This window comes from Dermacentor silvarum, chromosome 2 (assembly GCF_013339745.2).
Source record: "Dermacentor silvarum isolate Dsil-2018 chromosome 2, BIME_Dsil_1.4, whole genome shotgun sequence".
In the NCBI taxonomy this organism is placed as follows: Eukaryota; Metazoa; Arthropoda; class Arachnida; order Ixodida; family Ixodidae; genus Dermacentor; species Dermacentor silvarum.
Window position 1 is genome coordinate 68,768,392 of NC_051155.1, and position 72,089 is coordinate 68,840,480.

General features: G+C 46.0%; 2 protein-coding genes and 1 pseudogene across 2 annotated transcripts; 2 read left to right on the top strand and 1 right to left on the bottom strand.

Annotated features, from left to right (window-relative positions):
* The first annotated feature begins 1,014 nt into the window (after nt 1-1,014).
* On the top strand, nt 1,015-28,861 carry LOC119440144 (adult-specific rigid cuticular protein 15.7). Its single transcript, XM_037705082.1, has 3 exons — nt 1,015-1,068; nt 24,491-24,625; nt 28,505-28,861. Exons 1-3 carry the CDS (start codon nt 1,015-1,017, stop codon nt 28,859-28,861), a joined length of 546 nt encoding a protein of 181 aa, XP_037561010.1.
* A 7,131-nt stretch (nt 28,862-35,992) lies between these two features.
* On the bottom strand, nt 35,993-36,083 carry LOC119443228 (U2 spliceosomal RNA; annotated as a pseudogene).
* A 28,334-nt stretch (nt 36,084-64,417) lies between these two features.
* Nucleotides 64,418-68,577, top strand: LOC119440145 (cuticle protein 16.8). Its single transcript, XM_037705083.1, has 2 exons — nt 64,418-64,513; nt 68,149-68,577. Exons 1-2 carry the CDS (start codon nt 64,418-64,420, stop codon nt 68,575-68,577), a joined length of 525 nt encoding a protein of 174 aa, XP_037561011.1.
* Nucleotides 68,578-72,089: the final 3,512 nt, after the last annotated feature.

A 72,089-nucleotide genomic window follows, 5' to 3' on the forward strand; every position in this document is an offset into this window, starting at 1 on the left:
CTCTTTCATGTACTCAAAATGGAGGCCGAAATTCCCTAGGCAAGTCGACCAGTTGAACAGATGAACTGAAACTCTCTGTGCATACTTTTTCGTTGCTGCCCATGTGATTAATTATGGACCCGCCTATACGCATTGTTCTGTTTATATTATTTTCTGTGTTTGTTTGTTTTAGCCAGGATTGCGGCGTTATCTCGCGAGCGCTCGCATGAATTCACGAGAAGATTGCTAGGACTGTCAACAACTTCATCTTCGGCGATGCCTTATGGTCTTGTGTGGCATGCGCGACCATTTGGACGAATCGTCTTGGTGGCGACGATTGTTGACCCTTTTTGTGTATGTAAGTGATCGATTGTGCGCTATAAGGAATCGGTTATTCGAATTAACCTGTGTGTGTGTTTATTTTACAAGAAATTTAGTTCGCTCCGCGGTCAAGCTTCAGGCTCTTTCTGTGTTCTCAAATTGCGCAATATCTTCACATCTGTGCACCCACTAACCTCATGATTCCAAAAAGTCACGTTAGAAACATGATCTTTTCGTTTTCTTGAACCAGTCAGCTGTTGCCGGTTAGAGCTATGGGAAGTACGCGTGGCAGGTCGAAGAAGTAAGGCAACTGTTGCAATGCACCTGTAGATCGTCAGCGCGTTTGTCAACGCAGGTTAGGCTTATTTTATTTGAACTTGTGAATCGATAAGTCGCGCGGTGTGTGCCTCTATGAGATGCAGAATATGCAAAGGCACAAACGGAACCGAGGTTGAGTTTTCTCAGGCGCTGCGAAATTTTCACAATAATCGGTTCAGGTCATCCTGCTAGCTGGAACCATGCAGTGCTGATGACATGCTGATTGCAAAATAAACTGCACCACCATAAGTTTAGCAACGGCCTTGCGGAATAGACAGCATTACATTTGCTAAATGTGTTGAGCATCGACAAGATCGAAAGACCTACAGAACGCTGATTTCCGCACGGCAAGATATGTCAAGGACGGGTGTGCTGGGCCAGGGTACAGTGGCTAGAATGGCCACTGTAGCCAGGGAAGCTAAGAAACTGCCACAACAAACGGGAGGGCAGGTAGGTGAATGGCCTCGAAGTCCACGCATAAACAAATATAGGAATGCTAGGCGCCGCCACGCCGTTCAAAAATCAGGTGAATGTTGAGTGCAACAGTGACTAACATAACAGAAAATAAATTTAAGAATTAGAGGAGGGGGGGGGGCGCATAAAAGGCGGCAAGAACGAGTCGAAAGCGCGTCTCGTCACTGCCCGATCGCTCTACACCAGACGGCCGTGGCCATTCGCCTAGCTGAGACTCACCTACCCCGCCGTAACACGTGCTAACTTAGATTTCTCATAAATCAATGAAACACAGTTTCATTTATTTATTGACTTTCTCTTCAGAATAAGCTGCCAGTGTAAACCTTGCGCCCACGTTCATCTTCTGCTTGCAGACACGTCGAAATCTGGCGCACGCACGGACGGGGACGCGATAAAGGCGAGCGCGGCACGCAGTCGCGTGAATTCACTATAGGGACATCTCCTCCTGGCAAATCTAGGGAACCGCACAAGACGAGATCTGGCAACACCGGTGTGGATTTAGTTGCTCCCCTTTTTTTCTTCTTTTATTGCGATAGCAATTATATGGACACTTCCACCGGATTTCTGCCGTCGCCGTCGTCGTCGCCGTGAGGTTCCCTATAGATAAAATCTTCGCCGCGCGCCGTATGCCGGAAGCGTGCGGAGACGCGCGCTATCACGGAGAGCGAACGCACTCAATCTCCCACGCGCAAGCAAGGAAGCGGGAAGCGAGCGCCGGAGAGAGCAGCGGGGGGGGGGGGGGGGGGGGCGCACTTCTCTGCCAACAACCGCGCTCGTCACTCGTCGCTCGCGCGCACCGTCTCTTATCTCCACACGGCTCTGACCCGTACATTCGCCACTCAGTTTCCGTTGAAGCGATAGACGCACGTACCTTCGCCCGCAGCGGCGTATGCTTGCTGCCGGTGTTTTGACAGTCGTTGTCTGCAGTCATTCAGTGTGATCTATTCGTGTTTGTTTGTGCGCGCTCACACCACGCTTGTTCATTCAGTTAGTAATAGTCGGGCCACATTTTCCAACGCACGCTACACATGCAATGCTGCCCGGATCGGCAGTGCAGCGCTACCGGTGTGTCCCTTCGTACGCGGTGCCCACGGGAAGCGCTTCTCATCAACACCACTGTTTCACACGCGCCTTCTCGTGGTCATCCAGTCTCTCTTCATGTCGGTCTACTTACGCCGCAGCACACCTGCTTACTTAAAGCTCATGTTTACTACAATTCATATTGCTACCATCGCCGCTCACCTTACTTCGTATGACATTGCTGTGTTGCTATCGCATTCATTGCTTCGCCCTTAAGGCGGAACTGTGACATTTTTTCTCATGATAACGTTGTTCCGCTCGTTTCTCCTTTCCCTATTGAGTTTCATATTCCTCTCCCATGCCTCGCCTCACCCACCTCTCATGCCTCGCGCAATGCTCTTTTTTTTTTTATCTTTAGCTGTCCGCGGCGCGCTCTTTTTCTTTCTTTTTTTTTCTTTGTCGCGGGCGTTATCAGACGCATCGCCGGACCGAAGCGGGCGCTCCGCGCTCCTCTTCTGTCCAGCCATGCCGTGTGCGCAGTGGATTCTTTTTGCGTTTTCATGCACGCAGTCGCGTTCATTAGTCACAGACTTGCTTAATTGTAAAATCAAGCAAGCATGTGCGCAAATTGTATTAAAAAATAATTCCACTTACAATAAAACAGTTCTTTGGACTCACTTTATTGTGTTGGTTTGCGAAAACCAGAATTGGAGCAGACAGTGCAACACACTATAGAATGCAGCAAAACGCGGACGGTGTTTCATGTACGCACATGTAAAAAACATTTATTGTAATTGCTCTAATGGCCAATGCGCAGCATAGCTTCTGACGGCCTGCTTCTCGCTCGGTCCGTAAAATCCACCTCCGTGAAGTGCGATTGTTGACCTTCTCTCTGGCCAAACCCATCAGGTCCATCCTTCCAGCGTAGGTTAAAAACGCTTCCATCCTGAAGAACAGGGAAGATGATGAATTATGACATCGCAGTGGTAACATACAAAACTGAGCTCGTTTCGCGTCACGGCAGAGTACTAGTTGTGATATGTCAACCTTAATTCTCAGAAACGCATTTGTAAACGATGGCGACCAAATAGCTAGAAATACGTGCAAAGCGCACACCTACGCATCTGTTCTTTGCAATACGCACAGGTGGTACTATATTTATAAGGAGCTTTATGTTCGGTGCTTGTTAACATAACGATTTACTGCACCGTTGTGGTTTTTTCAAATCAGCTAGCTGCTGCCCCCCCAACGCACAGCCATGTACGACTGCGCACATTTACTATCACAAATAAAACCGGGAAGTAAACTGCGCAGTGCTCACCTGTTGTCTTTGAAGATGCGGTAGAATTTCACGTCGCATGGCTCACTTCGTATTGATGTGTTCGTATACCATTGAACCACACACGAACAGCGACAACTACGATAAATTGCTGGGAAAAGCCGACAAATGTGCAACTGTAGGTTACCACTCGGACCACACTGCTAGCGCGGAATGCGAAAACCGCAAAACTGACCGCATATTGCAAAAAAAAAATTGCTGCCGTTTTGGCCGTTATCAGCAGGGCCGACGGCGAGCGCGGGCCGCGCCAGCCGCGCCGCCGATAGTTGAAGGCGAGAGAGAAACGACAAAGTTGAGAGAGGGTTAAGAAAAAAAAGGAAAAGCGATTTTGGTTTCGCATCCATCTCATGGATGGCACTGCAATTTGCGTGCACAAAAAACCAGCGGCATTTCCGAGGCCTGCTCTAGTTTCCTTAGTTTATCTAGATTCACTCTGGGTGGCTATCACCCTTGGGCGTTTCCATATGGGCGGTCGACAAACAGGGGCTGACATGATCATACCGTCGGTGCATGGCCGTGCCTTCTTTCACTTGTTTGTCGTTCCACCGAGTGCATTACAAGCAAAAGCAAGTTGTAAAATAAGTGCATTTAGTACAATATTACTAGTTACTTTAACGTGGTGTATAAGCATCTTAAAGCTTACAGGATGTACACTGAATGCGATATCGACTAATTTGTTATTTATTACGTCTCGCGTTATACTCAGGGGGAACACTCCCCTCCTCTTCTTTCCTCTGGATTGAACTGGTGCGGCACGCGTACGTGCTTGCGTTCGCATTTCCGAGCACAGATTGGTGTGCGCCTGGTTTTCACACTGGGCTTTCAACAGATCGCTCGTTCCTCGCGGTAACATAAGGCGGCGGGACGAAGCGGGCATCGGCTAGCGCATAAGTTATTTGTCGTGCGTTTACCGTGTAAGCACGCAGGAATGTCCGTAAGCAATAGGTCAGAAAACTACGCTTTATTTTCTCTTACTTTGTGATGCACCTTTATACAGGTTAGCGCCGAGCGATGGCTTCTAAGAACCGCACGAAAGAGTCTTCATACTGGATAGCTCGAGCGATCCGTGGCTTCTAACAAACGGAAGAAAGAGTCTTTGCAGCGCACGTTGCCGTTAATTGACTGCCATCACACCCATGTCAGGTGAGATTCAAGCAGCGCTGCAGTTACCCTGCAGGTAATAACGGCAGCCGAGGTGGTACTTCAGTTTTTGACAATAACTTTTTATTTTTTGCGTGCGAACGCCCGTGACGGGATTCACGAAATTCACGCTCTGGATGGCTGTCTCCTAATGCAGATTGAGGCTCGCCGCGTTAGCATCCACTAAATTTCGTGTACAGTTCTATGCGGCCCATTTGTCACTGCGAATAATGGTCCCCGGTTGAACATTGGCTGCAATAATTGCGCCTAACGTCACCGCGTCTAGTCGGTCGAAATTGAAATGTCGCAGCACCCCTGTGGTCGCGCAGAACACGCCGAAGACCCATGGTTCACGATGTTTAACACAGCCGTAATTTTGGTGGCTCAGCGGAACGTTGCCGCAAGTGATCAGGTAGCCTCTATTGCACTTTCGCTTGCCGCGAAGAAGGCAGCGGTCAATTTGCTCTATCTTCCGGGGGCCACCGAGCGGAGGTCGCGTCAGCAGCTCGTCGTAGTTCCTCTCGGGCGCACTTCGGGTCCTCACGGGCGTAGTTCTTCCAGTCAGTGATGACGTGCTCGGATAGAGGAAACAAGTCGCCGGTCATCTCTTTCAACAGCCACACATGTAAGCTTTTGCTCACGCAGTACGTGAGCTAAATCACTTAAATCACTTAAATCACTTGCCGCCTGGAGAGGTGGACGTTCGGATGGCCCAGACGGTACGTGTTGGCGAAGTAACTTCCTTCGCCTCTCTGCCCGTGCAGTGCAGCGGTACCGTGTAACTGCGAAAACGGCTTTCAGCACCTGTTGCACCAGAAGACCAATTCGGCTTCGCAGGTTGGTTGGTCCGGTTTTAAACCCAGATCCTTGCAGGTGCCCCAGTATTCTGACGATACCGCCGGACCTGGCCTGGTGCTGGGGCGCGGTGGACGTACAGTCGCAATCTTTTTGAGGGTGAACACGGGAACGCGTGGCCTTCTGAGCTCACAGCGCGGTTCAGCGGCGGCAATGAGAAGCAATGCTCATGCGCAGGGTGTCCGGCGTGCGCAAATTCTCCCGCCGCGCGCATTGCGTCACGCAAGCAAGTGCGCGCGTACCGCAATAAGGTAGCCGAACGGTTCGGGATTCGTGACGATGTTGAACTTCGCATTACGCTCCCCACGATGCATCAATAAACTGGAAAATATATGTAATGTTTTGTGGGCGTTCTCAAGATCATTATTGATCTGTAGCCAGGCCAAGCATGCTCATGACACTTGTGGGCGTATTTAAAAGCGGCTTCCATCTTTGAGGAGCGTATATATATTCTTGCACATTACCACACCTGTCAGAGCAGCAACTGATTTTCAGCACGGCCCGCGTTCCCGAAGAAGAGAGGTGGAAAATCGTACAATATTCGCTAAAGGGATATTCACAGCGCTCCATCGGCTCTCTCGTGCACAGGCCGCTAAAGACCGTCAACAGTATTATTCAGGCATTAGGCAAGGAAGGCCACTCTGTGATGCCCCACACAGGCGTCGACCAAAGGCAACGACGGAGGATGAAGACGCGCTTATGGTAGCTGCTGTCGTCGAGAACCCGTTCCAGCCCGCGAGGCAAGTGCGGGAGTAGCTAGATGTGGACGCTTCCCTTGCTACGGTCCGGCGACGCCTCCGAAGTGCTGGACAGCGAAATTCTATAGCTGCACGAAAGCCAGTCGTCACTGCTTTGAACAAGAAGTCACGTCTCCAGTTTGCCGAAGCACACGCCTCATGGATGGCAGATGACTGGGGCCGAGTGATCTCGGATGAGTCGACTTTTACAACTCTCCAAGACCAACGGATGTGAGTTTGGTGAACCAGAGGCACACGGTAAGAAAGTTTTCTTAATGCACGTTTGATTTTGTGAAGGATGGTCAAAAATACGATTTCCATGCAGTTACGAACCAGCCAATGTGCAGGGAGTCGCCGCGAGTGGCCGAAACTGCGTGAACGTGTGGGGCGTGGTGTCAAGGCATGGTCTCGGGCCTCTGCATCGCATAGAAGGTTCCCTTACATCGCAGCGATACTGCACAGAAATTTTGGACAATGCGTTTCTGCCCTACGCCCACAGCGTCACAGCGTCTTTCCCGATGCCGACTTTGTTTCAACATGACCTGGCGCCGGTTCACACGGCAAAAGTTGTCAAGGAACATATAGAAAATCGCAGAATCAGCATGCTTTCCTGGCCGGCCAAAGGGGCTGACATGAACATCTGCGAAAATATATGGGGGTACATCAAAGCAGCCATGGTGCGAAAACCTGTCCGCCCGACGACTGGGGACGAGCTGTCGGCAGCCGTTCGACAAGAATGGGAGGACCTTCGAGTGCATCATGAGTTTGTGCCAGCGCTGTACGCGTCACTGCCTTCTAGGATGGCAGAAGTCGTTTCCGCAAAGGGTTGTATGACAAAATACAAACATCATCAAAGAGAAAATTTTTCCTGCTTACTAATACTACTGCTAAGCGGATCAATCTTTTGTTGAACTTGCACCAAATAAAAGTTCAGATTTTTGTGCTACCTTGCCTGTTCGTTGTACGATAAGAACACAGCAGAAGGAAAACTAAACAAAGTGAAAAGTTGAAGCACAACGTTCTGAATTAAAAGCATCAAAATCGTGGTTTCTGTCATAATTTGGTTTCTATTGAGGGGAAAAAACTGCTAGCAGACGACACACGCGCTACGATGACGTAATGCGCACAAAAGGAGCCTACCCTCCCCGAGCATGCGCGCAGATATTGTGGCTGCTGTCTGACGGCGCTGGTGATATAGAAAGCCACGTGCTCCTGTGTTCACCCTCAAAAAGATTGCGACTGCACAGCGCTTGAAGCAGGAGAGAGCCGAAGCGATCAGATCAGAACTCTTCGTCCGCAGCCCAGTCACACCAATCTGTGCTCGGAAAGCATAATTTGTCCGCCACGCTGTCTCCGAAGACGAGAGCGTTCGTCTAACGCGTCACACAGCCAGCGCACTGACGTTTTGGAAAGGCGAGAATGACGCTGAAACTCTACGTCGGTCATGTATGCGAACGGGTCCAGACAGTCTCAATGACGCTTGCTGCGCCGGATGCGAAAACACAGGCTGCTACCGCTGCCGCCATGTTTCCGAGTTCAACTCAAAGGGAGTTTCGCGATGTGCGAATTGGGCACGAGTTCACCTGTCAGTCAAAACTATAGGTCACGACCCGCGCGAGGCAGGTAACTCTTGTGCGCGCACCCACCACGTTTGGGCCACGCCCGACTTGATGATGATGATGATTTATTGGCATCCCCTTTGAAACGGGGCGGCGACAAATAGTCACCTAGCCTGCTTGATTTAATCAGGTATATTATACATGTTCTTTATCCATCATTTTTGTATACCTCTCATTATTTTTATTTTTCAAAAATTTACCTTGTACCGCTGCCTATGATTTTAAGAGATCAGGTCGTATCCATCGTTTCCCTGCTTTTTTTCCACCCTTACTCTAATCGTCTCTTGCTGATCTCTACGGCTGATCTGTTTATGTTCCCTTCCACTTTAAACCCAAGCGCTTCTGGGAGTTGCACGTTACCTACGGTTCTCGCTGGGTGGATCCCGTCGCATTCCATTAGGATGTGCTGAGTGGTCTCTGGATCTTTACTGCAGCATACACATGTCTCATCTAGTTCCGAATATTTGTTCCGATATGTTTTCGTACTTAGGCAACCGGCTCGATCCTCAAATAGCAAGGCACTGCCCTTTGTGTTATCGTACAAATTTTCCCTTCTAATTTCTTTCTTCTCAATCTTGTAAATCTCCATTGTCCTTTTTATTTCCATTCTTTGCATCCAATTCACGGTCTCTATTTCTCTCACTTTCTTTCTGATGACCCCTGGTTGTCTATTTACAGTTTCGATTATCCTGTACTTGGTTGCCAACTTCCTTGACCTCTTCCTCCATTCTGTGACTTATTTTTCGGCAACAGCGACGTGGTGCGGAACTCAGAGGCATCAACAATCTTGACCGCCGATATAAAACACGCACAACGCACTGTCATCGGTGATGTGATGAACACCACGCTCAAAAGCAAGGCGTCGACTTTCGCTGGCTTATGCATATATCTTTTGCGCTGTCATGGCCCCACAACATGGTTTCATTGCTTGGATTGTGGCGACGCAGTGCAGGGCAAATAATTACCGGCACCTCATTGTAGGTGCTTGCAAGGCTTCGATGCGCCGTGGTGGACGACGGTGCTGAGAAGTGCATGGTGTTCTCCATTGACAACGTAACGCAACTGACGTTTGAGTTGGCAGCTCGGTCATCGGCGATGTATTGGTACCGCTGTGTCGCTAACGCGGTCAGCGTCACACAGCCAGCGCAGTGGCGTTTTGGAAAGGCGAAAATGACATTGAAACTCTCCGGTCATGTAGGTGAACAATGTGGTTGACTATCTCCTAATGCAGATTGAGGCTCACCGCGTTAGCATACACTAAACTTGGGATACAGTTCTACGCGGCCCATTTGTCACTGCGAATTATGGTGGCAATAATGGGACCTAGCGTCACCGCGTCACCTTGGTTCGAAGTCTCATTTCATGACTGCACACAAGAGCCCTCACCTGCCAAAATGCGACTGCTGTGGTGTCGTTAGGATATGCATCTGCGATCGCTATTCGCTCAGCACCAGAGGCAATCGGCAAGCACATTAGAGTGAACAAGACATTAAAATTATGCGTATACATGCGCACGCAAGCACCTTCACTGGGCAAGCGATGACAAGCAACGAATTGTGTCGCTGAGCAGCAGGCTCTTCGCAATGCATTTTGCAGCGACAGCCGTTGCTCCCCTCTCTATGGCTAGAGTATCGTGTTTAGTTGTTATAGCAGCCTTAATAGCCGCAGTGAAGTACCTGCGGTGAACAGCCATGCCACAGCGCTGCGTTGCATTTTCGCTAATAGACAGTAAATGGCGAAATCATTGTCATGACTCACTTTATCGACACTAGCACTGCAGCGTTCCTATCGATTGCTAACCGTATGAACTCCCTCCCTCGTGCGTGCGACCCTCTAGAATGTATCCGCTTGTAAGCTATCGCATCACTGCCGCCACTCGCAGCAAAAAGTGCAAAACTTAATAATTCGCTCGATCTCCGTTTGTAATTAGAAATTTATAGCATTCAAAACGAAAAACAGATACTTTACCAAATAAAATGTTTGTTACTTTATTTGTTGTATATTGAAGTATTCGATTGAGGGAAAGTGTAGGTTCAAGAATGCACCGCATGTGCCGTTATCGCATTCGACGGAGTCTAGAAAGATAATGCGCGAATGAGGAGGCACGCGCTTGACGCGCCTGAGAAAGGCGTGGCTATTGGCTTACGGCAAGTGTGAAGGTAGAAACAACTATGGGGTTTTACGTGCCAAAACTACGATCTGATTATGAGGCACGCCGTAGTGGGGGACTCCGGAAATTTGGACTACCTGGGGTTCTTTAACGTGTACGTAAAGCTAAGTACACGGGTGTTTTCGCATTTCGACCCCATCGAAATGCGGCCGCCGTGGCCGGGATTCGATCCCGCGAACTCGTGCTCAGCAGCCCAACACCATAGCCACTGAGCAACCACGGCGGGTGAGTGTGCAGGTAGACAGCGCGACAGTCACGGTATTGCTAAATTACGATAATACGTTGATAACAATACGCGGCGCTGGCGCGTTTTGTAGCGCAGTCCTCTGTGCTTGAAGCGCGGAAGCACTGGGCCGCGCAGGGGGCGCCCATGTTGTCATACGCGATTTATCTCGACATTTCTTTTTGCCCGCTGTTATTGCGCTGTCCTTGCTATCTCCCTTCACTGACCGCCATCGTGGAAACTCGGTTAAAACTCGTGAGAACGAGAAACTCGGCGCATCTTGTAAAGCACACCTTGTCCGTATTACATTCAGGTGGATGACCTTTGCCTTTCGAAAACCCCACAATCTTTAAGCCTTTCATGACACACCCTCCAGCTTGCGAAATTCCACAGGACTGCTCTGCCAATATCTATATGTACCTTGGCGACCAAACTAGAATTCCGCGTGATCTGCGGCGACTGCAGGATGAAACAAAAATCACCTTTTCTCTAGTTCGAGTGGTTGCGGGAGATGGCCTACTATTGTGCAAAGTATGTTGCAGTGAACCATAGTTTGATTTATTGTGATGAGAGGCAACAGGTGCTGCATCTCTAAATAATATCAAACAAGGAACCACTACCGAGTGCCTGGTTTCAAGAACATATTAATGCTTGTTACTGTGTTTAGCCGGAAAAGTCTGGATGTCTGAGCGACGATCGCGCTCCACGTTGTACATCCACTGTGGGTCAGATGAAAGTTGTTTCGTTTTTGCTTCCATTTTCTTTTATGGTCTGTAGTCGACAACTGCAAAGCACTGAAAAAGTATTGGAAAATATTACAAATTTTTAACCGTGACTCTTTCCATTCCAGGGCGTAATCTAATAGTGACTATTTGATTCGAGGGTCGAATCAAATAGGACATTCGACTTTTATTGAAAGTTTCGATTATTCGTCCAGCCCTAGGCCAAAATATCATTAACAAATGTATTACGCCGGCTCTACGGAAACATAGACATAATTCATAATGGAATTCTCGGCAACGAGGTTGCAAAGTGTGCTCATAAGAAAGACAATCGCATCTTAAGTTGTGGATCTAGAAGAAACGATCCGAGAAGACGTCGCATGTCTGCGCGTAACCGTACTAAATTCGAAGGATCAGAGCGCACGTGAGGCTAGCCCTACTACATTTCATGAGGGATACCTTAAGTATTCGACTTTTTTCTATATTGTCACCGGAAAGGAGCGAGCCTTCGTGAAATATGTCTGCACGTGAAACTCGCGTTTCAAATAGGGCTGGCGTAAAACGGATCCTGCTATCACGGTCGCTTTGTTAAATCCTTCGAAAGTACCCATTTACTTCCTTCGCTAATACTATTAGTCATTGGCTATTAGACAACGGGCGCCTACGTGAAGAAACATGCAGTACACAGAAGTTATATGTGAACTAGAGAAATCTTGCATAAAAATTCAGCAAATTTAACTTACGTTAATACAGCGGAAAATATTTAAGAAACACGCATTCGTGATGCAAAGCACACGGCAAGGAATTACCAAGAACACGTCCATACTGTTTCCTTAGTTCTTTGCTATTTAAATAATTCGACATTATCGGACCTTAGCAGTGGTCCCGGAGATACGTCGCATTTCGTAATGTTTCTAGGAGACAAACACAATGGTAGGCATCAATTCGCTCTTAAGGGAAGCGTTATAATATTCGAGTTTCCCCTCGAAATGTGGCGTTCTACTCCGATAAGTACAGTTTATCATTAATGCTCAAAATGTTGATCAAGAACTAATATTAAAGTGAGCATTCTGGCGCTGGTCGACTAGCGGCTGCAGGGAAGTCGCGGCATTTGAATTTCAGTTTCAGAGTGTATATATATATATATATATATATATATATATATATATACCCTGATTGAAAGTGAACGTGATTCCCGATCAGGAACAATGTATATATATATATATATATATATATATATATACATTATTCCTCATCGGGAATCAAGCTCCTTAGATATCGTGACGATTTAATTTGTATGGAAATGCATGGAAATGTATGGAAATGGAAAAGGTGGAAAATAAAATTCGCGTGAAGGTTGAGCGCCCTTCATTTGATCTTCAGCATCCGATGTTGTTGCCATGGAACACGCCTCAAACAAGCTAAACACTACTAGTTTGGGTCTTCAAACTGTTAGCCGGAATAAGATGACGTCACCGTCACGTGGATGGCAGGACGTCTACTTAGATTGAAATTGACATTTACATGCCTACAGCAAACGTATCACTTTAATCGAACTGCAAATTTAACTACCTAGCTGTGGGTACGTGTTCCACACCGAGCACATATTACGTATGACTGAGTAACAAGGATGACAAACATGCGTCATGATGTCTGCAATACAAAATAATCTGTGGGCAGGGGCGCGTCGCTTAATGCTTTGTGTCGTGCATACAAACACGCCATAATATGCCTGCCCTACAATGTTGTTATACCACTATATTGAACAATACATTAATGAAATTGGCAAATTTTTGCGAGAGAAAAGCAAAGTAGTAATGCTGGTAATTTATTGGAAAATTTGATTCTTGCATGAATGATCGCAAAGTTGTGAAAACACTCCAGGCAATTGTTAAGCAGCGTCCTGATAACAATATAGAAAAATTGAAAGTCTGTTTAACACAATACCAGTAATACCACGCGCAGAGGAATGACTACTATGGACTTGAAAATCATGCAAGCTATCTTTGAACGCGAAGTCGTTTAATGTGCATCACAATTTTAATAACATAATTAGAAAGCATGCGATCCAAATTCTACGTGGAAGCGTGAAGGCACTTCACTTAAGAGCATATAAAAGTAACTAAAAAACGCTATTGCAAATGTTAAACCTTGCGCTCTAAGAAAAATACGGACACCTTGGTGATCTTTAGAGTGCACGATAGTGCTGCCTGACACGCAAACCCAAACGCTGCTCTAGTTCTAAGGCTTTCTATAAAACGATCGTACGACTACCGATAGAACTGATAAAGTTGGGCTCACCATGTTGTTTTCTAAGTGGCGCGCACTGGCTCGCTTGCATTCTGACGCTGTTACACCCTCACGAAACTTGGTGCTATGATCCACTATAGGCGCAAGAGCAAGTTCACATTCAATTCCTGCTCAGATGTTTTTCACCCATTTCTCTTGTACCATACACAGCAGCCGCAGTGATTTTTTTTTCGTGTATAAACTGTGTTAAAACACGCGTTGTAGGTGCTCCCATTCGGAATACGACTCTGAAGTACGAAGAACAAAAAAAGTCTAGCGCGTCCTTTCGCTTCCTGCTTGGAAGCGCCAGAACCCCACGGGGTCGCAGCCTCCATCAGCCACGGTCTGCTTTCGAGTGGCCCGCCGCGTAACCCCGTAGGCTGAGGTGTCACCGATTTCGCAACCTTCTCTGGAGCGTTTCTCTCACCCCAGGCCTCGTCGTCATTTTGGCGAAGGGTATTGTGCTCGAAAGGCGCTCTGTGTGAGAGGAAACAAGATAGGCAAGAGTGGCGCTGCTGACATGGAGACATTTGTATAAAACTGGCCATGAGCATCTCAGTGCCCACACACACAAGACAGTGCACTACTCAAGCACACACGCAGCATCTTAGCTTCTGACAAGGCTGGACTTCAAACAAAGGACGATGTTTTTCCAGGTAGGTTGTTAGTGCTTGTTTGACACCATTGCAATTAAGTCACCGTGGTGCGGGAGTTTGCTCTGAAGAACTTGCTATAACGCGTAAATTGTAAGATATAGCATCGTACGCGCTTGTTGCAATCTCCTTATATAGAGCCTCCTACATTTTTCCCATTGTTTACTGCTTTCTTGGCCAAAGTTATTAGCGTGCGAAAACCGCCCGTGCGCTTCTTCTGGTTGCATGCCTCCTGCGTCTGTTGGTTTAGTGTGCTATGGAAATTTGACCATAAAATAGAAGCTAGTCCGATATGTTGCAGTGTTCGGCATAGGCGGTAAGTTTTCATTTTCCCGGGGGGGGGGGGGGGGGGCGACCAGCTTGCCTAAGCGGTCATTTATATATAGTTCAATTTCATAACCTGAGTCCCCTCGTACCACAAAGAGACTCGCGTCTCTCTTATGAGCCATGCGAAAAGCCGATTAAGTTATTCACGTTAGGGAGATATGTGTGTTTTGTGCCTATGAGTCGCACAACTACAGATAAATTAAAACAGCCATGTAACGATTTGTGACAGTTTTAATATACAAAGACACAGTCAAGAAATATTTTCCTGACTAAAGGACAGTTGAAAAGATAAGACAACATATATAAAATATACACAATATATAACAATTTCTGTACACAACTTATGACTACAATTATTAGCATAAAACAACGTGACTCCATGACGCAATACTTTATTTACTTGTCAAAGCATGCCTTATGCCACTGGTTTCATTTATTTCCCGGCGGCGGAATAAATGATTATAGAGTAATAAATTATCAGGCGCAGAAATAGACAGTCATATTAACAAATAAATAAGACACAACAATATCTCAGCAGTGGGAAAGGGCACGAGAGGAAGTAGTAAGAGCGTGGATTGCGTTCTTGAGCAGCTAATACAGCATATGACAAATATTAATCAGGAAAAAGCACAGCATAGACTGGGAAGCTTTAGAAATAGCGCAACGAAGGCCTCACCCTACTTGCCCTGTCATGCACCCCGTTTTCGTTCCTGGAAATAACTTTTTGCATTGTTTTCTTAGCTAAATGGTTAGCTTTAACTTGTGAGTTGGCAACTTTCTCTTTCCTATTGAAGACATCATTTCGTTGTCTGATGGGATGGTTCCACCTTGAGGGAAAATGTGTTCATTCGGGCACTTGTTCTAGCAATGAAGTCGTCGGCAATTTTATTTAAATTGATTTTGCGGGAGAGTTCTTTGTGAGTGTGCAAAATGGCCAGATGGTTCAAACGGGCTTGTCCAGTCGTCGACCGCAAGTACATTTAAGTCGCTGAAGGCAAGAAAGGGACCTCTCGGATGTGGTCTACGAGACAGGTATGGCCAACGCAATTTTTTTAGCTTGGCCATTTCCGGAAAAGGTTTCGCAGGTGTTCGCCCTTGCCCCCCGTAAACATGTGCACGACGCCCCCAAATGTGTGCAATGGTGCCGACGTTTGTTGGCTTACGATGTCAATGAGCATGTCTCTTTGCAAAATCAGCCGTCCTCGTTCAAGGTCGTCACCGTAGAACTTTGTTATGTATGCTTCGTCTTGCTTTCCTGTGGCAAACTCCTCGATGTGTGACATATGCTGCCACATCTCAGGTGGATATCTGTCGCTTAACGAGGACAGTACAGTGTCAAGTACTTTGTAGTACCTCTGCCGGTACATGTCCTCTGCTGATGTGAACACGCTGAGGAACCTTCTTGATAGCGGTGTGGAGTTTTCTTTCGCCTAGCAGCTGCAACACACGGGTCCTCAACTCCTACTTTTTCTGCCTCTGCCAACACCTCCTCCCAAACCAAGGGAAAACTTTGCCTCAGTTCAGCGACGCTTGCAGTGACGGATTTCACCATTTTCTCCGCTTGGTCAAACCTGAGCGTTCTTTTTTGTAAGGCGGTATTCAGTGCTTCCATTCGTGAAAACACTTTTGTCAGAAGCGTCAACTTGAAAAACGATTCAAACTTGAACAGCATCCTTAAAAATCCGCTGGCTTTCGCACCGGCCTCAGTTCGCTCTTCGGATGCTGTTTCAGAGAAAAACGTTATGAGACTGCTATAATTTGAAAGAACTGATCGCATGTATGAAGCCTTTAGCGTCCACCTTGTCGGGCAAAATTTTCGCAAGTTGACATCCTCTTGTACCTGAATCTCATCAAAAGAAGCAACGCGCTTTGGCGAGCAGGTCACGAAGTTTATCAGTTCAGTGACGGCGTAAAGAAAATCACGGCACATGTCTACTTTCTGGCCGACATCATGCAAAACCAAATTCAGGATGTGCGCTAGGCAGTGTACATATAGCGCGCGAGGTTCCTGTTCTTGCATGAGAGCTTGTACTCCTCGGTGCTTTCCTCTCATGTGTGCCGCACCATCATAGCACTGCCCGGAGCACTTTTCAATTGGCAGATTAAATCTACAAAGAATGTCTTTCAATATAGCAAAGAGGCTCGTCGATGTTGTGTCCGTCGTGTTGAAAAACCCACAGAACAGCTCCTCTACTTCCAGGCTTTCTGTGATCACCCGAAAACAAACTGAAAGTTGTTCTTTGAGAGAAATGTCTGCTGTATCGTCCATAATGAGAGCGTAGTGCTCTGCCGCACGAACTTCGTCTGTGAGTGAACGAAGGATGTCATATGCCATGAGTTCCACCATCTCGTTTAAAATCTGGTGAGAAATCCATTTGTATTTTGTTCCTAAAAGCCACGATCGCAATGAAGGAATGTCATTAGCCTGGAGTTCCAGCAGCTGCCTCAAATTACTCTATGTGTCTTCGTGGCCACGTATTGCTAAGCCTTGGGTCGACAGGTACAGTAGTGACGACAGCGTTGCTAGGAGAGCCTGTCGGGCGTCGTCCATTTCTTTCGCCTTTCCCTTGGCGCAAGCATATGCCACATTCGCGCTGCCTTCTGCAGCTACGACGGCATTACATGCCTCCTTATGAGAATTAGACCTCTCATGGGATTTAAATCTGTCAATTGCCTTTTTCCAGTTTGAGAAACCATTTTTCACAAATGCCCGGTAAGAATCCTAGTCTTGGGAAGTGTTAGGGAGCGGCAGTTTCATCTCTGATGCTGCGCAACAGGTCTCACAACACGCCTTGTCACTGTGGACATTGTAAGATAACCACTTGTAGGTACTTTTCCAGGTAGGCTGGAAGCGCCGCCCTTATTTTTCTGTAGATGGTGCATCAGAAACCTCGCCGATGGATTGAATTTTGGAAGGACCGGCTTCTGCAGTGCACATAGAGCTTGGTGTGCTAGTGTCATCAGCGCGCGGTGGAGCTTTAGCGACTGAACTGGAAATTCTGGATGAGGGACGGCTCTCCTCGCAGTCACCGGGGGCTTTCCGTTTCCTGATCAGATATTTTTCCATTGCTTTTGAACAGTCTGCAAGGGAAATGAATAACATTATGAATAGACGCTCACATAAACATACAAAGTTTGGTATAATATTCATATTCAGAGTTGGTCAAGCGCGTTGGAACCCTGCTCAATTTTTAAAAAGACAGAAAAATCTTGACCATTTCTGGAAGCATGAAGAATTATCCCGCGGTAAAAAACCCCAATTTTCACACAAAAAATAGGATTTGCCAAGTCTGAATGACGGCGCCACCTGTGGCAATGAGCTGTAAAAATTTTCGGCTACCCATAATATCATTTAGTGCGGGCTGCAATAAAGGTATGCGTCTTCTTGAAATTAGAAATACATTTCTTCAGAATATGGGCCGACCAGCATACGAATAATTTTATACCGTCACGTGGCAACGAATATGGGACGATCAACCTACATTTGTCTACAAGCTATACGCGAATACACATGACATACGTACTATCACGATGAAAAGAAATGCGAACAGCGGAACGCGTGGCCAAAGCATAACAATCCTGAAGGTATAGGGCGCGCCGTCCAGTTATCACCATTGACAGGCGCGCACGTCCGGTTTGATCGTGCTGTGCGATGATGCACCCCCTATACTGCGATATTTTCGTCTGCGCTGTCCAATTTGCGATGTCATCATTACTGCGCCGTGAACTTTTCAACATTTGAAATAAAAGAGAAGCAGAACACAAACAAAAATATCACAGTATAATAATTGGTCGCGAATAACCAGACACTTGTGATCTCTGCAGCTACATTATTATTACCATCAAACAAAAATATAAAGCAGATAAGTCGTTTCATGTAAAAAGAAGATGCAGGCGCTACATTTGTGAACTACATCCACACGTCATGTTATTTTAATTCTTTGAGCGCACTGCCGCACGACGGTGGCATAAGATAACACGCTCTATCTCCTGTTCCTAGTTCTTCAAAGTGCCACCGGGCCATGATTGCCCCGTTAGATCTCTCACAGGCGTGCAGACGGTGCAGTTACTTTGTTTACAGGCGCCGTGACACCGCGGTACATTAAACCGCAATCGGCGCGTTTCTTTTGCCGAGAGCCGCGAAAACGAATTGTTTCGATGAGCGATGCGCCAAGCGAATATGCAGCTTGCTTTTTCTTACGCCTGAGTACCCACTTTCGTTGCTGGCGCTCGCATGCGCGTTTTAACTTTCGTCATGGCAATGTGTGCTGGCTTCACTGCGAAGGGCCTCGGGCTCATAATTTGACACAGGAATGTGACACTTTGTTCAGCGGCATGAGGACGCTGAACAAAGTGTCACACGTTAAAGAACTACCACAAAGGTGCAGATCCCGGCTGTGTTGAGAATAGAAATAAGTTGTGTGGCTGTTAGCATGTTTGTGAATACGTTGTGCAGCATGACCATACATTTTGGAATACATTATTCAAACTACATACAAAGCCATTTTGTCAATCTATTGCCACTTGAACAAACTGTTGCTATTTTTAAAGGCTATTCTCTCAATTTCTTAAACTGGAATAATAGATCTGCCACTGGGAACCAATTTTGCGAGAATGAATAATCCCCAAAGGCCGATTCTCTACGCGATCAAGCATTCCGCGCCTACATGATCCTTACATAAACACAGTAGTTGTCTTACACAGTAATTGCCTTACACAATCAAAACCACGCACGTTCACTTTTCACTTGTTCCTGAAGGTTCCCTCACTACCTCCTCGGCTCGTATTAGCGCCTGATAAGTTTTGCCAACTGAATACCTCATACATGCCTTATTGTAGGAGCACTCTCTCTGTAAGACTGCCGTCCTGGCACAGAACGGCTCAGAACTATGCGATAGCTCCCACTTTTTCCTTTTATTAAAACTTACCGCCACGCAGTGTTCATAAAGACGCACCCCTCCATTAGAACGAGATCGAACAATTTTCCGAATCAGTCAGCGCCGACCACTATTTGGTCACTCTGGGTGGCTTAAGCTCGGGCACTTGCGCTCCTGCTGACGTGGTAGGCGACTTTGACGCCGCCAGATGCGCAAGGCTGCCATTAAAGAACCATGTACGATCGCGCGCGTATAGTATTATAGTTAACGCAAGTCAAAGTATCATGACGATGCACTTCACATTGCTTTCGTGCTGACGACGCTTACTGCGACAGTGAACCTCTACTAAAGACGTCGAGTATTCGAAGGGCTATGCGTTAATAATGGAAGACTTCACTCACCTGTTCGGACCGATTAGGTCGCAGACGTCAGTTGCCAACTTGTCTGCATGGGCAGACACTCGCTTAATTTCACAAGCGAGACGAGTGAGGCGCATCCAAAGGGCCTGGACACGATGGTACTACCTTATTGAAAAACCAGCGAGCTTTTTAATGTCATCTACATTTCCATAGTTGTGCGCATGAAAACCACAACGGACACAATGGCGCTTCGCTTGGTCCTCCTATGTCGGATTCTCCACCTGCTCAAACGCGAAGGTGCCTCCTGCTAATGCTCACAAGACATCACTATAGACTGCGCAGTGGCAGCGCGCTTAGCTTAGGGTACTTGCAAGGCTCAGAGGAGAACGCAGCGGCGCATGCGCAGAGTACAGGCCTTCAACGTGCGGGCACTTTATCGATAAAGCGTGCGCTTTGAAAAAGCGGGGGGGGGGGGGGGGGGGGACAAGCGCGGTGCGTATCTGCTGGTTTGTATAGTGACTGCGGCTGTCCGTGCGCCTGGGGAGTACTTCATAAGCGGGTAGCGCGCTTTATTTTGGCGGTAATCTGCGCGCGGTATCTTGAAAGCGATCCGCAGACGGCTAATACCTTTGTACGGGCTGTGTTTTTGCCGCTCAGTTTCCGTTCAAGCGATAGACAGTACGAAGATCACTGCTTGCTGCAGATGGTGCCGCACTTTCATACGCCTAGCGTTTTGACGGTTAGTGTCAGAGGTCATCGAGTGTGCTGTGTTCATGTTTGCTTGGGCGCGCTGCAACATGCTTGATAATTCAGTTAGTAAGCAAATGTTTCCAAGTTTATACCGCCGATAAAACTACTATCCTTACTACATATAGCTGTCTACTAATTTTCTATTGCAATCGATGCTTCGCCGTTCGGGCGACACCTGCGCCTCTTTCTTTTTTTTTCTTCTTTTTACGTTTAGTGCGAGTATAAGCGCTGCTGCGCATGGCGGCTATTGATTCTGATTGCGAGTGAATCCGGCTTAGCCTCACTTCGGTTACTGAGTAAATTATTTTTATTTATGACCGCTGCAGGCATGTGGGGATATTTCCATCCCTAATAAATGTAAATTATTAGAACAGTTTTTGGTTGGGTTTTTTCCGTGAGTCGTTAGCATTGCCTACTGGAAACAGTAGCAATACTCAGACACACAACATTCTTGTGCATTTCACACGCCGCTGATAAGAGACTCTGCTGAAGGGGCCACTGAAGACTGCAGGTTTTTCTTTTCAGGGTCAAAAAAGCACGCAAAGCAATTTGAAGAGAGGTGAACATTCTTCTTCTTTTGGGAGTTTTACGTGCCAAAACCAGTTCTGATTATGAGACACGCCGTAGTGGAGGGCTCCGGATTAATTTTGATCACTTGGGGTTGTTTAACGTGCAGTAAAACGCAAGCACACAGGCGTTTTTGCATTTAGCCTCCATCGAAATACGGCCGCCGCGGCCGGGATTCGATCCCGCGATCTCGTGTTCAGCAGCGCAACACCTTAGCTGACTGAGCCACCGCGGCGGGTGAGAAGTGAACATCATCATCATCATCAGCCTATATTTTATGTCCACTGCAGGACGAAGGCCTCTCCCTGCGATCTCCAATTATCCCTGTATTCCAAGCGTATTCCAACTTGCAGGCGCAAGTAGGAATACGCTAGCGCAAGGCAGGGGTAATTGGAGGTGAACATAAAGCAACGTATTCATTCTCCAGGCATAACCTATCCTTACAATTAGAAATAATTGTTACTTGGCTAAATCCTTCTCTTTAAAAAATGTAAGTTATTCCTGTGTATATATTTAAATTTATTGTATGTGTGTGTATAGTGTTCACAGTCGAAATATAAAAAAAGAAAGTTTGAAGTGAAAAAAAAATTGCTTATGAGGTAGCCGCCGCTGGCGCTTCTATTGCGCTTGCCGTCCTATGGTTAGGATTTGCAGAAATAAAGCGAAAGTGTCAATGTAAACCCGTGCACGTCCGCGCTGATGCAGTAAGCTTTCAGCCACAATAAAATTTCTAGTGAAACGTTGAGGCAAACTCTAGAGAAACCGCAAATGATGTGGGCAACAGAACTCTGGTGATGACACTTTGGCGATAAATGGGGGGGGGGGGGGGGGGGGGCAGAGCTCGAGCCAAATGCGCAGCCAGGATTCTGCGCTTCAGATCTGCAAATAGAAAGTTACTCACATGCACCAATATCCTGCTGAGACGCGAACACAACAACGGTACATAATCGCTCTTGAAGGTGGTTTTTATTGTCTACTGTTATGTCTTGAAGTTGAAAAACAATTTATAAAATTTGAATACCACGGATAGATGCCAAAAGCTCGGTATCCATGTAAGTGAAAAAATGCAAGTGACTATCTCTATCATCTCCTCATGTTAGCTGCGGCAAAAACTGCATTTCATTGTATAAACGCTCAGATGAAGATGGAATTACGTGTAGTACATTGCCATGTTGCTGCCGCGTCCGATATTTTAACGCAAACTCGGTGACTTCTAAAGACGCCTCGAAGTCTTTCGGCCGTCTGGAACAACACACAGGCCTAGACCAATTTGTTGTCAAATTCGCGCAAGCGGATAACAAGAATATGAGTAAACCACTTCTTTACAGTTACACATGCACCGTACTTCACACCCAGAGTGAATATTTTGCGTAATCATTTCCGAGTATAATGTACTGTACAATGGGTCTTAGGAGGATATAATTAAATTTCTTGCACAATAAACCGCATCAAAAGGAACAATACATAGGCGTTTAATAAATTGTGATTCAATATTGCAGTATGAGTGGGAAGAAATGGCCAGAATACATATTCTCAATTTAGTAAACACCCTTGTTTAAACTCAGCAAGCGCTACATTTCGATGTTGCTGTACGCCAGGCCGGCATGGAGTAAAGAAACTATAGGAGGGAGCGTCATATGAAAATCTTGACGCCTAGTCATAAAAAAACATAACGGAGAACTCACGAAAGAAAATGAAGCATAGTCACGTGACAGGCAAGCGGTAGTTCTTTTAACCCCACGCGATCGCTCATCCGCCCTGCATGATCTGCTGCGTACGTGCGTGCGTCTGTTTAATGCCGTGGGACGTTTAAAGAAGGAACGCCGTTCCTTCGTAAACCTAACGAGTTACCGTTACAGTTACACCAACCCTTAATGGAACGGTAGCGTTCCTGCGTTGCTCTCAAAGGGAACTAGTTCCATGAACGCCGTTCCTTGGAACGCCATTCCGTACAACACTGGAAGAAACAGAACCCCTCTTTCCTTTCTCCTTTCTTTTTTTTTACTGACGTAAAAAAAGTAGAGCCATCTGTAAGAGTTGCCATTGGTGCAGAACACCAAAACATACATATCCGTACCTAAAGGAGTACCAGCAAGGTTTTTTCACCAAGCCCGATCCACCGCCCGAGCTAATGCTCGGGCTTGGTGAAAAAATAGTCCTCGGACAGCATACGCTGCTGTGAACATATCAGCCAAATGTTGCAGTCGTTCCTTTCGCTCAAACGCTCTCTAATCAACAGAAGACTTCTCCGTGCTCTTCTTGGGTTGCTTGTATAGCAGATTGCCATACACGGCTTCTATTGGCCACTAGCTGACATCAATCAAAAAGGGCATTTAGATCAGAGCGCTTCTCGCTATGGTTACTGTAAATATTTACTGACGCAGTTTCATAAACATACTGAAGTAGGCCAAAATATGCGTTGGAATTTCGATAACAATTAGGTACTTCCTGAAGAAGCTGACTACCGTCTGCTCACGCTCGGCCACGGCCGACCGCGTAGGAATTAATCTTTGGCCACCCTGATTATGGGTGTCCTAGCCGCTGGGTCTCGCTAATTTCGACCAGTTTTGAACACTCAGCTGGCCTCGAACCACAGGAAAGTTTAGGTCAGAGCACGGCACGCATCATTTCCAGCGCACGCTCACTCCTGGCCGCTCCTGGTTAGACGCCTTGGCAGAGTTCGCTTTCTATTAAGCGATTAACAGCGCTTCAATATGCGCAAGTTGGATGCGGCTACTCTCCGTCGGTAAAGCTGGTGCAGAGAGATGGTCCGCGCCACGTAGCACATGAGCGCAAGACAGTAGTAGCACATAGCGCGCCCTCTAGCCCTAAAGCGCATATATCAGACGCCGGGCATGCGCACTACAGTTGCATACAGCTGTGGTCTGCTGCGTAGCGTAGCCCGCTGTCTGAGCGCACTGCGCCGCGCTGAGGACAATCGCGTTTGGCGCTTCGCAGGCGCCAGAATCGGAAATAGTGGCGTCTGCGTGAACATACGAAATCAAATTTGAACTGCGCGCAACGGGGACGTTCAGTAGGCGGAGCGTTGAGGCCACATCCCGCTCCAGAGTAGCATTCGCAGTGCACTGGTTTTCAAGAACGAGTGGAAGCACCGCGAAGGGGATCATACGCGACCTTTGACTGCCAATAGCTCCGCTTCTGCTGAACACATGCACGTATTATTGAGGCAAAATATTTCTGATATAGTCTATTGTACCTTCAAATGCATTTCTCAACTGCGATAAAGAGTGGTGCAGGACCCCTTTAAATTCCGATAAATGTGGTGCATTTGCTTAATTATATGGCACCCACTCCTAACAAAAGTTTGATCACGTTCACGTTCCGGTTATACAAATAACGCCCACGAATAATATATATATATATATATATATATATATATATAACCCGCCGCGGTTGCTCAGTGGCTATGGTGTTGGGCTGCTGAGCACGAGGTCGCGGGATCGAATCCCGGCCACGGTGGCCGCATTTCGATGGGGGCGAAATGCGAAAACACCCGTGTACTTAGATTTAGGTGCACGTTAAAGAACCCCAGGTGGTCCAAATTTCCGGAGTCCCCCACTACGGCGTGCCTCATAATCAGAACTGGTTTTGGCACGTAAAACCCCACAATTTAATTTTAATATATATATATAGGAAAAAGCACACAGCGCAGTGTCTGTGCGCTCCTTTCACCTTGTCTTGGTTTATAGCACTGCATTTCTGTGATGGCGGGCTGCTCTGCCGTTCACAGATTGTTATAGCCACCCTCACCGCCTGTGTCAGCGCTGGAGGCCAGTTTGGCTTTCAAGGCTATGGCCGTCCCTACGGTGACCCCCTGGTTGGTTCTGCAACAGGAGGGAGTTTTGCTGCTGCTCAGCCAATCTATGTGAGTTGCTGGTAGAAATACCTTTCCTTGCAAAATAGTTGAACATGTGCCTTAGAAATGGACGCCAGTAGTTACGGCAGAGAACTGCACTAGTTGGCAGCTTGACTTGATTAACAGGCTCGCAGTGGGGAAGATGGACACGCACGCTCATGTAGACGGTAAGTCTGGTAGCGCATGTTGCTTGCAGAAATTATTTAACAAACACCAGCAACTGAATGGGCATTGGAAGTGCGCAGCCTATGAACGCCTATTTTTACAGACAGTACGCCATCAATTTCTCACTGATATTTAGGAATCAACGAGTGTTTCAGTGGAACAAAGCTATACTTTCTGGTTCCGCACTTGCATGAGAGTTGTTCAGACGCGGTTAAAGCCAGGAGCTTCGTGCGCACGTAATTTGACTCACACATAGGCTGCACTGTTCACATGTGCACTTAGTTGCTACACCTTGTTTTATGTTCAAAGCTAGCGTTGTTTTCGCAGTATTTATTACGTGCCAGTGTATTTCAGTAGTAAAGTATTGGGTTCTCACCAGCCAACCTGTTTACCTTAAAATGTTTACCTTTCCGACGTGAGCTAGCAGAGAAGCCGAGAGTTCCAGTAACTTGGAAGACGCTGTTTCCCAAATGGATGGATGGATGTAAAACTTTAATAAACGTCCTGAGGTACTCGACTCAGCGCGCAGCGAGCCGCTCCCACGTTGGGACAGTCAGGCCATGCCCGACCGCCGCATCGTGGGCCCTCTGGACAGCCCATAGTTGCGCCCCGGCATCGGGGCTCTTGATAGCGGATCCCTTGATAGCGGGATTTTCCTTTTTTCGTTTTTTTTCTATGAATGCCACAAAAACTAAAAAAGAAAAATAGAGAAATAAAAACGACTTTGGGAAACAGCGGTGAGGACAAGTGGCTCTCCGCTGTTTCCCAAAGTCGTTTTTATTTCTTTATTTTTCTTTGTTCGTTTTTTTGGCATTCATAGAAAAGCTTGAAGGGAAATAGTGTGCGATTTGCTGTGCACGTCCCGCGAACGTTTTTTTTTTTTTTTGGAGGGGGGGGGGGGGAGGCTTTCTTCATTCGGGCTAGCGAATGCCCGTTTTTGCGATGTGAATGGGATTTCAGAAGGGACTACAGAGTCTACCGTTCCTCATTAGCGCACCACTTGTGAAGAATATACCCCTCTGTTTTTGCTATAGAACTTGTACATATATTGTCAGTGCTGTACTGCTCGTTGCGTTGCGTATACGATCCAAGGAGTAATCTATTCCGGGCAGAGGATAAACGACTTTCTTCGTGATCTCGATAATCGACGCCAAAGCGTACCATATTTATTCTTTGCTAACACGACTGGTGAAGCCCAGCCGATGACTGGATGACGTCTTTTTTAAGCAACTGCTGAACTTGGTGACGTATAGCGTCTTGTTTTTTTTTTTTTTTTTTTTTTTTTTTTTTGCGACAACCTATAGGCTTGTTGTCGAACGGGCATTTTGGTAGGTTCGGTAACGATACGATTCTGGGAAAGCAGCGTCTGGTTAACCTTCGTAGTTGTAGCGAAACAACCTCGAAAATAATCGAGTACATCCAGAAGACTTTCTCGTTGCGCTGATGGTAGGCTAGGATTTACATCAAGAGTGCTCGCGAACGCCAGGGCAGAATGCTCGCACGGCCAAAGAGCAGCTAATATTGGCGGACCGTGGATGTCGGCAAATGCCTCTAAGTATGCAATGGCGGTGCGTCATGTAAGACGACCATATTCCTCGCTGAAGTTCGTGTCTAGCAGGTGAGCCTGTCTGTATATATAGGCTGAATAACTCCTCGATCAACGCATATTTGTCGTGCAAGAAGAAAAGCCAAATTTGCCTCCGCAAAACAGCGTCGGGGACGTCCTGTTCGCAGTCCACACCAACAAAGAGGCTGCTACGGGGGGGGGGGGGCAAAGTGACAGATTCATCGGACGCACGTAGCGCTGTCTTCGGTAATTGGGTGTTGACAGCTTCAGAACGGAAAGGGTCCTCGAACGACACCAGCAACTCACGTAGGTCAATGATTTCGCCGCATTCACAAAGTCCATTCCACGGATTATTGGGCAGGAGGACAGAGGTAATACAGGGAAAGCCTCCGTGAACGTCGACGCATGGATAGGAATACGTGCCGTGCACGTTACAGTTCGCATCACCAGATGGCCACTTGCCCTGCCCAACTGGGGCCCTTGCCATGGCGTGGTGACTATGCTAAATTTAGATGCGAGTGCGCCGCTCATAACTGAATAATCGGCACCGGTGTCCACGAGGACAATGATATCATTATTATCAACAAACACGGCATGCGACATCATTCCTAGATTATGTACGGGTTTTAGCGACACTTGTTAGGTCCTGAATATTATTTCACTTAAGACTATTTTCTTGTTTAAGTCTTCGCTCTTTACTACTAAGCGGTGATGACTGTGCATGTCCCCACTCCTACAACTGCTCCGTAACACAAGCGCATTCGAGATACGTCATAGCCTGCTTAACTCCGAGGTAAACTTTTCACTACCTGAGTGAAATTTATCTTCTAGTCAGCAAGGTAGCACGAGTAGCCTTGATGATGGTTTCAAACAACATTCAGGGAATTTTTTCGTACTGATTCTTGCTGCCAGGGACGAATGCGGAAAAAGACAGATTTAAATAGAGGAGCATCGATGGCAGAGAGCAGACGTCATTTTCATGCGTCAAAATAAAAGTTGTGGACTGGCTGTACGAGCTGGAACTGAATTATTTGAGAACGTACATTCTACCAAGTGGCATATGCTGCGCACTTTGTGACCGTGCGCCACAATATCTTTTTTTGTGTGTGTGTGGAGCGCGTACGAGAGAGAGAGAGAAGTTTAATGATGCGAAATGCAGAGAGGTCGGCCTGACGTGAATTCCTCTAGCCAGCCACTCGGCGTTGGGGGAAGGCGAAGAGAGAAAGAAAGAGGGAAGAAAGAGGCGCATTATGGGTGACGATGACGAGAGAAGGAGGATGTAAAACATATGGCAAGCAATTTGGCATGCATGAGTACGAGGTTGCAACCTTGGATATCTCGAAAAACCTACTGATTTTCCATTGAAAAGACTGATGCTGAAGAAAGTGAACACACAATTTCATTTCAGAAAAAGCTAATGCGCTCTTTAAGAACTTTGATCTCACCAAATTTTTTATTCGTTCCTTTTTATTCGATTCTTAATTTTCTTTCATTCCCTTTCGCGCTTTCCCTAGCACTAGGTTGCCAACCCGTACTTCCACTGGCTAACCTCCCTGTCTTTCCTTCCCTTTTATCTCTCTTGATTTCATTTTTGTGATACAGCGCGACGTCGCAATCGTATAGAATTTTCTATTTTTTTTCGTTTTCACGGTAGACAATCGCTGACTTGTAGCTACAAGTCCATTCGCGCCAATCCAGGGGCACTTTTCACTGGCCCTTCCTATTCGACTATAAGCGTGCCTATTTTGCGACGAAGTGAAGGTAAGCTTACTGGCTGGTGTACGACACAGCTATTTTTTGTTGTCACACCTCTTCACATTTTAGACTGCCCCGACTCTCAAACCTATACACACACATGTGTCGGGAATTGAGAACATCCTGGTTGTAGCAGAGCGTGAGGATGCACTACCTGTTTGGAATTTATGCCGTGAGAAACAATGATGTAGAAATAGCCGAAGTTTCATAAATGTAGCTACAAATGTTTCACTGGAAACCAGTTTTTAAAAGGTCACAAGCTGAAAACTGCACCAACGAGTGCCAATAAGCTGTTTATGTTGTAGAGATTTCTGTCTACGGAATAATAAGAAATTATCTATAAAATTTGGTTTTGTTTACTCGAACGAGAGCTCACCATATCGTATTTCCGTTCCGCGCAGCCTCCGCAACCGTACAGCTTCGGCTACGATAGCGTCGACGAGCTCGGCACGCAGACCTACCGCAAGGAGCAAGGCGATGCCAGCAACGCTAAGAAAGGCTCGTATGGGTACCGTGATGCTTTCGGCATGTTCCGACGCGTCGACTACGTGGCCGACCAGTACGGATTCCGTGCCAACGTGCACACCAACGAACCCGGCACGGCGCCCGGAGGCAGCGCCGACGCCGTGTTCGACGCAAAGCCCCGCGCCGCCTCGGCTGCCCTGATCCAAGGAGCAGCCTCTGGTCACCATCATCACCACGCACCTGCGGGCGCAGGGTTTGGAGGGTTTAGTGGGCCGCTGCCCTGGGCTGGTTGACATGCCGCTTGCGTGTGCGCTCAATTGTTTAAGCAGTGACGTTGCACGAAGTATTATTTTGCTTGAGCTTTTCAACAACTGATGAAACGGACGGAGACAGGGCGAAATCAGTTTTGCGTGGTAAATGACTTCTTTGTCAAGATTATGTTTTCTTTAGACCAACATTTTATCTAAGCGCCATTCGTGCTCACCTTGAAACGATGACATTTTTCTCGCCTGCTAAGTACACAATTATTTCATCGTCTTTGGTTTAAGTTTCTCGATGTCAAGCCGTAGTTATTGCTGTCTTCCAAGCGCATTCGCGAGTTTTTTTATTTCACAGCATATAAGTCTCTAGACCGTCGATGCAATTTGAATATGTAGCCACATTGTTGCTATCGGCTAAATTGGTAACTTTCACTCGTGATGTTGCCGTTGTCTCCGAACCAAATTTTTTGGGATTTTACCATAATTATAACGGCGCCGCATCTCATGTTAAAAGGCAGAAAAACTGCAGTTTTCCAAGTGGAAAACTAAATTTTTTTATTATGATTTTATACCGCGAAGAAAAAAGATAACTGCCTTTTTTTTTTCTTTCATTTTGCCATGTCACGAATACTCCGCAGATTTCAGCGGCTTTTCATCCAAGAAAGCAGCAGTTTAAATTTATTACCACGACTGTGCGCGCCCTTGCATTGTTATCAAAAACCTTTTGTACATACTGGGAGTAAGAACTCAAGCTTTCTGATACTGCTGGCATCTATTATTAATTATAAGTGCTGCCAAGCCCCCGCCCCCAATGACTTGCTCCCAATCCCACCTCCTAACGCGCCCGGCCATGCAGTCCCAGATAACCAATACGCTAGCTCATTCTACATACATTAAAGCCTCGTACCCATCTTGCCTCCCCCACCTCTGGCGGCACTCGTCAGCAACATATATCCCAACCCATCCAAGAACAACGCGACCGTAAAACTCAAGCTTTGTCTAGGCAGCACGCATGTCAGATAAAGTGACCTGCTCTTTCCTCCAGTTATGCATTTCCCAAGACGCTGAACAAAATGTCTGCCCCACTTCCCTTAAAACCCAACACGCCCTCCTGCGCACAGTCCCGCACATCCTGAGTCCTTGAATAGTGTATCCAGACATTGTACGACTCTGCGCGTCAGCGTTTAAACTGTCGTCTGAAGTACCTACGCTTGCCTTCTCCATGCACCTTCCTGCTTAAGTATAATATAACGCACGCCTTTGGAATACACTCCTTCTGCAGAACACGTTTTTTGGTGTTGTTTTCCCACTTCCCGATCCACCAAGCAAAAAAAAAAAAAAAAAAAAAAAAACCTCCCACTAAACTACCCTCCATCCTCGCAGTCGGCCTGAAACCAACATGCCAATATCGCAGATGTTGATTCTGGGCAATCCTAAAATAAATTTCACTATATGTGGTCACAACACACCTCCTCTGCTTCAACGTCCCAACCCACTTCACCTCCCACTCCCTACTTACACCAAACACGCAGCATCCTTGCCTGATAACTTCGAATTGAATAGCACTCTTCAATCAGTATACACATAACAGTGCTGATGTTCTTCAATTCACAGAGAACTTTTCAGAAATTAAGAAGATCGACGGAAGAAGAGCCGTGAATGAAACATGCGCTTAGCGCAAGCACGGGAAAAGTATTCATTGCACGAAAAGCAAGCTTATAAAAACCGAGAGCAGAGGTCTCTGGCGAAGTATGAAAAATGAAAAAACAAAACACCTCCGTAACAAGGCAGAAATACATATGAAACACAGCTTAGTAATCTGCGCACTCTCTATTTCAGAGAAAGTCGAAAGCCTTTGTCGTGTCTAGGTCTTATGCAAAAACGATGCTTCCTTATGTCGCTGTGATCGGAAGTTCGATACAATACCCTCCATCCTCGCACTCGGCCTGAAACCAACATGTCAATATCGGAGACGTTGATTCCGGAGAATTCTAAAATAAATTTCGGTATGTGTGGTCAAAACACGGAACCCCCCCCCCCCCCCACCCAGCCCTCTAAAGAAGTCCCCTTCCCAGTACCAATATCCCCTACCACGCCTCCTCTCCTTCAACATCCCAACCCACTTCCCCACCCACTCCCTACCTACACCAAACACGCAGCATCCTTGCCTGATAACTTCGAATTGAATAGCACTCTTCAATCAGTATACACATAACAGTGCTGATGTTCTTCAATTCACAGATAACTTTTCAGAAATTAAGAAGATCGACGGAAGAAGAGCCGTGAATGAAACATGCGCTTAGTGCAAGCACAGGAAAAGTATTCATTGCAGGAAAAGCAAGCTTATAAAAACCGAGAGCAGAGGTCTCTAGCGAAGTATGAAAAATGAAAAAACAAAACACCTCCGTAACAAGCCAGAAATACATATGAAACACAGCTTAGTAATCTGCGCACTCTCTATTTCAGAGAAAGTCGAAAGCCTTTGTCGTGTCTAGGTCTTATGCAAAAACGATGCTTTCTTATGTCGCTGTGATCGGAAGTTCGATACAATACCCTCCATCCTCGCACTCGGCCTGAAACCAACATGTCAATTTCGCAGACGTTGATTCTGGAGAATCCTAAAATAAATTTCGGTATGTGTGGTCAAAACACGGAACCCCCCCCCCACCCAGCCCTCTAAAGAAGTCCCCTTCCCAGTACCAATATCTCCTACCACGCCTCCTCTCCTTCAACATCCCAACCCACTTCCCCACCCACTCCCTACATACACCAAACACGCAGCATCCTTGCCTGATAACTTCGAATTGAATAGCGCTCTTCAATCAGTATACACAGAAACAGTGCTGATATTCTTCAGTCCGCAGGGAACTGTAAAAACAATGATTTCTTATGTCGCTTTTATCGGAAGTTCGATACAGGTGCGTGGAAGGCTACCAGTTTTGGTGATGGCAGATTCGCCTGCAGAGAGTCGTTATTCTATCACTTGCATGTTTGCCCTTTCACAATTTAGGGAATCGTGCATTCATGAGCTTGCCTTTCTTCTTGATCGGCTGTCTGTCTGGTATCTGAAATTACTGAACAACGACCAGGTGCCAAGCCTCGGTGAGCTCAGCCACGTTTTAAGAGAGACTACTTTACTCCTACGATATTTTGGAGTCCGAAGTATTTTCTCTTCAGCGGTCATGAGAAGACAGCCCTCGAAAGGCCCTTAAGTTGAATACCCTACCCACACCAGTGAGGCTGTAATGTCCCTACAATACCGGTTTCGTGCTCTCCTCCCCTACGCCACCCTCACCTTATCCCAAACACTATCCCTACCACTACCCTCCCTCCCCTCAAACCGTTTTCGGTCCAAATTTGGTTAGTCGTTAATAATAACAGCAAAAGTGTGAGTGAATGTGATGCATAGCCTACACTGTATCGTGTATCTCATAGCCTGCTGTAGATCCCCTTTCCCAGCAGTGTTATCCGCGGAGCTGAACCCTTTCTTCACCCACTCCCATAATCCATTCTCTTAATTGTGATTTTATTCCCTACGCACCACTCTCGTAGTATGCCTGGCATCACACTTTGTTTGGAAAAGCTATTCTATGGCCATTGTTGCCCCCCCCCCTCCCCCATGTTTTGCATCAAAAACTGACTTACGTCTCCGACAGCCCGCCAGTTCATTATTCTTGTCGGCATCCCTTACCTCGGGTTACATTTCCTATTGCTTGCTTCTTGCAGTTTTATTGGTAGCCAAACGGATGGCAGTTTTCGATAATCGCACAGGTACAAAAGCCTGAGCGAAATCATTGTTCACATTACAGCTTGCAAGATGTATTTTTAGTTATACTGTTAAAAAGGTAGGCCTCATGCTTTTCTCTAGAGTTCTCACTAAGCATCAGATCCTCACTCGCCACTCCACCATACAACATTTATTCTGTTCAACAAAATTGCTTGCCGTTTATCCTCTTTTACTTTGTCCTGCTTTTACTTTGTCTGAACCGAAAGTAGGAGTTTATTCCAAATATTTGCTGGTTGGATCGGCATCCCGTGTACTCCTGATCAGCCGCTGAATGTTGTATATTTCCATGCTCGAGGGATGGCAATATGTGAAATATGTCACAAGTACTTGACAAATACCAAGACGTGTATTTCGCATGTGTGCTTGTGCGCAAATGACATATCAACAAACTTTTAATAAATTCCTTGCTTGACGATGCACATTGCTCATTTCTTCTTTCGTTGGTAGCGTTCAGCAGGAATAACAATCAAGCACCAGTGTCAATTTCTTTTCAATCCCCACTTCAAAGAGTTAGAAAGTACCTTCGCTTCATACCTACAGTGTATACAAGCAGGCCATTTGTGTATGATATATTGCGCAGGATATCTCCACACGGATTCCAACGATTATGCTGCACCTTCGATAAGAAACACGAAACTCAGAATATTCGTTAGAAGTGATTTTATTTATTGAATACAGAAATGTGCCAGTCTATATTCATTTACAGCCTTAGCTTGCAGGAGACTCCCTGCAAGACTGGATCTATTTTGAAGTTCGCAATTAAAGAGAAACTTGTTACACGCAACACGATAAAAGCGAAAAAAACTAATTTCAAAGATGTACGCCGATTTGAGCAAACCAATCATCAACGACAGGGAAGCCGTACGCGCGTGATGTGAAGCTCTTTGGAAGCAATAGGAGACTAATGCCATGAATCGACCCAAGACTTTGCACAAGCTCCCACATTTGTTTTGCAATTTCTTCGCTATACCCGAGTATTTTGCTTCGCTCGCTATACCCAAGAAATGCTTCACTATATATGAGTGTTTTATGTCGATAGTCTAAGTTGCATCGGAATTCAGCAAAATGCGATTGCGGATAGGTGGTTCATCCTTGAAATGTGGTTCTAGCGCATATTTGGTTATGGCGCTCTTGCTGTTCCTTCTCATTTCCACTTAGTGTTGCTGCGCCTGAACCACATTTCAAGCATATCTGACTTATGCTGCTGTATTAGTCGCCAGCTAAACGGACGCTGGAGCCCCGCTGCACGTTCCAATGGCCTCATAGGGCTGCAGTGCTGGCTGTTCTTACTAGCGTTTGACTGTCAACACTGGGCCCGAATTTCCAAAAACTACTTACGCTAGAATTATTCCTAGGAAAGCATAACAGCCAATCCGGATGCAAGACGTATTATTCTCAAAGGTGGCCGGCCAATGGCAAAGAGCACTTACGAAAGAAAAGCTTTGTGAATCAAAGCTGATGCTTTATCCACACGGCCGCTTCGGGGCTAAAAAATAGGCTGCGTTGCTGGCTGCTTTTAATGCGTCAGCACTAGAACCACATTAGAAAGCTTATGAGAACGAAAACCCGGCGCCGTCCTCCCAGTACTCCTTGGCGTGGTAGAGGAGGAAAGTGTGGAGAGGATGGAAGAGAGCGTCGTCAAAAGTGGAGTAGAGGGACGAAGAAGGGACACAAAATACAATAAAAGTTAAAATAGAGTAGTTCAGAAATACTTTGCAGCAACAAGTACGTTTGATGAATGTGCATCGTTCAGCAGGAGTGCAGTTATTGGCAATCAAAGATCACATTTGATCACCTTCGCGCTTCTCTCGCTCCTTCATCAATCGCATGCACTGCGAAGGCTGCGGCGCAGTGGGGCATGCCCTAAACGCTCCGCCTACTGAACGTCAACGTGGCACGCATTTCAAATTTGATTTTGGAGGTTCCCGTAGACTCAACTCCTTCCGAGTTTTGCGCCTACGACGCGCCAAACTCGGAGGCTGTCACTCAACTTAAGGTTGAGTTCCCGGTGTCTCATCCCTTTGCTACGTTAGGATGTGCTAGATAGCTGGCGTGGCTATGTCTTTTCCTTACCGAGTGGCTAGTAGCACACTTTCTTTCCCACACATCTCTGAGGCAACGAAAAGTCATCTATATGTCGCTCCTGCAAGTACGTGGCAGCCCCTACATCAGCTAAGTGATGGATGCCGTACTGCGGACTGAAAGGCGTCCTTACGTGTCAAGTTTTGACAGTTATGGCGGCACACCTCGAACACGTACAACTCAGGAAGCAGAGGACCTGTTCCACTAGGATGCTGACGCTTGTCACCCACAGAGACCACTCAGATCATGCGGTTGTATACAGCGATTTCTGCGAGCGGGATCTTCGCGGCACCCCGTGGCGAACAAGCATGTACTACAATGTCTACGCTACGCAGCAGACACATCTACATGCCACCGTAGTGTAGTACAACGTTTGCTATGAGCACGGCAGGGCTCGAGTGCACTCTCGCGCTCATGTGCTTCAGTCTGGTCGTGCTACGTGAGGATGGCCGGCTTTTAAGTTGCATTCACACGACCGGACGGAGGAGGAATTTTCGCAGCGGATGGCGTATCACGTGATGCGCGCGTCATCAAAACGTGCCGCCCTCGCCTAGTCCGGCCTCCTCCGATCGCGGTCCGGATTGAAAATGCTCGCCGGTATTTCTGTCTGTCCGTTTGGCGGGTCGTCTGACCTCAATTTAGCGTAGTCAGCGTCAAATCTGTCCACATTCAAAAAAATTATGGGTTTTTACGTGCCAAAACTAATTCTGATTATGAGGCGCGCCATTGTGGGGGACTCCGGAAATTTGGACCACCTGGGGTTCTTTAACGTGCACATAAATCTAATTACACGGGTGTTTTGGATAGAATGGCGTGGCTACGATGGCGGGTTGTCGGCTTGAAGCCACGTGTTTTTGTTGTGGAGCAGTGACCGCACTTTCTTTTGCTGTGGTGCAGCGAGAAAGGCGAGTCATGGTTGCGCGCGCATTTCTATTTCACACCGCGCAGCCTGCGTGACCTCAGCATGAGTGAGGTGCACAAGAAAATGCTAAGTGACGAGGCAACCGTCACTTCTTTGGCTCTTGTTGAGGGATTAACAGCGCTATGGAATATAGAGCACGCCGATTATGCAAACGCGCAGCGTTGGAGTCTAGAGTAAGAACGCGGATTCCGCAAACGACGCTCCGGCTGTGGGAATGCGACCTGACTCAGCTGCGCCGGATTCAAGTGATGATGTGACTGTTTGGCGTGCGGAGCAGGCGGGATTTTGCCCGCGCGTGTGTATCCACCTTTAGGGGCGAAGCACGTTAGGACCGAGGATTGTCCGTCCGTCCACGTTGTCCGTGCTCTTGCGTGGGCCGATCCCGGAGGTCGTGCAATACCAGGCCGACCCGCGGCGGAGGTGAAGCAGGCTTCAAGCACTCCGCCAACTTCCAAAAATAAGATCTCGACCTACCAATAACGAGCCAATCTCACAACGGCGAACGCACTGCAATAAAACTATATACCATGCACAAATACGAAACAAAGTACACGAACAACCCCTTCGTACTTGTCGGAGACCTCAACGTAGACGTCACGGAGAGCGACTGGCTTGTGCAGTATATGACGTCTCGATACGTTCTACGATGCATTTCGTATGACTGGAAACAACCAACAACCACCAGTAGTAGGCTTGTCGTTGCCAACGTAAGGCTAGATCCGATCGTAGAACAATTAGCTCTACATTTCGCGGACCACAAAGCAGTGAAAATGAAGGGAAAACGGAATCCAGAACTGAACACGACATATGAGTTATGAGAAAGAAAACATTTTATATAGTGTACACACGCATTGTCAGTCATTTACATGCGCGAGTGGGCGATGTCACGGGTCATTTGCGGTAAGAACGATCCTCAGTGCTTTGCCCACTCGTGATGATTCACTTCGTGGAGATGCGTGGATTTTCTTCCTGCACCAGGGGCTGCATACCGTGAAACTATTCTAATCTTTTTTTTATTCCAATCACCAACGTCAGATTTACGTAACCGTCGACGTAAGCATTGGGCGGTGACCCGCAGCGTTGTTGAACCACCCAATCAAACGCTCTCCTCGTTTATAGGAGGTCACTTTTGTTTGATTTCAACGCGAATAACATTGCCTACTTTTACAGGTTTTTTATATCTAATTGGCTCACAGGGGGCGAGGAGCACGCAGAAATGAAGAGGGTGTGTGTGGGGCCGAGCTATGCTGCAGGGAAAGTAGTTAACCGGATAAGGAGCGTGGTGCCGGCGTCTGGGATTCGCCCTTGCTTTATATAGCTTACGGTGGCTGGTTGAAAATGCGGCGGCGTGCTAAGAGATGTTAAAAATGCCGCTGAAACGGATCCATAGCGAATAAGAGTTGGCAGAGCGATGTCGTATACGTGTTGCAAGGGCTCGAAAACGTTATACTGCCACGTAAAGGTTTTGATTACAGGCAAATAATTCCGTTCTCTCCGGCAGCTCCGAGTAGCCAGTGCCAGAGCAATCGGTAGGCAGACGTCTTCTATTCCCCGTCAGCACGGGAAAAAGTTTTGATTACAGGCAAATAATTCCGTTCTCCCCGACAGCTCCGAGTAGCCAGTGCCTGAGCAATCGGTAGGGAGACGTCTTCTATTCCCCGTCAGCACGGGGAAAACTCTGGCTATTCCAACAAAAAATTCCCTTTTGTTTCGTGTATTAATGCATCTTTAATGCAGAGAGACAACTTTGACGTAGTGAGGCTTCGCAGTTTTGTGACGTCCCGTGACAGAAATTCAAAGTGGGCGCAGCCCGAATCATTTTGACCAATAGCGGAGGGCTAATGGCGATAAAAGTGTGGTATCACAAGTGCTTATTTTTCTTTTCTTCGGTCGAATCTCGCATAATCAGTGTGGACCCGTTATATCAGATGGGGAGTTTTCGAGTTTTCGTGACGTCGCGTGACAGGCGAAGCGGGGGTAGCCCGCAAAATTTGTTACCGATTGTTGAGGCCTCATTGCAGTTTGGAATCGCTTTACGTTATAGCGCTCTAGCTTGACCGACGTATAGCAACCACATCCCAATTGCGAAATTTGAATCGCTCTCCGCCCTCAATACGAAGCGATGTCTACTAAGGTGTCTAGCCATGAACTGCCAGGAGTGAGCGCGTGCATTCAAGCGCACGTTTGGTCTGATGGTTTGGTTTGGTTTGATGTAATTCGTATGACATGGATAAAGAGCGAGGTGCCCTGCGAGAACACCATCTAAATATGCGGCATGTTCTCTTGTCCTGTCACTTCGACACATGCCCGTTTGTCCTTCGTATCTTCGGCCGCGTGATAAAGGTATATCGTATTTCTACATTACCACTTTCTTGCAGGCTGCGTACTGCTTGTGGTTGTAATACAATTAGCATTCCTGGGCTTGTTCACGCAGCTTGATCTGCGACCATCTTGGTATCTAACCGTTTTTCCCGACCTCTTCAATGAAAAAGGAAACCTTTTAGATTCATCTACAACTGGTTGGAATTAAAACTCACACAGGTTCCTCAAGCACAGCAACCCGATGCTTGAGTGAACTGCGCCACGATATGACTGGGTATGCACCGCTCTTAAATGAATCTGTTTCACGCCAACGCTTGAGCAAACTGCGCCACGAATGCACTGAGTATGTGTTGCCCGTCAATCAACTTTCACGCAAACTTGGCTCACTAGGTATGTGCCACGGGGTATGCGGCCAGCGAGGGAACAATTCTCAGAGTTCGCATGAGCCCGCGTGCCGCGCATCTCGGACCCCACGCGTGGATTTCTCCGCAGCGACACTAGATAGTGCAGCGTGGTCAGAGTTAACCTGAGAGGATCCCGGCTGCGATAAACGGCTCGTAGATGCGTTTTTGAACGCTCTAGGCGCCGGCGCGCCGTGCATCTCGAAGGCCACGCATGGTCTTCGGCGGGACGTACGGCAATAGATGGCGCAGCGAGTGCTAAGGGAAGCGCGAAAGAGGAACGCGGATGAAGTATGCGATTCATACGCACCCGGGCACCACCGATGTAATCTCGAACGCCACGCGAAGGACTTAGCAGCGGTAGTCTGTGCCCAGATAGAAGCGCGAAAGGGAAATCTCGCTGCAGTGCACGCCTCATGCTCGATGCACTCCGGCGGTGGCAACAGACCTTGTCGCTACACTGCTTCAATGCTAACCGAATTACCGTTGACAGTAATCATGAGGTGAGTCCTTCCGCACTTTATTTTGTGCATCAGTCATTTCACTGGGATCGTTGACCCGTGCACAAATTGAATAATTGTTGCTTGGTGTTGAGCATACCACTGTGACGCCTTCTTTGCTGGCTATCTTCGATAGCTTGTCGGTTAGACCGTGTACAAATGACACAACGGCAGCCTTTTTCGTGGTATTTCCTCCTTTTTTCCTTCTTGCGATCTGCTGTTTCAGCGCCTTACAAGTCTTCAGCTACCTCTGTAACAGGCCTTTTGGGTAGCCATCGCCTACAGAACTGGTGATCGCGTGCATGAAACTTTCCGCGAAATAAATTAAGAAATGAAACGGTGCAAGCTTGCGATATGCAACGCACTAGAGCTAAGTGGCTGTTCATGGGTAGAACTTATGATGAGAATGCACATGAACTATGTAAAAACTAATTCAAAAGGGAATTAATTAGGCGGGACGAAGGCAGGTGTCTTATCATTGATTACAGCATCATTATAATACAGCTTACTGATGAAAACCTGAGCAAATGCTTTTTTATTTCAATTCCACTTAACATAGACCGTGTATATTATTTAGTTGGCTTTCGTCCATTGATGACTGATTGGCTCTTGCAAGATCTAAAATAAGAGGCGATTTTCTTTTTTCCTAAATTGCATATGAGAATATGCCAATGTAAGCGTGTTTGACAATGCATGCTACAGCCTGTCTACAAATAAACTTACACCCACTAAACAATAATCCCATAGAGATTTTTTTTGCAAGGACAAAATGCGAAAAAAAATTGTGCAAGAATCCGCTCGGTAATTTTATTTGGGGATAACCAACCCAGATGCTTATGCTCTCAAACACTCCCACAATGGAAAAATGTTGCATAAAAACAAGCAAGCGTGTAATATACACCGCCAAAGAAATTCAGTAGCCAGGATGGAACAAAATTGAAAATCAGGCACACATCTGCACAGAAAACAGCAGTATTATACAGGGTGCACAAAAATTTAAAAATATGCAAATGTCACGTAGCTGGACATAACCATAGTAATGTTGCTGCCGTTCCTTGGCGATACTCAGATAATTTTTTTACATTCCGACTAATTACATAATTAGTCTTAATTAATTATTCAACTATCAAATATTATAATTAGATTAAAAGTGTCAATGGGAAAATTGTAGAGCAACATGAAAGACTCCCGATACAGCTTTATACTGCTCAATACGCGCTACGTAGAAGTGTTTTTCTGAGCGTGAAAGAAGCCCATGAATACACGCAAAGTGCCTCGAGCAGCCAGTCGCGCGGCAATTTTGCATGTATTCGGAGGTTTCTTTCACGCTCGGAAAACACTTTTATGTATCAAGTATTGAGCACCAGAAAGCTGTATCGGTAGTTTTCCATGTTGCTGTACAATTCTCTCGTTCACACTTTTCATCCAATTATAGCATTAGAAAAGTTGAATAATCAATTATGAAAATATTTGTGTACTTAGGCGGAAGGCAAAAATATAATCTGAGTGCCTCCAAGAGTTGGCAGACAACATTACCTTGGTTCTGTCCAGCTACATGACATTTGGATATTTTTAAATCTTGGTGCATGATAGTTTAGCCACCCAGTATACAGGGTGTCCCAGCTAAAAGTAGCCAATGTTTTAAAAACGACGGAGTGTGCTAGGAGGCTCAAACCAACTCAGTGGGGTTTGGGATCGCGTGTCCTAGTCTGTGGTATTTCTTTCGTTTTGCAAAGTCAATTATTGATCATAAACTAATTGCTTAACTTTCTAAACATTGCCTTCGCCAAGAAAGTGTCAATACAAAATTTGTAGATTCCATTTAAAAAATTGTCGCAGTTTCATCCGAAAGGCGAAGCATCAATTGCGATAGCAAATTAGTAGACAGCTATACGGAGTAATGACATGCAGCAGCACCAGCAACGCGCAGAACTGTTGTCGACGCCGTCGGCGTTTTGCCCGCGTTCGCACAGAACGCCCGCGGCGTTGGTGACTGTTGCCGGTGCTTCTGGGGACGGCTCGGAGGTTTTCCACGACATCAGAATGGGACACTCGTCGAGCAACGTCGGAAATCTTACCCACCTTCTCGCCTCGCCGCGCGGCGGAAGACGTCGCGTTTGCTCTCTATATATGGTGATTATAAAGGAGGAAAGAGACGCGTAATTCTGCAGCCTTTCAGGGAGCCTGGCGCAGAACGCGTGCTTGCTCTCCGACGTGCGTTCGCTCCCCGCGAAAGCGCACGTCCCTCGCGCCCTTTCACTCGCACATACAGCGTCCGGAGCGCGGCGACGATTTCATCGCCGATGACGTCATACGGAACCTCACGGCGACGACGACGGCAACGGCAGAAATCCGCTTTGGAGTGTCACATAATTGCCATCGCAATAAAATGGCTGACTGAAGTGTTCGCAATTAAGTACCATTGATGGAGTGTCTTGTAATTGCCTTTAAAGAAAGCCCGCGAAATACAAAAACAACTGCGTGATAGCACCACTATTTCAGCGCCCCTGTAGAAACTTCTTCCGGCCTGCTGGAACTTCCCGATTGTTCTGATATGGTGTAAACGGACTGTGTCTGTGCCAAGGACACGAAAATAACCCTTCATGTCGCGGCGGCGAGTGTGTACAAACGTTTTCCTCGCTCATCAGCTATCATTATCATCATCGTGATTGTTGTTCCATAAAAACCCCATGTTTGCTCATCGACCGCTCTTCCTGTGTGGTCCTTCGCGGGTTTCTACACCCCTAAACGACCGATGAAGAAATGAAATCCGTGTATCTGTACAGTGGTTCTGGGACGGGCTTGGCGTTTCCGGTGGCCGCAAGATACGCGCCACCAGCTGTTGCTAGTAAGATATGATCGCGAACGCATAGAATAACATGACAACAGCATTTTCCTTCCCGATTAAACAGTTCCGCGGTCAACATTTACTCCAGCCCGAGCTTTATTTTTTTCTTTACTTCTCGACGATGAGAGAGCTGAATTATTTACTGACTCGAGGGCGGCGGTTCGGGCATTTGCCTCTAGTATCATCGCCGAGGAAGCTCATCGAATTCTCAAAGGCAAAGTCATCCAGCCACATACAATCACGTGGTTCCCGGCACATCTCGAACCTCAACTCGACTCCCTCCTCAACCTCTATGACATCGCACACGTCCAAGCGCGCGAACTAACCCTCCGTGCTGACGCCACTGCGAGTCGAGGCTCCATCGATTCTAGGCTCGTCGAGTTCCGTGACACTCTATCCACCTTCAAAGAGGTTACCAAAGACTACTACCTTCGTAGGAGACTATACCCTCCCCCACACGGCACACTAACCAGACCTCAAGCTGTGACACTACGCATGCTTAAGGCGGGATCATCTCCCAACCTGAATTTTTCACTACATCAATCCAGACTGCCCTAGCTGCGAACAACGTTGTACTTTAGACCACATGCTCTGGGGATGCCCCTCGTTACAGAGGGGCCCTCATCGATGCACTGCAGAGCAGTGGAGCTCTGCTCTTCGGAGCTGCGACCAGTTACGCCAATTTTGGGCTGTCTAGAGAGCTCACGATGCGGCGCTGGAGCTCGGTCTCCCCGTCCCAACGTGGGTGCAGCCCGCGACTTCGTCGCCTCCCTGATAGGGGGCAACGGAGCTTCTCAGGACCTTCAATAAAGTTCTTTGTCTGTCTGTCAGTTTGTATGTTTGTATTTTTTTTCTTGCCTTGTGTGTTCGGGCTTCATTCCACTAGTTCCACACACCTTCATCACCGCCGCTCGCCCTGTGCGCCCGATCGCGACAGGGCACGCGAGTGAGTCTCGGAAAAAGGCATGCAAACATTGTCTTTTACTGATCGGTCGTTTGGGGCGCTGAAATAGTGGCGCTATCACGGAATTGTTTTTGTATTTCGTGGGCTTACTTTAAAGGCAATTACAAGACGCTCCATCAATGGCACTTAATTGCAAACACTTCAATCAGCCAGTTTTAAATGTAATCTACATCTTTCGTATTGGCACTTTCTTGGTGAAACCAATATTTAAAAAGTCAGGCAATTAGTTTATGATAAAAATTCACTTTGCAAAACGAAAAGAAATACCGCTGACTAGGACACGCGATCCTCAACCCCACTGAGTTGGTTTGAGCCTCCTAGCACACTCCGTCATTTTTAAAACATTGGCTACTTTTAGCTGGGACACTCTGCATATCTTGTACATGCAGCAAAATTTGCACGAACTGCTGTGGCACAAAGGAGGTTCGCTCTTCCGCCGCGGGTTTCGAGGTTTATTTGACCGTGTGAGGTTCTTTGGACAGTTCCGAAATAAGGGGGGAACCCTTTTATAGAGCTCCGCGTAATATGCCGTCGATATCGTATCCTCTGAAAAATGGTGCAGACAAGGTCGGTAGGCAATAGAGTTCGGTCTGCCCTCACATTTGCACGACGCCACTGCTCAAGACGACCGTTGTCGGACGGCGCTTTGAATAAAGGCACACGCTCCGACAAGTACGTCCGGTATCCAGAATGGCTGTTCGGAACGAAGCCCTTTCTAGCTATTTCAAACGCCCCTCAGAAGGTCGCTGCCACCTTTGTTGAGGGCCCGTGGCGACAATACCCAAGCACAAGCTCATGAAACGCACGCGCCTTGCCGCCTAGGCAGGGATCGCATTCCGCAGCGCCCTCTACAATGGCTCCGACCGAGCTGTAACGGAGCCGAACATAATCTGGACGCGAGAGGGCGGCGCTTTCGCGCGCGTTGTGTGGAGAGTGTCAGCACCTCTCCTGCTTATTCTTACACCGTGGTCCATTCGTTGACTTGCAATCCCACAACCAAACAAATATTGCAACAAGTCTTTTCGGACTGCGTTACTTCCGTGATGTGCTTAACTTGGGAATTTTTTTTAAAGAATTCAGCCTCTCCTAAAGTGGAGCTCACACTAAAGCAATGGCCAAACATAGGCGCTTCTCGTGGATTTTGAGAGTCAACGAAGGCATAGCTATTTGCCCCGAATTCGTTGCTGCTAATAGATGCAGAGAAAAAAAAACTGAAGTTCGGGTATGTAAAATAAATAAATAAATAAATATGCGCAACATTGCGTTTTCTTTTAACTTCATATCGTAGCAGGGATAATCCGTGGCCTGCAGTCTGTGCCAAAATATTCGTAGAGCCATAGCCACAACACTTTTTCTTTGGGATGTAACCAAAATGTGGATTCGGCCAAATCGAGGGAAAATGCTTCCGATAGAAGTGGTGTTTTATATTTCATTTTGCGAAGACAATTCTTTTTATCGTGAAATTAACACTGATTTCGATGAGGGTAGCTACAGGGACTTGTTGGTATGGCATCTTCTGTTTTGTTTTAGCGCAAGCTGAACGACAGGGACAACAGAAAGGCACATTTGACACACACACAGCGCTAATTTTCAACAACAGATTTATTTCCAGTTCTTGTCGCTATATATACCCTCAAAACGTCATATACAACACGTGTAAAAGCTCAGTAAACATGAACTAAAGAAAACCCGGAACCACACACATACAGTTTTTTTAGCCACACAGATTTACAGACACGTACACTTTTAACGCGAACAAAGATAATCAAGGTCCTTTGAGGATAATGAAATTAAAGGCTCACTGACGCATGCGTCACCAAATGCTGGTATGTTTCTAGCATCTATTATTAAGCCCGTCATCTCGCACCTGCTTCTACTCATAACTGTTTTTTTTAGCGTTAGCTACACTGGCCTAGCCAAGCCCGTTTCGCGCGGCACATCAAGAGCCGTGCTGCGCATGCGCAAGGATCAGTGATGTCACACGGCTTGCGCACCGGAGCCGGCACCTCTCGCGCACTCCGCCGCCGCCGCGCGTGACTCACCGCCGCCGGTCTGCGCATTCCAGAGGAGTGACGTCGTAGCCGTGGTAGACGCACTGGCGCCGGCGCGCGCTCGCTGTGGAGTCGCCGTCTGACACTGCGCTGGAGCCGCTGCGCTTCTGACTGGCGTTTGCCAGTGTGGTATAGCCACGGACAAGGAGAGCGCAAATGCTGCTCAACAGCGCAGAAGAACGGAGAAGCTTGGCTCATCGGATCCCGAAGTAGTTGCCTGGCAATTAGCGGTTGAGCGTAGGAGACAACCAGGAAAGCTAAGAATAATCAGCTGAACCTTTGCTAACGCTACGTATATCCTGGCATAGCCGAGCTAAGCCACTGCAACTTTTTTTAATCTGGGTTTGCACTTGCATCTATGGCACAGGATGGCAAGAGAACTGACAGCAGTCACGTTATTTACTTTGTTATTGTGTTATCGTAGCCTATCAATTATACATCTACCAGTTTGACCAATGTAGGGTCTTCCACACCTGAGAGGAATGTGGTATACAACGCACGAGATGCAATTAATAAATTTGTTTTTATGTTTCTTCTCGCATGCGGTATCCGCGATTCTTTCTGGCCTTGTCTTCCTACACAGGCTAACGAATTTATTAGGCACCGAAAAAACAATACTTATGTCCCTAATTCCAGCAATATTCTTTAATCTAGGGGAGAAACTGTGTGTGTAGGGGATGACAGCAACCATTCTTTTCTTTATGTCAGTGCTTGTGGCAACAAAAGCTTATCATTATTCTCGAAAAGTACCATCATTGCGTTGATATTACACTAACAAAAGAGGTTACCTGGCACGATAAAAATGAACCTTTAAGTATCATGCCTGTCAAAAATTGACAGGCATGATACTTAAAGAAAATTACAATCGAAGACGGTAAGCAACTAGGCACCATGATGAAATTAGGCAATCTGCAGGCACAGGATGGAGTCAATTGACGCAAGCCAGGCGTTATCGCAGATTGCTGGGAAAGCCTTTCTTCACGCAGTCGACATAATGTGCATGAAGGAGCATTGATGCTTCCTGTTCTACATAATGTCTTCATACTGATCCGCTCAAGCAGTATCGTAAGGATGACTAAATTGATATATTTCTTGAACACCTTCCATTGTGTTCTATTCATTCATGTTTTCTTTAACACCTCCAATGTGTGACATGAATTTTGCCATGAGCTGCCTGATAAAGACTAGCCATCTGTTCTTAGAAGCGAGAATTTTGCAAGAAACCTTTCAATGAGCTATACACTATGATGATGAACTTGTTTTGGAAAACCTAAGGTGTAGCTGACCTTTGACCCACTTTTGCATGTAAGTAAACATTATGAACTTGTTGCTGTGAACAGTTGTCTCCGACTGCTGTACACAAGTGATATAGGATTAACAGCATTTGAAGGTTCGTACAGTAAGGCAGGAGAGCAGCACTTGCTGGATGGCTCATCATTGAATTTGCAGAAAAATGCAGCAGTGTGCAATAATTTTATCACTAATGACCTTGAAAATCTTGGTAGGTATTCATTTGTAAACACTTGTTGTTAAACATGCTGACTATAGGTCTGAACACATTATACAGAATTATAGCATGTACTACTACACAAAATAAAACCTGTAATAGAACTTACAAAATACAGTATTAGTGTAGTGACTGGTCAAATGGCTCCTCAGCAAAGCTTGTGTCCTTCCTGGTAGAGCACAAGAAATGTTAAGCTTACACTGGCAGCACCAAACCACACAAACGTAACTGCAACAGATCTGTATCTAGTTCTAACTAGATACAGTCAACCAGTTTAACCATCTCATAGACATTCAATGACAGAATGTACTTTCATGGAGCCTCTAATCTATGAAATTCATGCTGTAATACAAACATGCTAGCAGACCGAATCAAAAGTACAAGTATCAAAATTCTCAAGGAAAACAATGTTTTGTAGCTACCACAGTCCACTATTTTGTGAAGTGCAACAAGTGATTATGCTACAATCAGGAGTTGTAAAATTCAGGATCCTTTCTGGTAAATAACTAACCATACCTCTACCTGTACTCAGCAATACAAAGGGGAATTGCAAGTACTCTACTGATAATAAAAGAACAGTTCAGAGCTGCTGTCAAACAAGTGGAATAAATGATTTCGAATTTACTTTCAAGTAAGACTAGGCTTGCTAATTTTCTTCATATTACACGAAAGACTGGTCAGAAAAATATTGACATCAGTCACCATTGTGACTTGCAAAACAGTAGATGAAAGAGGTTAAGGTGGTATGTTGCGATATTTCGATAAATTGTTTCAAGGAGCGTCTTTCCTTAATCAAATTCATGTAATCTTTACTTAAACTCAAGGGATAATTACTCATACTTGTTTACAGTTGTGTCATGAAACATGAGCACGACAGACGCGGGAGTTAAAAAAAGTTGCAGTGGCTTAGCTCGGCTATGCCAGGATATACGTAGCGTTAGCAAAGGTTCAGCTGATTATTCTTAGCTTTCCTGGTTGGCTAGATTGTCAAGGATTAGCTTGATTGTCATGCTTACTGCTGCTCCAATGACACACACGCGGTATACGTATTATGTGGCATATGTATTCATTCCTGCTACGCTCAACCGCTAATTGCCAGGCAACTACTTCGGGATCCGATGAGTCAAGCTTCTCCGTTCTTCTGCGCTGTTGAGCAGCATTTGCACTCTCCTTCTCCATGGCTATACCACACTGGCAAACGCCAGTCAGAAGCGCAGCGGCTCCAGCGCAGTGTCAGACGGCGACGGCAAAGCGAGGCGCGCGCCGGCGCCAATGCGTCTACCACGGCTACGACGTCACTCCTCTGGAATGCGCAGACCGGCGGCGGTGAGTCGCGCGCGGCGGCGCCGGAGTGCGCGAGAGGTGCCGGCTCCGGTGGCTCCGCTGCGCAAGCCGTGTGACATCACTGATCCTTGCGCATGAGCAGCACGGCTCTTGATGTGCCGCGCGAAACGGGCTTGGCTAGGCCAGTGTAGCTAACGCTACAAAAAAGCCGGAAGATCCCACGCCCTGTGGGAATCCATGCTATGCGAAGCAGTACGTGTGCGAAGCAGCTGCGTAGTTGCAGCTGCAGGACAGCGGGATGTCGTGAACAACAACCGAATAGTTGTTGAATAGCTGTTGTGCCTCTTGCTGCACTTTGCGTCAAGGCTTAGTCCGGCTCACCTTTTCGCACAATGTACCCCGATTGCTAGACGTGAAAAATAAAAGGAAAGTTCCAGCTCTCCCAACAGTCTATTTGAGACTACGGCTGACCTTGTGAATGTGATATAGGCTCCGTACAGTCGAGTTTGCGGCTGCTCTGGCGCCATCTGGCGCAGCGACGCAACAGTGTTGGGAAGTGGGCGCCGCAGCTCGGCCGGCCCGATGAGTGTTCTTTCCCGCGCGCTACATTTAGTCTCGGCCACGGTTGAAGCCGTTTTGCTTTGTTCACCAGCCTCATTTTTTTATACGTCTTGCAACGGTGCAATGGCATGCGCTTCATCGGCAAGCGTCGGAGGTGAAAAAAAAAGGCAAGTGGAACCGGTGATACTGCTGCGTAAAGGGCTGTCACAACCACGAAGGCCAGCCCGGGATAAAGTTGTACAGGTTTCCTGGCAAACCTTATGAGATCGAACGGCGAAAGAAATGGGTCGCAGCTGTGAGGAGAGTAAAGTAAGTCAGCTTCTTTGATATTTGTGACAAGGTTTTGTTCTTTAAAGCGTGCTACACATGTGCGTTTCACAGCTCGTTGTGCGACGCCAGCGGCCATGGCCAGCTGCTGAACATTTAAAAGAAATTTGTCACGACTTTGCTGATTTGACGACTGCTTGGCGTTGTCTTAGCATTCGGTATGATCAGCATAGCACTGGCATGTGCGATGAGCAATATTTTATGCCAAGGAAGCCTATATTGAGCTGGCGAGCACTAACTCGACGATCCTCGTTTCGGCCGCTGGCGCTTGAGAGGCGCGGTTTCACATGGTGCGATTTTTCTTGTGATATACATTTGCGATGTATCATTGTAAAAGCAAAGCGCGTATGCAAGGAAAGGAATTCGCATGCGATATCGTATCTCGTGAAAGGGGCCTAATGAGCCTCGATCGATCATTGCGCATGATGAAGAACGAACATTCGCGTCATGTAAATTAAGATCGCCTAGTTAATAAATCTCGTTTATCAGCGCAGCAGGTGGCTCCGACTGGGTCCCAAACGAGTCAACGAGGATAGCATGGTCACTGCCACACGATCCAACAATCCGAATCGTTTAGCTCATTCGACATGACTGTGCTGCCGACAGCCTACGAGTGAGCGTGTAGCTGCACGCGGTCCAGATCGAGCTGTATGACAATCTAAAGTAACAGTGTGACAGGGGCATCAAATGATAGGCCGCGGCGTACAACGCGCCGGAGCGAAATGAGGCATGCATTGCCAACAGTGAGGCGTCGATTAAAAATCGGTTTCAGGGTGTCACGTTTTCAGGGTGCCAGTTTAGTGACTTCAATTTTAGTGTAACAGTAAGCTTTACTCACGTGAAGGATGACGTCGTATACTTGTTTTCCCTGTTGCAAATGGCACTTCGCGTGAACGTCCACGCCGTCTTTCACACAAGCAACATGCGAAGCAGCGTAGAGCTTGTATCCGCTGGTTAACGCTGCACCGTGAAAGTAATCGTCTATTCCTTTAATAGGCCTGAACCCCGCAAAAACTATTTGTGCCATCACAGAGGGCCACGCTTGTACTTTCACGTACACGCACAAAAAAAAGAAAGCGGATCGCGGATATACGTGCGGCTTTCGGAGGCGTGTATACGTAGTTCCGAAATCTCGCTGTCTTCCCCCCTTCCCAGGTTCGCGCCGCCCGCCACATGCGACGCTGAACATCGCGCCACCGCTGCTGCGCAGCAGCGCCGCCTGTTCACTGTACGGAGCCTATAACAGCAGGCACCCTACTGCAAGAAAATGTTAGACCTGGGTTGAGGAGCTCTCCACCACTTGGTGATGCCGACTTGTTGACAACGCTTTTTGGTGCTCCTGTGACGAGCTTCACAGCCAAAGAGTGTGCTGACGTGGAAGGCAGAATACCCTCCAAATATTGGGCATAGCTCCAGCACACATAACACTATCCAAAAAAACCCTGCATTCCATAAATGGAGAATCACTGTCTAGTGGTAGTTTTCCCCACACATATTCATATAGCACTGTATAGAAGACAGAAAAAAAATGCGTCTACCCATTTAGTAGCCTTACTTCGCCTAATATGGAGCAGAAAGTTGCCAGTGAAGTAGAATAACTTTACTACACTGGTGCCGACCGTAGCTAGTGTTCTACGGTTAGTTTACAGCGCTTTTGTCTGTGATAAGTTGCCAAGCAAGGCTACTCAAGGGGTTGAGCCATCTTTTAATGTCTCCTCCACAGTACCAGGTGTGCTCATGGAAGTAAAACTACTAGAAGGCAAGCTCTGATATCTGGCCTAAAGATTTTTTGTGATGATCACCGTGCTGGAGCCCCGCACTCAGAAGGGTTTTCGGGTTTCCTATTAGCGCACTTGAACGCCGAAGCGTGTTGCTACAGGAACACAAGGAATACCACCACGAAGCGGAGGGGAGCTTCCAGACCCAAGTATGTTTGCTTTTAACAGTGTGTTCGCACTGCCTTTTGGTATGTGTCGACAAAAAGCCTTTAAGGGAGTTAACATAGGTAACGTCTCAGGTCGGAGAACTTCAAGGAAGCTAAGGCCTACCACTGCTATACAGTATGTACACAAAGGAAGCCGTCAATTCAAGCAAATTGCTGGGGTGAGTTGGAACTACCTTTTTATTTTCAAGGCCAAACAATCAGGGCACGTACTAAAATGCCAACCGAACCAGGCCACGCCGTGAAGTCTGCATCAAGAAGTATGTGCTGGAATTAATAGGAAGTGCAGTTGATGCTGTTTATAGCATCCTACTGCCCGCAGCAGCAATTAAGTAGGACAAACAGGACGACGACTCAATCACTATCTTAGGAAACAGTCACAAACTCTCGACACAAGGTGGGGGAGCAACGTAGCTATTGATGCTGCTTTGTACAGTTGTACATAAAGCTCGTATGGGTGCCTGCCCACACAGTGGTAGCTGGGAACGTCATAGCCGATTACCATGCCGGAGCGATGACCCTCCGGGCAGGGCCGGACGCCCACACCACCAACCCGGTGTTCACGTACAGAGAGATTACCTCCGAGTATAGGAAGAATCGGCGCACCTTCCTCGAGCCGCACCGCACCCTGAGCAGGGAACAACAATCATCAGGCGCATTCAGGCGGGTTTCACTTACCCACCCTCCCCTAATTAATAAATTCTACCCAGAAACCGAAGAGGACATTTGTCCATTTTGCACAAACAACACAGGCACCCTCGCACACATCGTGATGAAGTGCACTTCACTGAAATCCTCTGTACCCCCCATCCCGCCTCCGTCCCCCACTACTCCACGCCATGAGCGATGGGAGACCTCACGGTCCAGTCCCGCCCTGTCGATCCAGCTCGCGCGGATGGCTAGGGACCGTATATGGGTCCCGAAACCAGGGAACCACCCCATCCGTCATTTGAGCTCAATAAATGTTTTTCTACTACTTCTACTAAAGTTTTGAGCAATGAAGAATCCTTATGACACTGGAGCACTGCACGGGCCGATTTTTGCGGCCCGGGCCCGGCCGGGGCCCGTTTTTACATCGGGCGACCCTCCCGAGCCCGATCAAAACTTTATGGCGAGACCCGGGCCCGGCCCGGGCCCGGAAATAATCTACGTTACTCGCCCGGCCCGGCCCGCCACCCCTTTACCTTAAGCCCGAGCCCGGCCCGAGCCCGACTAGAAACCGGCCCGAACCCGGCCCTAGACCGAAAAGTACATGTTTTTCAGAGTTGAGAAGCCCGAGAATAACTCGCACAAATCCCGAGGCCGGCCCGGGCCCACGTCAAAAAACCCGAGCCCGGCCCGGGTCAAAAAGCACACGCCGTGCCCGAGCCCGGCCCGTGCCCATGAAAAAAACTTCTCTATCCGGCCTGGCCTGGCCCTCGGGCCGGGCCGGGCCCGGGCTTTCGGGTAAGCCTGAGCCCGTGCAGTGCTCTACATGACACAGGTTCAAAAGATTCAAAACTCGCAGAATAGCCCTAACATATGCTAGCGTGTCATCACCTAATCTTTCTCGACAAATTGAGGTATTCAGATTAACTGCGGGAGCGTTCTAAAGTGGGCTGGTTGGTGCATGTTTAGAAGAGAATCGAATGGCGCTACAGACAGGACAATGTGAATACGTTGCTAGGTCCGTCGCCTTCACTTCGTTCTAGCAGTAGTGCTGTTCATTCCCTTCTGAATATTCATATATTTTGGTCACCTGACCACGTCACACAGCTGTGTGCTCAGGCAATAATTTTACCTTGTTATGTTGCCTTCCAATGTCGTACGAAATTCTGTCAGGGCATCTTCCCTTATTATAGTTAGCTGAACGGTCGCTAATAGTGAGCTTAACAGTGGCAACATTTAATTACCCTGACGCATGGCAGTGCTAGATGTCAGTATGCAGGTGTTTTTGCATACTCATAAAGGCAACACTTGACAAAGAACTATTTTAATGGTGCATGTTTTATCTGTTGCCTCAAATCCTAAATTCCAGCGCACTCAGTGTTTTTTGAACACCACTCATATGTGCACCCTAGACAAGTATGAAACAATACCACACTCAAGTCGACGTCCCCATTCTGAACGAATTGGTTGCCAAAGGAAAAACAAAACATTTATTTATATTTTGGAAGCATCTGCAACAAATATTCTAGTTGCATAGGCCTTGTCATTCCACCAACATTTGCAGTCAATGTCCATTAGGACTGCATATGCAAGACCGATATACGATAGAATGTCACAGCTTACCGCAACAAATAGCACCATGCAACAGACTGCTGTGCCACTGGTATTGCAAGCAGGCCTCCATGGCTGAGAAACTGAATGCAAGGCGGCACACAGACATCCTTCACTGGTGCAACAACTGCAAATGAAATACTGATATCAGTTACTTTCTGACCAGTCATACAAAGCAAAGCACAAACAATGCACGTTTGGCCACCACTGTTCTATGTCAAGGTTCCGTTAAAAATTACTTATCGCATGCATTTGCTTCACAATTACGGCCGCATATGGACAGAATTTAGGCAGCAATCCTCGCTCCCAGATTACATGAAATGCTCACGTAGTGCGTCAGAACGTTAATTGTCAGCCTGGTAGCTGTAAAAAAATACGAATACAGATTGCCCGGTAGAAAATAATTCGTTTCCTTTGCAACGACCCTTAACGGGTATCACGCGGACACTTTCAATTGCGATCGTACACGGTTGCTCGGGCACAATCACAATCGAAAGGGCACCATGTGACGTATTACCTAACACTGCTGTTGGCACAAGGTTACGGCAGCAAGCACGCAACACCGTCCTTTCATTGTAATGAAGGGGCATGCGCATCGAACATGCTCTGTGAGGTCTTCACACATGAGCAGTCTTCCAATCACGGGTGTGAACACTGTGATTACGTACGCCCAGCCAGGGCACTGCGTCAGAAGCTTAAAGAAAAATAATAATGTCTGAAAATTTCACTGTGATGCAATGCGTCGCTGAATATGGGTAACATAGCATTGCACCACGTCGGGAGAGATTGTTAAGAGGTACACTGCAACACGTCAGGAGAGATTGCTAAGAGGTATACCTACTTCACTTAATTTTGGAACGCCAAGCACACAGCACAACACAGTACAAACTGGAATGCTAACGTCAGTAAACCAGCGGCCACATAAAGACGACAAAGAAGCTGCTAGAAGCGTCTACGCCACTTACATTGCCTACGCGTCTTAGTTGTAGTCAGTATCCAATCAACACAACAAATTCAACACCCCTTTATCACAGACTCGCAATGTCGCTTTGTCAATCCTCATGACCAAGGAATCTCGTTACAGAGCGTGCTCACACAACACAATTGAGCCCATCACCGGCCATCGCGGAGCATTTCGCACGTGCGACGTGCACCAACAACGAAAAAAGGACACTTGAAACACTTACTTCTGTAACAATCCAGCGCCGATTCCTTCCTATTCAGAGTGAAATCACAAATGCGACAGGAATACCTTCTTCGCCATCCGCCATTTGCATGGAGGAAGGAAAAAAACTAGGAGGGAGCGTCACGTGACAATTTTTAAGCCTAGTCATAAAAAATTTAGTGGAATGGGATGTTGGAAATAGGCCCTCGCGTGATAGGGAAGCGTTAGATTTTACTCGGCTCGCTTCGGTGGCTTCGGTTTCGTCTGCTGCGGCGGTAGCGGGGGTTTCGGAATATGCGCACATATCCGGCGTGGCAAACACGCGCCGAGGTTAGTGAATGAATTCGAGTGTGAAGCCGTGGAATCTCGCCGCTTAATTAGCATACAGGCGCCAACTCTGTTGCGAACGAAGTCGTCGGTTAACCGGCATTGCGCCCAACAACCCGGGAGGACCACCTCAAGGACGACAGTTGAGTTTCGGGGTGGTTTCAGGGAAACGAGGGAACCTTGAAACGAGGAAACGTGTGAAGGCAATCAAGCCGCCCTTCCGACGACGATTCGTCGCGTTTGACGACGTCTTCTGGGAAACAACAATGCCTTTCGCCCCGGCAAAAATCTGCAGGCGATTGAGCGAGCGTACAGAGTCCGAAGCGACTGTTTTCCCCCGGGGAAAAAATTAGTCCTGTCTTGTGGCGAAGGATGGACTGGCGAGCCGGAGACTGACACATGCTGCTCGGCCCAAATTCTTTAGTGAAATATGCCTTTTGGACCCTACGGCTGCAGCTAGAAAGAAGCCGAAGCCTCATTCATTAGCAGTATTGGGCTTATTGAAGACATCATTATTCCTCTGTGGAGGTCAAAAGATCAACTGAATTCATTTAAGGCTATCTACGCTTGGCTTTACTTACCATCAGCAACAGGGCCCCAAACAATCGATCCCGACTGATATCCGTAGCTGGATCCACATTGACCCTATTCTTAGAAATATGCACCCTGAATATAACAGGGCCCGGCGCCAAGCTCGGGCCGGAGCAATCATAAAAGCCCTTGCTCGTGTACGTGGCGTTACATTTGTTGATGCAGCCCAATATTCCCATGGCACACGATTTGTGGCCGTCGCCACACGCGATGCAGTCCTACACCACGCCTCCAGCGTCACTACTCCCACTGCCGAAACGGCTGAAGAAGTGGCCATCGCCCTGGCCACTCTAGATCCCACATGTCACACCATCGTGTGTGACTCTCGCTCAGCCGTCACTAACTTCAGCAAAGGCCGTATTTCTCCTCAAGCTCTTCGTATCCTCCGCCAGGCACCACACTCTAAAGAAAGCATGATCTCCCTGACATGGATCCCGGCCCACGCGGGCACTGTCCACCCACACCTCCCCAACCTCAATGAGGTCACCCACTCCATTGCGCGAGGACTAGTCAACCGCGCGACAGTGGAGACGAGTTGGACACCAGGGACAATCTGACTACTTACTAAGATCTCGTTAAGCCATTTTAATTTAGTCGCCGAACCTTCCCCCACCTCACCCCAAGTTCAGCCGGACGCAGGCTACCACCCTGCGTCTGCTACAAACAAATACGTACCCTTCACCCGCCCGCCTCCACCTTATATTCCCTGAAGTTTACAATACCCCCAACTGCCGGTGCTGTGGCACTCACCCGGCTACGCTTACGCATATGCTGTGGGAGTGCCCAGCACAGTAAACACACATTAACACCACGACCCTCTCGTCGAGGTTGCGTGAGGCTCCTGCGGAGCTCCGCCCTCGACGACCAAACCTGGGCGACCCAGCACGCCCGTGAGGCGGCGGCGAGGCAAGCCCTCGACGTCCCCTCATGGAAGGCTTAGGTCAGGCCATCTTAAAGTGCTGGTTCCGCAATAAATGTTTATTCCTCCTCCTCATTTAAGGCTTGTGTTGTCTCCTCTATGAGGCGGGTATGTGATGTTCTCTTTTATGTACTCACGAAGCGAATAGTTCTCAGTTTGTGTAGTTAAACAACGCCGGATTGAGACGAGACATGGTGAGGCCGAAGGCGTTTGAATTTTCCTCTTCAGCGCAGCCTAAGCTGCGCTGTATAGCCTGAGTATACCTTAGGAATTGAAATTGGCGCTTAAAGAACAGCTTCATGGTTTCAATTGGAAGTTGTAGTGAACTGATGGGTTTCGCGAATAATGTGTGCCTCGCCATAACGACAGTCGGTAGATTTAGTTGCGTAAAGGCTGTGCCATGATGTCGATAAAGGCAACTGAGCGTCACTATGAAACATTTCCTCGCTTGCAATTGATAGGCTCTCAATCTTAACCACGAAACTGTTCTTTTAGGCGATTGCTGTCATGGTATTCGTGAAGTATATACATACTATACGTGACGCGCCGTCGTGTTAACAGACATGAGCAATGCGTTTTCTGGGTGCCTAGTTTCAGAGAACACTGAAAGTATTAGCAAACGTTTTCATGCAAAATGCCCGCCTAACTCTTCCTATTAGCGCATTAATAATGTAGCCATATTTGACTAGAACAACTCACCATAGTAATAAGAATCATCATAAAAGATTCGCTGTGCAGTTTCCTTCTAACACGAATTTATAATATTGACATCAAATACCAATGCCAAGATTTTTTTTCCTTGTAAAATGCAATATCTCTTATAGCTAAGCACTAAGGGAATGTTAAGTGTTTTGCGGAGCATTATACACAACTTCGTGTGTTGAAATTGCAGACATTACCCTTCCGCCGTATACATTATAAGACTTCGGTAAATTGAGATTACCTTTCAAAGCATGTCTAGTAGTGTTAGTTGGTAAAGAAAAGACGTCTATAGGAATAGGGAGGTTAGTGCACCAAAATATTATTCATTGAAATTGAGATCTTATGATTACATAGTGCCTTAACCGATAGCACATATTGTGTTTGGAAAATATCATTAAATTTATCACTGCTGTATGTTGATGTGCAAATTATTTTCAGGACCCTTTTCTGTAGATTTTGTAGAGGTTGTAAGTATGTCATGTAAGTCACGCCCCATGATTTTAAACCATAACTAATATGGCTATGGCAAAACGCATAGTTAAGGAATTTGAGTAATTCAAGAGGGAAATATTGCTTTACTTTATTTAGGGAGTAACAACGGTATGCGACATCCTTGTATACGTTATGGACGTTTGCTTCCCAATGTTTATGTTGGTCAAAAATGACGCTGGGATATTTAAACGAATCAGCTTGTTGGATAGGGCTATTATTTACCTGAATATTTATTTGACTGGTGTAAACATAGTTTCTTGTCGATCGAAAAACTGCACATTTTGTCTTACTGCTATTTAAAGTGAAGTTGTTTTCTATATACCAGGAGGATATTTTTGGTAACTCATCCATTACATCTGTTTGCAGTGAATAGAGTGTGTCTCCTGTAAATAATAAAGCCGTGCCATCTGCATACATTAGGACGTTTGAGTTCTGTAGAGAATTAGGCAGCTCATTAATGTACAACGAGAATAACGTGGAGCCGAGCACAGAACCTTGTGGGACTCCACTGGGGACTGTGCTGTATGTAGAATAATAATCGCCCATTACTACCATTTGTTTCCATGAGGATAAATAGCTGGAAAAAAATTCGAGGGAGTTATTTGTAAAACCGCAACTTTCAAGTTTTTGCGATAGTATAGAGTGGGAAACGGTATCAAGTGCCTTCCTGATATCCAAGAATATTCTTATAATTAGTTTATTTCGATGAAGTGCAGAATTTATTCATTGCGTAAGTGTCAAGACTGCAGTGGACGTCAATCGGGACGGAACAAAACCATGCTGCTGCGGACAAATTACATTGTTTTCGTTTAGAAATCACTTTAATCGGTTGGAAATTAGTTTTACAAAAACTGTTTTTATCACACTCAGAACAGAAATTGGTCTATAATTCTCTGGTTGGTTCGAATCTCCGGACTTGTATACGGGAACGGCTTTGGCTGTTTTTAATATGAATACGAGCTGGAAGCAAACGCTGGGTTGAATACATAGCATATGGGACTGCAGAGAATTCCAATATTGTCTTTTAAAATCCTAGTGGGTATACCATAATGACCAGCCGCTTTCTTTAGTGGCATTTCATTTATCGTTGATATAGGTTTGTTATGAGTTATTTCTTCCAGGTTAAAGTCGTTGTCAACTATTCTAGTTAGGACAGGTGTGGCCTTACTGGATAAGAACTGGTTAGCTGAATTCATTCCTATGTAAGGAAAGTAGTAATTAAAATTGTTCGCTACTTGCTTCGATGGTTTCTCAGGTTGATTGCTTTGTATTTTGCCTTTGTCTATACCTTCTTTTATGATTTCCCATATCATTTTCGTGTTACTGTTCTAGTTCTTAATAAGGTTAGTATAGTAGTGCTTTTTCGATTTTCTAATCATGGTAACTGAGCTATTTCTAAAGTATTTATAGCTTTGCCCATGATATGAATGTAATTTATAGCGTTTCGAACTACGGTAAGAAGTATTTCTGTTTTATTATTTTTTGTATAGTATCGGTTATCCAAGGGACACACTGATCACTCATAATTGTGGTGCACATATACCCTTGTAGATTGCTTAATGGCATTGCAGGTTTTTATTTTATTTACTTATTGGAACATACTGCTAGCCTCACATTTGAGGCTGTTGCAGAAAAGGGGCAGGATACATATTCAAGAGAAGACGGTTTAAGTAGGCGCCGACATAGATAAGTTCAGGTGAACAGGGTAGTACATATGCACTCTATATTCATTATACAAATGCCATAAAACGAGGGGGAAAAAGTAGTAAACGCCATGTTGGAAGATTTCGCACACAAAAGAACAAACAAAGGTAATGTAAATGTAGTGGATGTTCATTGCGTAAGAGACAAGACTCAGCAGGTACTGGGGGAGTCAGGAGCAGCAATATATAAATATATATATATATATATATATATATATATATATATAAATAGATATATATCAGATATATATATATATATCAGGGCGGAAAACAAGACACGGCGAAGTGATTCAGAATGCCATTGTACTGCACAGCGCGCCTACGTGCAGATAGTAGCTACAAAGCATTGTTTGATAACTTGGCGATAAAAGTTTCGAGTGGTGTGCCGGTTACAACGTCATCAGGCAACATGTTCCAATCACGGATTGCCTGTGTAAAAAATGAGTACCTGAATATGTCGTTGTGAAATCTGTATTCTGTTAAGTGGTTGGTGTGTTTTGTTCGAGAACTACGTGTATCTGTCTGCAGTAAGTAGTCACTCGCATCGATTTTCATACTGCCATTAAGAAGAAGGAAAAGAAACTTAAGACGAAGTAGTCGGGCTCGGTTTTGTATAGTGGGAAGTTCAGCTTGCCTTAATAGTTCTGTAGGGGAGTCAAGACGGCGATACTTATTAAAAGTAAATCTAATCGCTTTCCTTTGTAGGCTCTCCAATATTGCTATGTACTGTTTACGGAAGGGAAACCAACATACTATTCCATAATCCAGATACATTCAATAAGTGTTTCACACTGAGTATGTACATCACACAAATCAATGAATGCCTACGCATTGAAGCATTGTTATTCAAACAAAGTCTAAGCAGAGTCTCAATCACCTCAATCAAATATCAATGATCTCAAATGATCGGCAATGTTATACGGCACATCACGGTGACGGCAGAAATGCACCTGAAGTGCCCATATAATTGCTGTCCCAATAATAAGTTAGCCCTTAGTGTCCAGAATTCACGCATACCTAGTAGCAAACGCTTCTCATAGTATTAAAATGTTGAAACTGAACCCGTCTACGTAAATCAAGAAGACAACGGTGCTACTCAGGAACAGCAAAATATCAGTATGTATATTTTGCAGGAAAAACGAAAGATTCTGGGAAAAACCTGTGCGTTGTTTTATCGAATGCTGCACCTGTCAGCAGATGGTGGCTTCTATACTCTTGTTATCTAACAAAATTTGTGAGGTTACACAGCAAAACGGACCGCTAAAACGCCCTTATTAACCGCATAAGTGCTGAGATCAGTTTACAAAATAATAGGAAAAAAAAACGGTCTGAGAAACGCATAGGTGCCGTTACCTTAGGTGGATGCAGCAAAAGTACATTAAACACGACGTCCGGTTCGCGCATTTTCGCCATTACACTTCACTCACATGAATAAGCCCACACGGGTTGACATTTTTCGCTATTTGTTAGATTTTTCACGATGCTTATTGCCGCAATAGGGGTAACGACGCGTGATACATAGATGGAGACTTTTCGCAAGTACACTTCATTTAACTATGAAGGCTTTCAGTGGACGTTAAGTCATGCGCATTTTAATAATTTTGCCACACGGACACCGGCATGCCAGCACATTGGCATACTGTAGGTATTTCTGGAATTCGCAGGTCGTTGGAAGGGGCTTATAAGAGAGTTGCAAACATGGGCACATAGGCTAACGGTAGACTGAACCTTTCTCAGGAAATGTTGCGTCATACCAAAAGACCTATGCTTCCACTCGCTAAAGGATACCGTATCAAATGAAATGCGGTCTCTCAATGCGTTCAAGCCGGCAATGTATAAAATATTGAAGTCCTCAAAAGGACCTCAATAGAAAGATGATTGCAGTACCCTGTTTCGTAGAGAACAATTGTGTACAATATAGGGCTTCAAGTGCGTGTCTGTTGTCTCCGTTTACTGGTTTTCTTTATCTTGAGAAACTACAGATAAATGTGGATGTGGGTGAAATTAAAGCCGCCTACCGCAAGGCACATTTAAAAAAAATTAGGCAACACTTTTCTCTATATAACATGCTCACACATATTTCTAGCATGCAAACATGCCAAGTTTGCAAAATAAAATATAGGGAACAATAATTCCAGAAAAAGCGACCCTTGTAAGCACCTGCACTAACAGTAGTTCCTATCCACCGTGCACGAAAAATACTATTATACAGGCATACGCGAATGTAACGTTTGAGGTAGTTCTGGAGCACTAAATGCAGAAATAAATCTAATCCATTAGTTTATCGTCGTCTAGGAAATCCCATAAGGCTATCAAATCCCATCTCCGTGGTCCGTGTTTATTTCATATCGCGAGATGCAACAGAAACAACTGCTCGCACTTTCCGGCATGCGAATACGCGTTACAGTGGCCTGCACGGCCAACGACCGGAGCCGACATCATTAGAGCACACCCTTTATGAAGGCCGCACGCCGGACGAGTTATACAGCCGGCCGCTCATAACAAGAGCCACATATAAATGGCGCTGGGCGCTATATTTGATGAAAGATGAAGTTCCGTTACGCGAACTGCGGCCTCGTGACACTTGAAAAGAAAAGCGACAGTGATGCCAAGGAAACAAAGGAAGTGAAAGAACAGTCACGATCATTGTCACGTGGGGGGCCTCAGGAACTGTTTTTACCGCAAAATATACGAGAACGCGACGAGCGCCGGAAACGTCTTCTCAACAAGGAACGTGCCGAAATATCTTCCTTTCTCCTGCTTCTCGGCGTGCCTTCGTGAATTCCGGCGAGGAACTCACGAGATGCGTTGGGGAAGGAAGATTTATAGCGCAGACAACCGCAAAAAGGAGATTCGCCTACCTCTGCGAGGGAATGTGTGGCTGAATCCGCTGCTCTATTTTGCACCCGAGGTGGCTTATATAACACGCCTACGCTGTGTATCGCCCTGTCACAAGCCTCAGACGGTTCCCGACGCGCAACACTTGCACCTCGACGGTTCAGCACTCGTTCCAGGCGCCATGCAGCTGTCCCAGCGTTACGCGTCTCTCAGGAGTACTCCTTCCATCGTCTTCAGAAGTGGAATACTTATTCTTATAGCGCAGGTAAGCGCCCTGTTTGTCAATACTTGTGGTTTACTTTATCTCTGAATACATAGGAGATTGGACTACAAGTAATTGTGATCTTAGCTAAAAAGTAAATGAATGGTGTTTGTAGCATATGTCTCGCGTGCTTTATTTCTAATGGCCTTCGCGTAAATCAAGATTTGAACCATTTCGTGTCCCGGCCAAGGCGGCTGCATTTCGATGGGGGCGAAATGCAAAAACACCTGTGTACTTAGATTTAGGTGCAAGTTAAAGAACCCCATGTGGTCTAAATTTCCGGAGCCCCCCACTACGGCGTGCCTCATAATCAGATAGTAGGTTTAGGCACGTTAAACCCGATAATTTATTTTTTAGCGATTTGAGACATTGACTTTAATTCGTCGAAGTACGTCCTGTCCTGAAACGTTCTGAAGGCTATAAGAAAGCGGGCGGTTTACTATATGAGTATAGTTGCACGAGTATTGCTCGTGAAACCTGTCTCGAAATGCTCAATGATTGCCATAGGATAGTAAAAAATAATGTGCTGCAATGTAAAATTAGCTGGTATACAATAGGCAACGGTTGTTAACCTTATTACGTTGTCTACCTGCTGAAAATAACATTGTCGTCCTGGTGGATATTTTTTTCTTCTACGATCGGTGAACTCTCTATGGATCCGTGTCGTTAGGCCATGTCTTGCTATTCTATGAACTACTACCGCCGTTTAGACTTGAAATGATTACTTCGCCCCCGGACCATTGCTCGCCCGTTCTACCTTTATATAATGTATATATATATATATATATATATATATATATATATATATATATATATATATATATATATAATGTTTGAATTTGCCGCAACCACGTCTCGTGGTATCAACCTTTACGCGTCAACCAATGGCGCTTATCGGAAATGATGGGAACGCAGCATTACATATAATAAACTTTCTAGTTGAGAGTCTTCGTAACGATTAACAAAGTGATACGACATTCGATCTTGCAGTCTACGATGTTGTCTGCAAATCCCGTTTGATCTTGCAGTTCTCGCACCAACCATGTTTTAATGGGAATTACGATGCCCAGGGTAGCGCGAGAGACGACAGTTTTAGCTTTTTAAACTCGTTACTGTGTGTTTATTTCTGGAGCGTGGAAATAAATGTAGGCGCGAAAAAGAGCGCTAAGGTATCGCGCCGTTAATTATACACGTACACAGATTGATCAGTTAGAAATTACTAGAAGTGTGTTAAGTTTATCTCATTGTAATGCAGTGTATTATATTTGAACGAAGTAAAAACAAACTGCAATGGTTGTCGGCGTACCTACAAATTATATTTGGGTATTCTGAAGTGATTTTTAAATTTATTGAAGAATATATATTGTAGATTGAAACTGCGCGAATGAGACATCCGTATCCGCTGCACGGAATTTTTAACATGTATCAAACAGGACATGCAGATGAGATGGAGTTTTAAATAAGAAAGTGAACATCGGCAGCAGCTTTGAGGCGCTAAGTTGATTTAGTTATCTTTGTCTCGGAGGTAAACGGGCGTGTTAGTAAAGGTGTGATGTCTGTAACCAACATGAACTTAAGGATAACGAACAAACTTAGGTACTCATCCAAGAGACAAGGGATTCAGTGTAAGATGGAGATTTGAAGGTACCAGGGGTAGATTAACAAGAAAAGCTTTACATTGGAGGTGACGTTTCGAAGAGAAGTCTCCTTCGGGAAACGTTTGTTCCAGCACCGGACTTCTCTTCCCACACTGTTTATAGGTTTAGCTGGCCTTACTTAGTTACAACAGTAGCAGCCGTAGAAAAACTACAGTGCTCATGGCATTTGCCAGTTTGCTGCCCCATAATTACTAAATGAAGATGAGGGTATGCCTTATAGTGTGCTGGCACTGCATAAAAAGCAGCTTAACAGAAACCAGGGTGTTCGCAGCTGGCGCACATAACCATGAGCGTAAAGAAACAGCACTCACTTATACTTAAAAACTAAATGTTTTCAGAAGCATAATACACGCACTAGATAATATAGGGATATGAATGCCAAATGGAGAGTCAAAAGATGAGGAACTACAAAGAAGCAAGCAATTGCGAGATTTATTCCGCATCGACTTACTGAAGTGTAATGCGAGCACACTGAAAAGACATCAAAAATGATTGAGAAAAAGAAGAAATATATATATATATATATATATATATATATATATATATGATATATATTGGAAAGGAACAGAGACAGAGACAGCACCCGTTCCTGGGCCGGCTGTCCTATTCCCGCTTCGTCGTCCTCTCCTTCGCCCCCTAGCGTCCGGTGTCTTAGCGCCCGAGCCCAAGTGCATCTCTTCATCTTCATAACAATATATATATATATATATATATATATATAAATGACACTGCTTGCATTTTTCTTAATACTCAAAAAACATTATTTCATATAGAAAAGTTGAGAAGCACCCTAACAGCTGCGTGTACACTCTATCATGCAAGGACTCCAACTTCTAAGTGGCAATACGTCTTGCAAGTGGCACAGACGGACGAAACTGTTTTCAGGTAACATGGTTTCGTGGTAACATAATCGTAATTTTTACAATAAGTAACTGGTACCACAAGTCGGAACAGAAACGTTTTGGTGAACTCTAGAACTTAGCATCTGCGTTCAGTAGGCCCGCTTGTATTTTTCTAAAGCTGCATTTATCGGACAGCGCAACAAATACATTGGTGTCTGTCGCCCATAACTTTCTGACCAGGTACGCCTCATACATATATTAGTCAAATAGGTAAGAATGATGAAGGCAAAATCTATTCGCATCGTGAATGCCATGCAGGCGGTGTTTACATCCATGGGGGTCTTTGCGCAAGACAACTACCTACAGCCGGAATACCAGCAGGCTGGTTATGACAATCCGGGATATGGCGAGCCCACGGAGCCAGTTTACGTGAGTATCTCCCCGCTCAGAATCTGCCAACATTAGGGAGCTGTAAAAACCTTTTGCTGGCATCGAGAGGCGTTGCTAAACTCGCTTACCGCTTACATAGAACTGTGCCGGATTGTCACATTTATTCGAACATGACGACCATTCCGAACAAGAACAATAAATTTTTGTATTGAAGTTTCCTTGGTAATATCATGCTTCTGAAGCGTTAGTCATTGTTTCCAAGTGTCTTTCCTACTGTGGTAGCAATTTTCTTACCGCCACCAGTGCGATTCTAAAAGTTCGATTCATATGTAAGCGATGTTCTGTAAGCTGCTGCGCACCAAATTTGACAGAGTCTAAAGAGTGCGTAGTGCTCAACCTTGCGCACAATGTTGCAGTGTTTTGTTTGGCTTCTGGCGTTGCTGCTGCATCTGATTTGCTTGATTATAATTGCTATTCAAACTCATTTATCTGAACATATTACAGTACGTCACTGTCTGTTTATTTGTGAGCTGTGGACATCATAAACTGAAAAAAAAAGGTCTGAGAATGCATAGGATCACCATCTGAATAAATGACCTAGAAAATATTCTATGGCCAATGTATTAGGAACGTTTATAACACACGTGAAAAAAAATTGTAAGTTCGGCAGCAACTCGGCAGCGGTTGTCGAAATTTTAAATTTGAAAGCGCAGCGCTTGTCGACTGTGGCAGAAATGTGGAATGCATCCGGTTCTTGAAATTGCAAGAACTCATTCTATATGACAAATTATATTAGCTGTATCTTAAACGGCAGAAATAGCATGAATAGCAATTGAAAACGTCCTATTCTAAAATTGGGAAACGTGAATGCTAGTTTTTTAGGAGAGCATAAACAATAAATTCCTAAATATACGGTAATTTATTATGTGAAAAAGGGGCAACAAATGCGCGGTAACAGGATTCCGTCATTCATTCAAGACAAAGTAGCTATTGACTTGTCGAAACAGATGACAAATGGTACCAACTAGAATTAACCTAGAAATTGTGCATGGATGACTTTCGCGCAAACTTTTTTTATCAAAGGTGAGACCGCTGGGTGATCTAAAAGTGTTATACTGTTGCAGCTTCATGCGAATTTCGAAAAAAAAAACAGTCGGGCTTATGGCGGTCACGCCTGACGTCTCAGCTCACAGCCCGTGTTTCTGCGGCCCACGTCGACACTAACTGGAGTTAGGTTTACTACTGCAATGTGAACTGACGTAAGGCCTGAGTGTGCAGGCTGGCGAAGTTCTGCAGACGTTTCAAGCCGTGAAGGTAAAACTTGCGATTATTATACGGTAACTGTAGCTAGCCTAGTATATACTTTTTTAATGTTGCAGACCAAGCCGAGGAAAGCTTGGACATGCGTTCTACATTTTTATTTTCACCCACTTACGAGCGCATTAGCTCCTGGCTTCCGCTGAGTGGTTTGCTACAGGTCTGAAGTAGAAAATGACACCTTACATTAGAAGTGAGGAGCACGACTACCGTTGGTTGCACCAGAACAGAATTTCGAAGACCGAAGAAAAAACAAATGAGGAAACGAAATGCGAGAATCGTGAGATGCTTTCAGAAGTGCGCGTCGTTAGAGAATCATTTCGGAGACCGGCATCGTGAGCGTCACGATTGCAGCGGCCCGCTGCAAGTATGCGTGAAAATTTGCCTATTTAGAGGAACGCGCACGCTTTAGCAATAAGGGGAAGTACAATGACGAGCGCAATGGCCACATCAATTACTAAGTCAGAAAATGGCAGACAAGCGCTCTCTCATGCTAGCGGAACTTTCCGATTTCCATTGTTTCTGTATTGAAGCCAATGCGTCTCTCATGTTGCCAACATAATGTCCTCAGGCCAAACATATGAAAAAACGCTACGTAGGAGAGTGCCTTCACTGCTTTTCACTCGGTAGTGTAGTACAGTGATGTGATGTCAACTCGATGAAAACGGATCTGAAGAACAATTAAAAAATGCAGCACTGACTGTTTCTCCGGTAATTTCCGCTTATGGGCATTCGGGATAAAAAATACCGACCGCACATGGTAAATTATCGCGCATCCACTGATAACTTCCTTATTGCGAAGGCAATTGAGAGGTTGAGAGTGGGTTTATTTTGTGCGTCTATTCCCTTATGCCATGATCGCCATATCGCGAACTCTTTGTCTTCACCTTCGCCCTTATTACGTGGCGAAAAACAACTAGGCTATGGCTACTATAGATTTAACGCACGCCCCTTCTATCATGTGCACTTCGGAGACAGACGCGCTAACATTGGGCTATTGCGTGCACTTGGCATTTCTCGCTGAGTTTTGTGCGCCAATCAGACTCAATTTATAGGCTTCTGCGCATGTACTTTCCTTTCGGAGCTGAGAACAGGAAACCCTGTAGCGGACGATGACAACGGTCAACGTCCGCTACAGTGCTGCAAATAATTATTTTACATCAAACATTGTCATTTTAGTGCACCTCAGTCAGGTACTATCCCAGAACTCCACGATAGCAGCTTTGCATAAGTTCATTGATGCTCCAGAAAATTACGGTGTTAGGTGTGCGAACCGTGCTTTATTTAAATATTATCGCGAAATAATATATTCTCTTATGTTACGAAATGTTCATTTTTATTGTAGGACTTTAATAATTTTGTGCTTTTTCCTTGACTTCCAGTGTCACCCAAATCCCTTGTGGATATGAGGAACGATTTGAGGCTGCAAGGAGAACATTAACTTCTTAGCAAATGAATGTGCCCACTGTAACAGCCAGCTCTTGTCGCAGTAAACAAGCTCAGTGCGGAAGGTAATGCGGGTATCATCTTAAATTACTTGTGCCATAAACCAATGCAGGTGCTCTTGGAAGCCATAGAATATCAGACTTGTGAACGCTTCCGGCAAGCAGTAGGCGAGGAAATTTTCTAAAACCTACTTTTTGACCTACCAAATTGTAAGTGGCTGCATCAAACTCACGAAATGCAGGCGTTATAAGTTAAAGTTGTTTTTACAGCGAAGCTGTACATGGCTAGGTTCTGGCGGATCGCGTCCGCGGACAAAACGCCGCCTAGAGGAAGTTTTCGGCGTCGAAAGCTCGCGTCTCATTCACTTAGTATGTGCCAAAATTGGCATGGAAGGGTACAAATGTATGGCCAACATTACTGATAGTTCATGACGTCAATAACATTACATGCTCGTCAGTTACGTAATGATTACCAATAATAAAATCACGTGTGGCGCATACACACATTGGATAGGCAGGTATGAACCAGAGATGTGCGGGTATGAGCCAGGGACCTGAAAGAAAGAAAAAAAGCACGTGTGGCTCAAACCGTGGCCGCACATTTCAGCTGCGCTGGTTTACCATCTGTACGGGGTGCATGGGCAGTAATTTTCTTAAATTGGTGATGCCTTTTATTCTTCTGGCCTAAAAACTCACTTTTACGTACGCGCGGAGCGTGTGCGTACGTGTAGAGCATGTGCGGCTTGCGAGTGCAAGCCGTACGTTCCGCACTGCAGCAGTCGCAATGCGACTTATATTCTGAGGAAGCATTTCAGTGTGTATGTTATGACCGCTATTGATTCTTTCGAGAAGGTTAAAATTTATGATGTGTAACAAAACAGTTTTTAAATCTCGTTTCTTTCATTCATGCAGCCCCCAACGCCATACAATTTCGGCTACGACACAGAGGACGAATACGGCAACAAACAGTTTCACAAGGAGGAAGGCGACTCCAACAACATCAAGACTGGATCGTACGGCTACACGGACGCCAACGGGCTCTACAGACGCGTCAATTACGTGGCCGACGGCACGGGATTCCACGTTACCATTACCACCAACGAGCCCGGCACGGCCCCTGGACGCAGCGCGGATGCAATCTACAACGCTGACCCCGTGGTGGTGCCACCAGTCGTAGGCCGTGCTTCAGCCACGGGTCACGTGCTGTCTTACGCCGTCGCGCCATCATACCTCGTTAAGGCGGCCCCGTATGAATCTTTGGCGCTCGGTCACCTCGGATATCCCGCCTATATTAACGGCGAGTACGGGCGGAGGAAGCGAAGCGTCGTTTATCGGAAGTGAGAGATGAAGAGAAGCGAATGACTTTAAGGTACGAATACGCGTGGCCTTGAATGTGAGAAGCAGCTAAATGAACGAAAATGGCCATGCATCCTACGTGAAATGCTTAGTGGGCGTAGTCTGTTGAGAATGGAGTAGCGTAGCCGCGTTTGTAGCAAAGACAGATGTGTTCAGGTACAGTGGAATGTTTTCAAGGAAGCAGCCTTGCGGTAATCTGGTTGCTTGGATAAGGGTTCCGAGTTGTAGATGCTAAAGTACGTCGCAGGTCTGGTGTTAGTTGTGCAAGATACGAAACAAAAATCACGCAGCTGCACTTTACTTCTTCTTTCGGTCCAGTGCTCATGACTCCCAAGAGTCTACACAGCGCGTCTTCGAGCTTTGCTGGCGGTGGATGGGTGCCGGTACATTCTGAAGTAAGGAAGGTTAGAATGACACTGGTGCGACAGTTTCAAGGCTGCATACAATCAGTATGCCTTGATGTCCAGGAAGTCGGCAGGAAAAGCTTCATCAGGGGACAAGATATTCACACCTATTGCAAGTAGGGTTTTCGTTCGTTCACAAACCATTGTTACTGAAGAAACATGGTCGTACGCTGTACAATCAGTGCCACCTCCTAAAATTACGTTTTTCAAATCGTTCATTTCAGCAGGCACGAAGTACATGACAGGTAAGATTAGTACATCAAAATGCTGGCTTGTTAAGGTTAATGTAATAAAAAAGTCACCACTTTGGTCTTTACTGCCACAGCTTAACATCTTCAAGCACCCAAGCCTATGGAGTAGTGGTGAAAACGCTGAAAACTAGTGAAAACAGCATATCACAATTAAAATATAGCTTTGTCAGTGCATTCTAAGTGGCCTGAATAATTTCATCCACAGTAATATTTTCGATCTCAGTTTTTCTCTACTTTTTAAGGTAAGACCACTAAGACATTGTGAACTACTTCACTGCGGTCTGGATGCAGTTTGTGCTGAAACACTGGTAGCTTCTTGAGGCACTACCTTTACTTAAATTTAATTCAGTAAAAATGCAAAGATATAAAAGCGCTCATGCATCGCATCCTTCATCATGTTTGTTCCACGGAGACCTGTTTTACCTCTGTGTATGTGTCATAACATATCCGCTTTCGCACTGTGGTTAAGTAAAACTAATTGTTACTAATCTGGTTTCTCTATGTACATAAAAAAGAAGTGGTCTATACTATACCAAAATTGGACATAAGTGGTTTATTTAGATGCTGAGTGATAATCTCCGAAATGTACATGTATTATAGCATGTGAACTTGTAAAGTTATCACCCTCTGCGTACAACACATGACAGCAACTGAACTCGCCACTGAGTTCAGTTAGGTGATGCCGGCCCTGCAAAAATGAAACGCGGTATCGCGAGCATTATACACCAAACAAAATAAACGTGATGGTGGTTGTACTTGGGTTCACATAATATATGAAATAAATATTGCTTATACATTTCAAAGTATGTGTTCTTTTCTTGTGAAGGGTATTAGGCGAGTATTTCTCTTTGTCGCTCCGTCAGATGACTTCTACAACTTATATCGTCATTACTATTTCAACAATAATGCCTCGAGACTTTTGCTTGCGGCCGATTCCTTTCATGAATATCGCAAGCTTAGGTCCTCCAAAAAAAGAGCACTGAAAACTATACAATTCGGAGCATTTGCGCTACTCAACTTTGTAAGAGTCTTCTTTCAGGGCTGTTGTGCTTTTTGAAAAGCACCCTGTCTATTCTTTGCGGCACTACTTATATAAACAATATGTGCTGATTAAGTTTTCTACACTGGCACGCAATTAAGTTTCTAAATATATTTCCAAATAAAATAATTAAACTTACATCCCGTCATTCGGAAGGGAAATGGGTGGCTGCCACTTAGTTGCGTTATAGGACAACTGTGTATTTAAATAAGGCAGCAATCGTGCCTCACCAGAGCGCACGTGCTACTCTCAGCAGCTGGCACCTAATGCGGATTACGCGAGCGCAATTTTTAGTAGATCTCTCCCGGGTTTCTTGCCATTGTGACTTTTGCGGCATAGGTCATAACCTGAGATGCCGCTCGTTCTGGCAACTAAAATGCGTCAGTTTCTGTGAACTGCAATGTTGAGGAAATATGCCCCTGGCTACAGGAATTTAGTATGTGTTTCTTTTTTTTTGAGCGAAAATGCATCTGCCGCTTTTGGTGCAGTATTTCGTCGATTGCTGCACGAGAAAGATGGCTACGAAATTTCCTGCAGTGAATCAGGCTAGGGCGTAGGAGTTTCCTTGTGTTTGACGTAACAGTTCAGTGGAAACCCGCTAGGTGGTGAGAAATATTTAAATGAAAAATGAGACATCCACTCAATCGTAGCAATTGATACAACTCGGAGGAGGCCTCATTTTCCATTTAATGAGTTTCCTAGTCGTCCTTTCCTCGAAGCTCTTCAAGGGTGCTAGGCAATGGGACAAGACGAGTCCTATGGAGGTTTAGGAATGTGGCGTTTGTTCCAACCCAATATACCTGGGTTCTGCGGCTTGTCTTCCATACTGGCCAATCAGTATTGGCCGATGCTGGACTGGGATGTAGTACTTGTGGTATATAGGATTCCTTAGAGCATTTGAGCTGCGACAAATACTGCACTGGGCTGCCCACTAGATGCCTAATTAATCGCTCCAGGGAACACAGCATTGCAACGTACAATAATCGAAGGACGGTCTTGGCACTCTTTGTAGCTTGTACATATGTAAGTCACAGTTTCAAGACGCTGATGAATTGTGCAAGAATAAAAGCCGCTAGTATAGATAATTCAGGTTGAAATAACTGACAGTGAGGGCACACGATGCGTCAGGTCGTTATCTATTGATTTATCAGAAAAACAACACATGTTCCTTAGGACCGATTTCAGCTATGGCTGTGTGAACACATAGCTGTGTCACATGGACACTTCCTGTGAAACCGTGGAAATATATTTACTCTCCGGCTTGAAATAAACATTTGTTAAAACTTTGCGGTCCTGTGTCTTTTGCCTTCTCTGTCCGTGCCTGTCGGCAGGCGTAACGTTTGTCTGGTGGAGCTGAACTTCTTGAAAATGTAGCAATGTCTCACTATGCCACCACTTCATATTTATGCATTGCTGCCCATGTGTTCTCATCCATGATTGGCAGTAAATATTAGTCATAATTTTTCACGTTAGGTTCATTCAGAGGTAATTATAAATTGTTTAAATACCACTCAGCAGCCTGTGTCGCCATGTTCAGGAGCACAGTAACACATTAACGGTTGTTTCTATAGGGCTCTTGTAGATTTAAAAAGCTATTCTAGTTCTTTCAGTGACACAAAAACCGCGTAAAAGCTTGAAACGTAGCAAGTTTCTCACATGGTCGTGTTGTTTAGAGCGAGTAAATAGTGAAACCTCGGCGCCAACATTTTACCTTGGAATAGAAACGGGTGCGCCACAACAAAGCTCCAGGAATCAGTGATGTGAGGCAGGCTATACAGGGCTTCCTAGCTAACGTTACCCAAG

Excerpts from the sequence above, each read along its gene's own strand:
- LOC119440144 (XM_037705082.1), top strand. The coding sequence starts at position 1,015 with ATGGCCACTGTAGCCAGGGAAGCTAAGAAACTGCCACAACAAACGGGA. Across the intron at positions 1,069-24,490 it reads CACAACAAACGGGAGGGCAG|ATTGTTATAGCCACCCTCAC; the intron begins GTAGGTGAATGG and ends TGCCGTTCACAG. Across the intron at positions 24,626-28,504 it reads CTGCTGCTCAGCCAATCTAT|CCTCCGCAACCGTACAGCTT; the intron begins GTGAGTTGCTGG and ends CGTTCCGCGCAG.
- LOC119440145 (XM_037705083.1), top strand. The coding sequence starts at position 64,418 with ATGGGGGTCTTTGCGCAAGACAACTACCTACAGCCGGAATACCAGCAG. Across the intron at positions 64,514-68,148 it reads AGCCCACGGAGCCAGTTTAC|CCCCCAACGCCATACAATTT; the intron begins GTGAGTATCTCC and ends TCATTCATGCAG.